At 44.8% G+C, this 70,754-nt stretch overlaps 2 protein-coding genes, 1 long non-coding RNA gene and 1 other non-coding gene across 6 annotated transcripts; 2 read left to right on the plus strand and 2 right to left on the minus strand.

Annotated features, from left to right (window-relative positions):
- Positions 1–2,044: 2,044 nt before the first annotated feature.
- Positions 2,045–11,187, minus strand: Gm40240. 2 transcript variants are annotated; one of them, XR_868100.2, is made up of 3 exons: positions 10,886–11,187; positions 8,545–8,566; positions 2,045–8,056 (listed from the first exon to the last, which is right to left on the minus strand). It is a non-coding gene; the product is annotated as a predicted gene, 40240 (long non-coding RNA). The 2 variants fall into 2 exon arrangements; XR_868099.2 differs by having other exon boundaries at positions 2,045–8,566.
- Positions 11,188–12,046: 859 nt separating this feature from the next.
- D130007C19Rik lies at positions 12,047–27,422 on the minus strand. 2 transcript variants are annotated; one of them, XR_376626.3, is made up of 3 exons: positions 27,085–27,245; positions 14,761–15,534; positions 12,047–13,969 (listed from the first exon to the last, which is right to left on the minus strand). It is a non-coding gene; the product is annotated as an RIKEN cDNA D130007C19 gene (transcript). The 2 variants fall into 2 exon arrangements; XR_003955103.1 differs by having other exon boundaries at positions 12,058–15,534; positions 27,085–27,422.
- On the plus strand, positions 14,986–22,223 carry Mycbp (MYC binding protein). Its single transcript, NM_019660.3, has 5 exons — positions 14,986–15,060; positions 15,207–15,279; positions 19,607–19,655; positions 19,810–19,939; positions 21,066–22,223. Exons 1-5 carry the CDS (start codon positions 15,046–15,048, stop codon positions 21,108–21,110), a joined length of 312 nt encoding a protein of 103 aa, NP_062634.2. The 5' UTR covers positions 14,986–15,045; the 3' UTR covers positions 21,111–22,223.
- On the plus strand, positions 27,406–46,970 carry Rragc (Ras-related GTP binding C). Its single transcript, NM_017475.2, has 7 exons — positions 27,406–27,740; positions 29,822–30,025; positions 30,924–31,123; positions 33,933–34,047; positions 34,720–34,862; positions 39,805–39,953; positions 45,511–46,970. The coding sequence occupies exons 1-7, from the start codon at positions 27,507–27,509 to the stop codon at positions 45,660–45,662; spliced, it is 1,197 nt and encodes a 398-aa protein (NP_059503.2). The 5' UTR covers positions 27,406–27,506; the 3' UTR covers positions 45,663–46,970.
- Positions 46,971–70,754: the final 23,784 nt, after the last annotated feature.

The raw sequence follows: 70,754 nt of genomic DNA on the forward strand, positions 1-70,754 counted from the left end.
CCTTTGCCTCTTTCTCTGATAACTCAAAATGTCTAATATTTGGTACTACGCCCACTTGATCTCTTCTTTGTATAGCAGCCCAAATCCTAAGCATGTCTGCTGCCTCTGGCATTCTTATTCGCCCTGTTGGGCACCTCCCCGTCCTCACACAGAATCCCTCCAGCTCTCCATCACTTCCCCTGACTCCGAGATTAGTATTCCCCCCTCCTTCTGGCAGATGTCAAGACATCCAGCAGCTTGCCTGCTATGTCATTTTTCTCTCAAACTATAACAAAATGGTCCTTAATTTCTTCTGAGTCCATTTTATAATTCTTTAACAACCCAGAAACATCCTTTTTTTTTTTTTTTTTTTTTTTTTTTGAGACAAAGTTTCTCTGTGTAGTCCTGGCTATCCTAGAACTCGATCTATAGACCAGCTGGCCTCAAACTCATAGAAGTCTGCCTGCCTCTGCCTCTCTGCCTCTCTGCCTGCCTCTGCCTCTCTGCCTTTCTCTGCTTCTCTGCCTCCTGAGTGCTGGGATTAAAGGCAAATGCTACACTACCACTGGCTAGTTATCCAAATATCTTATAGTTAATACAAATGACATTATTAGTAATTATCTGAATCAGAAAATTACTCCATTTCAACACTGACAAAATGTATGTATATTTCATGTGGCCCAGAGCTTGGAAACCATGCAAAGGTACCCCTACATATAGGCCCACCTACAACTCAATTTTGAAACTTTTAATTTTTCCTAGCTTAAGTTTAGGAATTTTTTTTTAAGCGTTTCTGAGTATTTGCTAAGATATCTTTAACAGTTTAAGTACTTTTATATTTTAGGTGACCCTGTAAATCCCACAGGGTGTGTTTTCTTGGCCTTTATTTTCTAGGATTAACACTTGACAGCACCAGAGCCAGCCCGTTTCACAAGGGGACTGCTCAAATCCAATACTTCGGTTAGTTAACATTTTAGATAGGCATGCTTTAAGTAAAGTCCTATAAAACTGGTTTTTATTTTAGTTGCAAAGTCAAACACCCTAAATTCACTCAGCTTGTGGAGCAGTGGGCTGTGCACAGCCAGCCTGGTATTCAATTACGCATAGGTCATGAACTCCGGGGGACCCAATGGGTGATGATTTCCACCTACATAGGACAGAAGGTATTCGATCATGGCTCCTGGACCCCTGGCTCCTGTCGAAGTTACCGCTCCGAGAGGTTGCCCCCCCCCCCCCCCCCTAGAGTTGTGTGACTATCAGTCATGCAGACAATGTCCCAAGCTCCTGGCATTCTGGCTAGACTCCACCCCCACAGTTACCCGACTATAACCAGGTATGCTCCTCCCCACAGTTACCTGATAGCCCAGCCCACTATAAAAGGGGCTGCTTGGCCCCTCCTCTTTTTTTTTTTAAAGCTTTCACCTTTCTTACTCTTATCTCTAGCCCTCCTCCTCTCTCTCTCTCTCTCTCCCTTCCCCATTCTCTCCACGTGGCCATGGCTGACCTCTCTCCCTCTTTCTACCTTCTCTTTTTCTCCCTGCCTTTCTACAATAAAGCTCTAAAACCATAGATTGTCTCTGCTCATCAAGGCCCACCATGCTTGAATGATGGGGTAGGCTTTCCCCTAACAGCTGTGTTTTAACTTCCCGCCAGAAGACATTACTGCGCTCTAGTCACGAACAGAACCAAGGACTCTTGCCCGTGTGAGAACCATCGAGACCCCTCCCCTCCCTGCCCTCTCCTCCCTTTGGCCCCTGGGCTGACTGAGCCGCCCCCAGGGCCCCCATTCTGTTCTCAGCTCTTCTGCGGTGTCCAGCGGTGTCTGGGATGCCTGAGGCTGAGAACCTGGTGCCTAGGACTGCCCCTTGTCCACCACCCGCCGAGCTGGGGCCAGTGGCTTCACACAGCCAGACACCCACCCGGGTCCGCGTGGAAAGCGTGTGGCAGTCCTTCCGCGTCCGCCCTCCCAGAGTACCTCGGGGTTTCCCCCACTCCCTTCATTCCCTCGGCGCCCACTGACCCGCATTAGCTTACTACTTATTCAAAGAAAAAACAGAACAGCAGCTCCAGCTTATTAACAGTTCAACAATGTCTCTTAAAGAGCTACACTGATACATACACATGATAATACACAGACAAGCCACCAAGAATGGGAATTCTGGTACAGAGACAAAGAAAAATTATTGAAAATCAAAAATCAAGTGGCCTGGGTTTAGTGGTTATGTGTAGGAACTTTAGGGAAAATTGTTTCTGTCTCCTGCTGCTTTAGAAAGGCTCATGAGTTTGCCAAAGGCTGGTCAGCTAGAATTCTCCCTAGGGGGGCACCAAGAGAATACTCTTAATATTTTTCATGTTTACATAACTGAACAGAAATGTCCTTGTAACTCTTGTGTATCTATTTCAAATGAGTTGAGGAGGTGCAGTGTGTTGCTTTGGGAAAGGGGTGGCCACAAACTTACCCTTCAGGAATGAGCTTTATCGGGAGAAAGGGTCTCCACCACAAAGAGGCAGTATAATATATCAGATGGGCCTTAAAGGGAAGGAGAAGCTGCCCTTGAAAACTTGAGAGGAACACCATTAAAAGACAGCTACAAATAAGAGCGTTATCATGGACAGGGTGATGATGGGCTGCAGAGCCCAAGGCTGTGAGAAATATCCCCCCAAAAAAGAAAATGGGTGCTGGCAAGTTTCACCCGTGTGATTTAGTCTGAGTTAGCCTACATGACTAGTTAGTCTGGGATAGCTTCTTTTAGTATGGAAGAGCCAAGTACCTGGGGTAGGACCATGCATTAGGGGCTGTAAAAAAAAAAAAAAAAAAATCTCAGCCCAGCATGGCTTCTTAATGCTCAGCCCAGAGAGAGCTGAAGGGAATGTGGTCTGAGACTTTTAGTCTGTGAGATTGGGCCAGCTTTGAGTGACTGGTGGCTTGCCCATGATCCAACATGAAGATTTGGAGAACCACAATACTCTGAGCCGAGCCCCCCACCCCAAAGCCTTCTTTGTCCCACACCAGACACCTAAATGGTTTAAGGCCCAGAACACAAATGGCAAATGGGCCCAAACATAGCTCTGTAAAACAGAAACAGCTCGGGCGAACCAGGAAAGACAAAGCCAGTCACCAAAAATGGCTTAAAAAGAACCTGAACTACTCAAGAGCTCCAACCTAAAGGAAGGCCAAACCTGACTGGGAGCACTCTGGGGAAGACATGGTAAGTAAGGGTCAAGCTTTCTAAAAAATCCAAAGTGAAGCCCTTTGTGGCATCACCTACTAGAACAGAAGATACTGGCTAAAAAGCAGGAGGTTGGGAAAACAAACAAACAAAAAACCTTCCCTGGAATAAAGCAAATTCTAGAAGCTGTTTGGGGCAGTTCAACCATTTGTTCTCCAGGCAGAGTCAGCTTGCAGCCAATGGCTGCCACTCAAAATGCGTATTTTCTCCAGGCAGTTTGACAGCTATCACTGGAGTTATTAAAGCTGCCTGGGTCCTGATAGCTGAACTTAGGCTTGGCCACCCATCCTCCGGCTCCCTGGAGGACTCTGTCTCTTGTCTCCAGCCTCTTACTTGCCACGGCTTCCTCTCATCTACCTGTGCCTTCCCACATGCAGCTGTTGTTCATAGATGCTTCCATGCTTAGAGGCATGGTCCAGAGGCACGGGTACCAAAGACTCAGTTATGGGCCTAAAACCCACAGCCCTCTTCCCTGTCTCTGCCCACTGCATTATAGACAGGCAGGGTGGCTAGAGCTGGGGCCCTGCAGGAGTTCATCAGGTCCCAGACCAGGGCAAGGGTGCAGTGTGGGTGCCAGAGGCTGGGGAACTCTGATAATGAGAGTGGGGTGATGGGAGCATAACACTGTGTGGGTGGGGAGTGGGGAGAACTGCCAAGCTCCTGAGAACTTGGAGAGCACTGGAGAGGCTTTGAGAGGGGAAAGGCCTGGTCCTCAGGAGAGCAGGAGGAGTTTCCAAGAGTTCTCAAGCACTGGGCTCCCACACCCTCAGCACAGGAGATAGGTGTGGGGTGGGCAAGCCGCTGGGATAGCCACTACAGGTCCATTTGCTTCCCAAGGGTCAAACCGCTTGTGCTGCGCCAGCCAACCGCAGGTGTCTGGGCGATCTACAGATTAGCAAGGCACTTTCTCATCTTTATTAGTGGAAATGGGTCAAAGCAGGACATACTCCATAGTTGCAGACTCTGCTAGTGAGTGTGGGTCTATGCCTTTGGCAGCCTGCCCTCATTTGTCACCACAGAGGTTCTACAGACTGATTCCTCAAAGTCCGCCACGCCACCTCTGCTACCCAAGGAAAGACTGAGATAGTGACAATAACAACTAAAACTACCTTCAATTTAAGGGCATGACCTTACTTAGCAAAGCAAACAAGAATAATAGAGGACCACTCAAATCCACAAAATACCACATAAATACAGGAACAAAAGGTACTTGCAGAAGGCCCGGACCGCACCCTGGTTAGAAAACCCAGTCAAAAATAAAACAAATGTGACTAATAGCCAGGAGGTGGTGTGGAAGGACCTCTCAGGGGACGTAGTGACAAAGTACAACATAGAGGGCCACGAGTAATGTTTAGATACACCAAATTGTGGTGACCATATAAGAAACACTGCAGAGCTGGCAATAGGAAGTATTACAGCCATCATAGACAAGGTAGAAGTTAACCTACTAGCCCAGGAGGGGAGGCACAGCCCCAGTGGTTGCAGGAAAAGGTCAGGGAGCTTGGCCCAAGGCCATGGGACAGAATAAACCAAGTCTGCTGAGGAGAAGTCCCGGGTCTCAGAGCTATTGGCCAAACAGCACCACGAAGAGCTATTTATTAGCTCGTGGCTCCCACAAGGAGAGAGTTACAAGAAACCTGCTAGTAAAGGAGAAGGCAGTGTGGATGGGATCCCAGTTTGGTACAGGCCCATAATGCTGACAGAGTGGAAGGGGAGGGTACTGCTGGTCAGCTGGGCTTGAACGAACAGGGTGCCCCACAGATGCCAAGTGAGTGACCCCAACAAGACAATGAAATGAGAATTGGCACAAACTTCCTAAGCTCCGTGTATGTGGTGAGACTGGCTTGGGACCAGAGAGCTGAGAATATGCCGAGTTCATGGACGAGATGGTGAAGGTCGCACCAGCTTCTGAGGAAGAGGTAGACTTACCCGGTAAGGCAAGGAATCATGAAACGTGTTCCCAGGTAGCTCTGAGCTGATGCTGCACCTCTCCCACCCCCCAATTCCCAACCCCTAGAGACCAAGTATCAGGTGGCCAAGGACGGACAGACATCTTTGCTTTAAAGGTACCCCTTTCTTTGAAAGCTGGTGCTATTTGAAAGGCTATTCAGTTTTAAGCAAATAATGGTGTGGATCTCCTGGTGAAATTCGTGTTTGACAATGTTGAGAACCCATTCGGCAAATGTTCTAATGTCAAAGTACTAAAACAGTGGGTGTGGGAGAAGCAGTGTCCATCTGTCCTGTCCCGAGCACAAGGAGAGCCACACCATCTAGAGTCAGGGCTGTGAGAGTGCCTGATAGATCACGACTGAAGCCACCTGCCTGTGCCATCCACACCCTTTTGGGAGTCACTGTCCTTCCTTCTCCTGAAAAGAAAACAACATGCTTGTTTTCTATTAAAACTGGATCCTCTCCTAACCATTTCCACTGCGTGTTGGAAGCCTTCTTGCTCCACAGTTTGATGGGACCCTTGGAGTGCAAGACTTTTCCAAGTCCCATGTTGCAGGCTTCACCGCAGCGCTAGACTCCACTTTCTCCTTAGAGTTATTGTATGTCGGCTCCTTCAGCACTCAAGCTTCTGACTGGTCAGTCTCAGTGTCGCTGGACATCATTAAAGAGGGTTTTGCCAGGTCTTCTAACAGTGGCTCCCATGCTTTGGCCATTGAACATCCCATTCCACAGGTCCTTTCAAAAGGCTGGTCTTTTTGACTGCTGTATCCTGTAGCTGCAGAGCCTGCCCCTGCTCCTAATTGTTGGTTCCAGCACCAAAGATCCTTTGGATGGAAAGGATATTCTTTTCAAACCTGCATCTCAAATTTCTTGTGGGTGTCCTAGGAGATCCTTTTCAGGGGAGGAATGGCCCATTCAGAACCTGCCTCTGCAGCCATTGGGGTCAGCACTGGGACCCTCAGATGTTCATCTGTGTTTGTCCTTTCGAAGAGACCACTGTGAATGTTGCAGCCTCAAGTCCCTGGAGGATGAACTTGTAGGACCCCAGAGGTCCTACTGAGAGGGAACTCCCCCCACCCTACAAGTTTCGTTTGAGTCACTGGTGGCCATCTTAGGAGCCGTTTCCTAGGAAAGAAAGAATGCCCGATAGGGATTTCCTTAACTCTCTCAACTAAGGCCCCTTCTGTACCCTCAGATCAATCATTTTGATTTATTCTAAAGAATTTGGCTACAGTTAGTCCTCAGACACAAGGTTATTGATATGTTGTTGCCTTTTCTTTGGTTCACAATTTGATCAGGTCTAGTTTTTCTTGCTCCTTTCGGTCAGTCCGGTCAGTCCCGGGCCCATATCTTCCGTCCAGAAACTGAGAGGGCCCCCCAGTAACCGCTGCTGTACCCGTGAAGGAGCTTAAGTGAGCGCCAACGGTGAAACGCTAGCTCGTGGGATGGGGGTGGGGCGTAGGAAGGATGGGGACAGGTAGGGCACGCAGGATTGGGCGGAGCAGATGGAGAATTCCCAGTTGTGTAAATTAGCATCTGAAGTCTAAAGGTGCAGGCTAGTGAGTCTGGGCTGAGCAGCTACTTTGAAGCCTTTAGGGCTCAGACTTGAGCGCTCTGGCAGTTGAAGCTTGGTGATTACTATCTGTGGAGGAGGCCAACACCAGCCACGCCGGGTCGCTGCAGCAGGCAGCCAAGCCGGGGCGCTGCAGCAGGCAGTGTCCAGCGTTGTCCTAAGTGGAAGATGCTCCCTGTCTGCTCGGGAATTGGTAGAGTACTTTGCAAACTCCTCTGGTACAAATCCCGAGATTATCGCCCACAAGCACTTGGATAGGAATGGGTGGCACTGTCACAGGCAGCTCCATCCTCCTACAGTGTGAGAGAGCAGCTGCTCACAGGTCATGGCCAAGAGGGTGGATTGTACCGGAAAGGACAATTAAAAATGCCAGGTAGCCATTGGGAGAGTTTTGCTTTAAAGTTTCTTCATTCTATCTTTATGTGAATGGTGCTTTGCTTACATGTATGTTAATGTACCAAATGCTTGCAGTGTCTGTGGGAACCAGTTACAGATGGTTGTGAGTCACCACATGGGCTACAGGAATCAAACCTGTGTCCTCTAAAAGAGCAGCCAGGGTTCTTCATCACTGAGCCATCTCGCCAGCCCTCATCTGTTTATTCTTGATGTATACCTTATTTTTGGAGCTATCAGGATAGTGCTTGGGCCCTAGTGGCCCAACAAACCAAGCTTAGTAACACATCTCTGAAGCAAATTAAAGACAGACTTGAGAGTGAAAACTAGAAAAAGGTTACTCAATATGGCTGTGCTGGGAAGTAGGACAAAGAGACGCAGTGACCTTCCAGGTCCTGACCTGAGATTTAGGTGTAAGTAAGGAGCCAGAATCATGCATATCTGAGCAGTTCCGGGAAAGCTACGGACCGATTCATCACTGTCTTGGCCACAGTCTCTTGGAAGATAGTCAGACAAGAGGTGAGAAATCCCTTTGCCCAAGACAAGTTTCTCTTCTTGTTGGATCCAGGCTTCAAACCTCTCTGAGGAAATTTCTGGGGAAAGTCCAATTCCTTGTAATAGTTTGATGGTTAAAAGGAGAGCAACAAGTGTTTCTTTAGAGGCTACACTGAGAAATGTGCCCTGGGCAGATGGCTCAGTGGGCAAAGAGTGCTTGCTATCAAGGCATGAAGTCCTGAGTTTATTATACATGAGAGCTTAAGAGACAGGAAACAGCAGGGCATGGTGGTTGACACCTTTAACCCTGGCACTAGGCAGGCAGAGGCAGGTGCATCTCGAGTTCAAGGCTAGGTTGGTCTCTACAGCAAGTTCCAGGGCAGCCAGGGCTACACATAGACCACTCCTCAGGAAAACCAGTATGCCTAAAGATGAGCTGAGGAGATGGGAGGAACAATTGTTAATAAATTATTAAATATAATTAGTCCTGTAATGAGATATACTCAGTCAGTCCAAGTGCCCCCTTACTAAGCTCTTCTAATAATGTGCTCAATTTTACCTTTACGAAACGTTTGAAGCAGTGGATATGGCTGCTTACAAAATTTCTGTGTATTCATCTATTTGCACCAAGAAGTTTGTTCATCTTGACATAGTTGATCACCGTTTTTGTTTGTTTGTTTGTTTGTTTGTTTTTGAGACAGGGTCACACTCTCTGGAGCTATGTAGGCCAGGCTGGCCTCTCACTCACAGAGATCTGTCTGCCCCTGCCTTCTAATGTGGGGATTAAATGTGTATGACACCAAGACCACCACCACCACCACCTCCTCCTCCTCCTCCTCCTCCTCCTCCTCTTCTCCTCCTCTTCCTCTTCCTCCTCCTCCTCTTCCTCCTCCTCTTCCTCTTCCTCTTCTTCTTCAAATTTACCTCAACATTGTGCTATGTAGTTCTAAAAGAAATAAGAAATAGTGGAGGAAATAAAGTTTGTGTTTAATTGTTTATTCATTCATACAAACTGCTTACATTTTTTTACGACCTAGGTTTTATCTTTTATTTGCTTTATTTGTAGTGACTTGTTACAAATAATGGTTGTATTTTACCTTTAACACTAATTGCATGTTTTTTTAAATTTTTTGAGATTATAATTATCATTTTTCCTTCCATTAAATGCATTTTATATTTTCAGAGCAGGTTTAAAAACTCCCCTCCCACTGCATCCCTACCCTAACCTACGAAGCGCCATCTGCTGGCGAAATGGCATTATAGCTTTAAGATGGTTCAAAGCACCTTTCGTAGGACAACTGTTCTGGATTTGGCAATTTTGTCATTGAAAATGCAAATTTGGAAGTAACATACATATGTAAACGAAATGAGCTCCACAGAGATGTAGCTAATAGTCCTCATCTTCTTCCTGCAGGAAGAGTGCACATATAAGCTGCTATGCCTGGCTTGGAAAGAGGCTCGGGTTGCTCTCCTAAGCAATGAACTTACTATGTACATTTTAGATGTAAGTTATCAATCAAAATACCTGTGTGTTCTGCTTGGCTAGCATATTTGTACCTGTTGATGCAGGAGAATCCAAGGCTTTGTTTATTAAAAGAAACTAACAGGAGAAAATCGCCTCCTGCATAGACACACTGTATAGTACTAATGGGTACTGTGCTGTGATTGAGGAGAGCGTCCCAGTCGGCCGTGCTGCTGGTGAGGTTTAGGTGGACTAGCCTTGCTGGTAGAAGTGTACCACTGGAGGTATCGCATGCTTCCGGCTCACTCTCTTGACTCACGCTTGTAGCTGAGGGTGTGAAATCGTAGCTTCTCGCTGCTGCTTGGTACCATGCTTCTCCACCAGGATGGATTTTTATCCCTATGGAACTGTAAGCCCAAATACCTCCTCCCACAAATAAGATGACCTGGTCATGGTATTTTATCACGGCAACAGAATAGTAACTGTGTTACTATTTCAAAAAGTCCAGTTCCAAAAAAAAAAAAAAAACCCTAAAAAAAAATGTATGCTCTTTAAAATGTTAGGAAGTCTTACCACTGCATAGGTGGACCTTACTTCTAGCTTTCTGGTCATTTTTTTATGGACATGAACTAGGACACCTCTTGGCCTTTGTCTGCAAAATGAGCTGTAGGGTTGGGTGCCAGGAGCCACCTAGGATAGGCTAAGGTTGCCTTCCTGGAGGTGACCTGCTGCTTCTGCACATCTGCGGTGGGTGAGCTCTGTGAGGTACGGGTCCCAAAGGGATTTCACCAGAGGATTGCTTCCTGCAACTGATATGCCTTTCCTGTCATTATTAATATAATAGTTCCTGGGCATTAGCCCACCCTATTGACCAGATTTTCTGCAGATCAACACAAAGATGAACTTTCATGAATTAATGCTGTTTAGATGAATGAATGATTTTATAGAATTCTTGATTTGATTAATTCTAGAAAGAAAGTTTTTAGAAATGGACTTAGTTGCTTTGCTAGAAAGATGTAATAAAGTTAGAATCAAGAATAGAATGTGCCAATTCCTCATAATAGCAAGTAAAGTCTACATAATAAGAAATAGTGAGCTTTCATAATTACACTAAAAAGAGGAATAGTCTTGGGACAAATTTATGTTCAAGGAAAAATATTTAGGTCCATGGATAAAGCTACAGGTGTGCACTATGATAAGGCAAGGCCATGTGAAACTGTTGCTTTAAATGTATAATGAGCATATAGAATGCAACACTGCTTTGAACTTAATATCAACATCCTTCTGTAACTCCCATTTTATGTAACATTTCTTTCTGAGGTAATTTTCTAGGAACTTTTGTCTAAGAAGGTATAAAAAGGCCAAAGAAGCCGGGCAGTGGCAGTGCAAGCCTTTAATCCCAGCACTTGGGAGGCAGAGGCAGGTGGATCTCTGGGAGTTTGAGGCCAGTTCTAGGGCTATAGACCTGGGCTATCTCAACCTCCCCTTCCACTCAAAAAAAAAAAAAAATCCAGAACTGATAATACATTATCTTGTGCTACTATTACTTAAATAATGTCAATGTCTTCGTTTCAAATACCACTTTTTGGGTTTTCATCATGATACTCTGTGCAAAAGTCAGTAAGTATAATAAAAGGCTGATATAACTGGATGGGGGTCTTGAGTTGTCCTTCATGTGACATCCAGATTGTATCCCAAAGAATTGAGCAAGACATATTACTAGTTATCAGGGTTCCCTTTTGCAGGTTCTTAGTCTTGCTGATAAAAGAATTTACGATTTATAATGTGTCGGGGACAACATACCATAACAGGGACTGCCCACAGCAGGCCGGGATGGAAACATCTTAGAAGCTTGCAGCAGCGATACACTCCTTCCAGGGGACCCACCATCTAAAATAAGTGAATGCCTGCAGTAGGCCAGAATGGAGATATCTCAGTAGCCTTCAGCAGCTCTTTGTTAAAAAAAAACCAAAAACCAAAAACCAAACAAACAGTTCACATTTCTCCTAACCTTTGCCCTGTACAACAACTGTATAGATTTCATTTGTGCTTGACTGCTTTTCAGTTGACCCTGGTGTGCATAATTATTTTATTATATCTGACTTTACTATTTCTTTTTCCTTCTGTTCTGGTGAATTCTGTGAAACTAGATGTTCCTTGATATAGTGATTTTTTTTTTTAGTCTTTTAAAAAAATTATGTATATGAATACACTGTAGCTATCTTCAGACACACCAGAAGAGGGCATCAGATCCTGTTACAGATGGTTGTGAGCCACCATGTGGTTGCTGGGAATTGAACTCAGGTCCTCTGGAAGAGCAGTGCTCTTACCCTCTGAGCCATCTCTCCAGCCCTATGTAATGGTTCTTAAACAATTAAAAATTGAGGCCTAATGGCCCAAGTGCATGCTGTGTGCCCTCATCTTGGAAACAATGCAATAACTACACAATGGCAGTTTCAGGTTAATGTTTGACTTGCAAAGAAAGTTTGAAGAAATTATTAGAAAATGAAATAAAGCCAACACTGGGACCCTGAGAAAGGAAAAAGCAATTAAAGCTATGAAGTAAGTTTTGCACAACACTTGAGAGTGGTTCCTGGATAAACAAGTATAGAATACATAAAATTATATATTAGTAAAACTTAAGTCGGAACCCTGGGACTCTCAGGAGAGTCGTTGTGTGCAATGTGCAGAAGCAGAAAGCTAGCGGACCTGCTGAATGGCTAGCTTGATTATTTCTGGCCCTGTCTGGCAGCTTTGCCTGTGTCATTTATCATTAGAACTTCACAGGAAAACGTAAGTAGCTGACCTCGGATCTCTGAACTATAATAAGTCAAAAGTTAAAGTTTAAATAATGATAAGTTTGCAATTGTTATTTTGGCCACAAGCCGGGGGGATAGGGAGAGCTTGAAGCTTTGGGGAACAATTGTAATTCCTGGTTCTCTGTGGGATGTGGCTATTCTTCTGAATTTGATTTGGCAATGATTATACAGTGTTTTTTTTTTTTTTTCTACTTGTTTTTGGAATATCGATAGACTGGGGCAAGAAAAAGGCGAGAGAGCAAGTAAGAAAGAGTTAGGTGTATGTGACGAGTGTGTGTGAGTGTAAGGAGAGTGCACGTTGTGTGTGTGAGTGAAAAAGGAACACATAGAAGTGTGTAGGAGGGGCTGGTGAGATGGCCCAGCAGGGAAGAGCACCCGACTGTTCTTCCGAAGGTCCTGAGTTCAAATCCCAGCAACCACATGGTGGCTCACAACCATCCCTAACAAGATCTGACTCCCTCTTCTGGTGTGTCTGAAGACAGCTACAGTGTACTTACATATAATAAATAAAAACAAAACAAAACACCATGACCAAGGCAATGTATAGGAGGAAGATTAAAAAAAAAAAAAAAGAAGTGTGTAGGAGTGTGGGAGTTCAAGAAAAGGAAAGTGCACAGGAAAAAAGCAGAGTACAAAAGAGAATGCAGTGTGTGTGCAGCCTCAAGCTGTGAATGAGTGAGAGAGAGACAGAGAGAGGAGAGAGTAAGCCTTGAAAAATTGCCTGTCAGTTTGTACCTGAAAAGTAGTCTGTGTCTGTTTATTATGTGCCTTCCAGATATCCCTGCTTCCAGTTGAGAACTCTGACCCCGCTGGACCCTGACAATGACGAAGCTTGACCATTTTAATAGACTTTGAAAGAAAAACCACAGGGCAGGCAAGCTATAATCTGTCAGTAAATGGGGGACAGGAAAAAAGGGAATGCAAAGGAGACTCATCTCATATGGGCTCAACTCAGGAACCTGCCAGAGGCTCCCAGTCCCAGAAAGCATCCACTGACTCAGTGGCTCTGAGTCCTTGTCTGCAGACTTGGCGTTCATGGTTGGTAAAGGGTGATGGGCTTGTTCTACTTGAGACAGAATCTCAGCATGTGACTCTGGCTGGCCTTGAGTTTAGAGATTTGCCTGCTCTGGCTCACGAATGCTAGGATTAAAGGCGCATGTCATTACTCTCAGTAGTGAAGGTTTTCTAATCATTTTATTTAAAAATACTTTGTTTGTTGTGTGCATGTGTGTGCCTGCAGCACATGTAGAGGCCGGAGGCACTTTGCAGGTCCTGGCTCTCCTCTATAGGACAGCTCCAGGGATCCAACAAACATCAGGCTTTATCCACCGAGCCAGCTCATTGGTCTACCCAAAGATGAGGTTTTTTTTTTTTTTTTTTTTTTTTTAAAGAGCTTGGGACAGGAGCTAGAGCTCCAGAGAGGGCCCAAGAGAGGGCTATGGAAAGGTTAGATTGGCTCCAATATAGGAGGAAGTCCCAAGAAAGAAGAAGAAAAAAATCCAGGTTCCTGGGGTGGAGTTGGGAGTTCACACATGGTGAGACCCTGCCTCAAAACAATAACACAACGCCTCCCCATCCCCACTCCATGTAAAATTCCCAAAAAGCTCAACTAAAAAAACTGGATGAGTCTCGAATGCCTTAGAGCAGAGATGGGAGGGAGGAAGGGCATTGCCAACAGGAACAAAGGGAGGCAAGGCAAGCACCACCCACCAGGGGACTCTGCTTTGCACTTTTTCATTCAGTTTGTGGTTGAAGCTGGGTTCATAAGTTCTTTCAACATGAGTTTAAGTTCTGTGGCTTCTCATAACCAAATATGTTTTTTTCTCAAGACCAACAGAAAAGACAGTATTTTCATTATTTGTGCAACATAGAGCCATCGTTTTGCTTTTCTTAGATAGTCTAGAAACTTTGCAGCTAGGGAGCAGTAAGATGACTTGGTGGTAAAGGCACTCGTTGTCAAGCCTGACAACCTTAATGCAATTACTGAGACTAACGGTGGAAGGAGAGCAAGTCCTATGAGTCTTCCGATCTCCAACTGCACCACGGCATGAATACTCTTCCCCAACTCCTGGAAAAAAAAAAATCCACTGGATTTCAAAAAGATAAGGTGGGGGTAGGGCCTTACATTAAAACAAGACTACAATGAATTCTTTGTTTTGGAGACAGGGTTTCTGTGTAGCCCTGACCATCTTGGACCAGAATGGCTTCGAACTCAGGATGGTCTCCACTTTTCTTGCACTGAGATTAAATTCGTGTGCCACCAGCGCCTAGTGAATAGAATGACTTCTATATAGAGAGATCAAAACAAAATCTAGCCAAGTAGCAGGCACAACTACAAATTCATTAAAGGGCCCTCTTCTGCACTTAGAAATCTCCTTAGAGAGACATACACACTTAGTACTACCTATAATTATTTTCAACATAAAAACACGCATAATATATATGGAAAAGAACTTAATGTTAACCACTAAGGGGGTATAAAAAAAAAAAAAAGGAAACTAATGACAAAGGCAGAGAAAAGAACCACTTCAGAGGTCATTGCCCTAATCCAACATTGCTGTAGAGATAAGTTTTCTACCAGCCAGCAGTTATCTGCAAATATCACGGGGCTTAATGATTACAAGCAAGCCCTGAACAAGCCCAAAAGAGATTCTTTATTTAGCTGAGGGTGACCTTGAACTTTTTCCTGGTGCTGGGTATTTTTCTGAGCCAAGAAACACGGCATTGGTCTGTTCCTCACCAAAGACCCAAATGACAAGGAGTGCGCGCCCACTAACACGTGGGGAGATACTACATCAGGAGCCTCTAACTCCTGGCCACACCCATCCAGGGCCCCACAGGTCGTTCGCCTGGCTTTACCTAAACCTCGCCTCTTGCTAGGCAACCGAATCGCCGCGGCAACCGGAACAGGAAGACGCGAGACTGCCCGGAACCGCGGAGGGCGGGCTCACGCAGCCTCTCTAGGCTCCGAGGAGACAGGGATACACAGCGTCCCGGTCGCCATGAAAACAGGCCACACCCCGGTGGCCCCGGCCCGTGCCTGCCCAGTGCGCAGACGCGCGCGCCGTTCCGCGCATGAGCAGTGAGGCTTGGAGCCCGCCTGCCCGTGTCTCCGGCGCCAGCTACGCCGCTGTGGCTGTCACTATGGCCCATTACAAAGTGAGGGGGGCGCGGCGTGGCTCGGGGCGTGCGGGCGGCGCCGGGTGGGAGTTGGGGCGTGTGCAGGGCTTGGGGCCGGCGGCGGGGCGCGCCGTCTTCCTGCTCCGGCCCCGGGCTCCGGTCCCTGACCCGCCGTGTCTCCTCAGGCCGCCGACTCGAAGCGCGAGCAGTTCCGGAGGTACTTGGAGAAGTCGGGGGTGCTGGACACGCTGACGAAAGGTGAGCCGAGGCGGGCGGCTGCAGCCCACGTCCGCGCGCTCTTGGCCAGGTGGGGCCCGCCCCGGGAGCAGCGAGGCCTTGGGGTCCCGTGGGTCGGGCGCACGCCGGCCGCGGGACTTCGCCTCGCCCCGGTGGTCGCTCTCTGCCCCGGACTGAAACTCTTGCAGCTGTTGCAAAGTCTCTCCAACTTCCGTTGCTTTCCCGCGAGCAGCCGCAGTGGACACGTTAGCAAGACCTTGAGATCCCAGTTGCTCCCTGCCGTATAGTGTGCGGGATTTTACAAATTTTTCTTTTGGACAAAGGCAACTAAGAAAATGACTGGATTTGAAAGTGGGTTATTAAATGGCTCTAGTCCCCGAAGCTGGAGATTCATAGACAGTTTGGGCTGTGGCTTTTCAACTCTTTTAGCCTATAGTAATTCCTACTTTGTGTAGATATCATAATTAAAGTGGAATTACAATTTGAAAAGTGCTTCAGAGCACATAAAAACAGCTATATTCTTTACTTTAAAACAATGGAAGCGTAAAGTGTATCCCTTCCTTTCTGGGTGTAAGGCTAGAGAGTATGGTGGTTGGAATCATAGAATAAAGCTAACTGGCCTTAACAGTATATTGAATGCCTTCTACATGGTAAGAACTCAACATTGCTTGGTGTTTTCAAGGGAATAGAATGGAATGGCTGGCAGGGATTGAAAACTTGGTCCTTTTGAGAATAGGAAGTGTCTGGGAAATAATTTGTATCTGCTTTTTAGGGAACAAAAGCTAGGGGAAAATTTGGGAGAACTTAGAAGAAAGCAGGGCTTTTAATTCTCTTACATGGATGAACTGACAAGTTAGAATTACTACTCATTTCCTTATGTCATCGGAAGTCAATGTGAGCAAAAGTATAAGGAACTACTCTGTGAGACCACTGTAGTTTGTGGCATCAGAAGTGTCACAGATGGCTTGGAATTCTGTTAAAAAAAACCCCTCATGTTTCTTTCATGTAATGATTTTACTCCAGCCGTGTGTTCTGGGCACCAAGGGGATACAGCCATGGAAATGTTCTTGCTTTTGGGAGCTTGTAGCTTAGATAGGGACACACACACACTAAAACTAGTGCCAGCTAGTGGTAAATGTCTAACTTAAACCATAGCAAGGATAAAGATGGGACATTTTACATGGAGTGGCAGAGGGAAGACCTTGAACAGTACGGATAAGTATCCTTAATCTGAAATTTTGAAATCTAAATTGCTCTCAGATTTGTAACTTACTGAGTATTGATGTGGAAAGTTCCATACTTGACTGCATAAATTATGTCAGTCAAAATTCAGGAGCCTAGGAATATGTACTTGTTCAAGATCATGTTTATATTATGTGAATAAGGTCTATATGGAATGTAAATTAATTTCATGTTTAGGCTTGGATCTCATCTCCAAAACACTCATTATGTATGAGTAGATAGTTCAACCTCTGGAGATAAACACTGATACACTTTTGGTCCCAAATAATCTGTGTGGTAGGGTCGTGGAATGAAATGGATGCAGGAGGTTGACAGGCAAGAACACTGAAAGGCAGATGGAGTACAATTGTAGATAACTGAATGCAGAGCCAATGTGCAGCCTTCAGGCTGTGTAAGAGAATGGGAACCAAATTTTACAGGATCAAACAGAGATGTTTCATACAAGTTTACATTTTTCTTTCAGCAACATTTCAGAGAGGATTTAAAGTTGTTTCTAACATGAAAACATTGTAAGAAGCCAGGCATGGTGACATGTTTTTAGTGCTCTGGTGAGGGAAAACAGATCTGCATTCACTGCTTGCCTGGAGCATGTATCAAGATCTGTTCCAAAAAAAGTAAACTATAGCTAGGCTAGAGAGATGGCTTAGAGGTAAGATTACTTGATACACAACTATAGGGCTAGAGTTCAGGTACCAGCACTCATAATAAGCCAGACAGGGTCTTGGTGTGTATAATTCTGCTAGCCTAGGTAAAAGGATGGAAGCTGGAGGCTGAGGGAGACCTTGCCTCAAAGGTTTGAGGCATATGCAGAAGACCTAGACATCTTGTTTCATTTCTAATTGCACTTGACAAGCTGAAGTAGGAGGACTGATTGAATCTGAGACCAGCCTTGGCTAAAGAGTAAAACTACATCTTTAAAAAAAAAAAAAAAAAAAAACCAAACCAAACTTAACCAACCAATCATCAACAACAGAACAATAACAACCTTCAAGACAAAAACATCCATGAAGAAGGTGAATGCATAAAATAGCATTTTAGTTATTTTGAGCAGGGTAGCAAACTTTAAAATACCTGGCTTTAAATACCTAGTTGCTAAGAGCCAGCAAGAAGGCTCAGCAGGTGAAGGTGCTTGCTGCCAAGCCAAATGGACCTGAGTTTGTTTGTTTTTTGTTTTTTTGTTTTTTGAGACAGGGTTTCTCTGGATAGCCCTGGCTGTCCTGGAACTCACTTTGTAGACCAGGCTGGCCTCGAACTCAGAAATCCGCCTGCCTCTGCCTCCACGCCTGGCTGGACCTGAGTTTGATTCCCAAAACTCACATGGTAGGAGGGTATAGGTTCCTGAAACGTGTCCTCTGATTTCCACCGCCCCGCCCCCTGCCCCTCTATGTAACTAGTCACAGTAAATTTAGCTTCTAAAGCAAAAGGGAATGAATATGATTTGGTTGCATTCTCTTCAGATAAAAAGCACAATCATCCCATAGCAAAGAACAAAAAACTTAACACTTGGAAGCAGAAGGGAATGGGGATGCAATGATGGACGGAAAAGGCAAGAGCACTAACAGTCACACCCTATGGAAGTTTCCATCCTAGCCGGCCTGGTGGGGCCTGTGTTTAATCCCAGCACTTGGGAGGCAGCATTCTCAGAGGCAGGCAATTTCTGTGAGTTCATGGCCACCCTAGTTCACTTAGTTTCTGGACAGCTAGGGCTGCACAGAGAGATGCTATCTTTAAAAGTAAGTAAAGACTAAGACTCAGTTCAGGTCAGTGGAAGTAAATGGAAGAAACACTTTTAAATGTACAATTTTTTTGTTTAAGCAAAAAGTAGTAAGTGGGGATTTGAGAGAATGTAACATACTAAGAGATGATGGTCAGATAGTTGATATAAATGTACAGATTTCTCAAAAAATTGTGTATTTTTGTGTAAAAGTACCTGTTCACTTGATGTTTTTCATATTGTCTGTACTTTAAATTATTAAAACTCAAAAACTCAAGACATGTAAATTGGTTTACAACAGGATTTCCTAATTTGGACTCTCAAGTTAATGCATATTTAAGTTACAAATTTTACTTTTATCAGATTTTTATAACACCTGTATGGGAGGGACTGAGACAGAAGGATTGCCATGAGTTTGAGGCCAGCCCAGAGTACAATAGTGAATTCTAGGTTAGCTTGGGTTACCTGTCTCAACCACACAGTGGCTCAGGAGATTTTTCAGAGTCCTTAGCACTAGTGCGGAGAGCTTGCCACCTGCACACTGAATCCTAGGAGGATGTGTTTAGTAGACGAGTGAGAGTGTTGACGGGAAGCTAGCGCAGCTTTAAATGTCAGTCTGAGCATGCTGACTGGGAATGCTTTCTGGTTGGTGCCTAGCCTGTCATGCATGAAACTTAATTCTTGAATGTTCCAAATGGAATGCTGTTAATTACTTAAAGTTTCTTAAATTTCTTTAATTAGATTACATTAGACTTTGTTTTTGAGACAGAGCTCCTTGTAGTCCAGGTCTCTAGCTAATTGCTTTTCCAGGATGATCTTGCACTCCTATTCCTCACCTCCTCGGTACTGAGATAACAGGTGTGGCACACCGCAGCCAGCTCTCCTATGCTTCCATGTCCCACTTAAGTCAGTATTGTACACAGCATTCAGGACGGGTCCTGCCACCTCCTTGATTTCAAACTGTTAAAATATGTTTGTAGTCCTTAGCATCAATATTCAAGTAAGTTTTTCTCAGTCTGGCCCTTAGACTACCTTTCCATTCACTATCCACGACATACTTGACACCTTAGTTCCCTTGTGCTTTGAACTTTCCCATTTTTATCTGAAACACAGCTAGGTCTCAGGGCTGCCTCTGATGCTAAGTATTCCTCCAGTCTCATTCTGAAACTTACTAACCACTAGTGTAGTTCAGTATTCTTGTAGTACCTTATCTTTTATAATGGATTGTAAGTTTGTTGCTAGCAAGGACACTGTCTGACTTGTTTACCACTGTATGGACAGTCTTAGCAAGCTGCTCACCATACAATAGGCAGGCAGTATTTACTGAATTTCAGAATATTTCAGCCATCTACGCTGGAGACTTCATTGCTTCTCTTTCTCTTTGGTTTGCAGTGTTGGTAGCCTTATATGAAGAACCAGAGAAGCCCACCAGTGCTCTGGAGTATCCTTTTCATCTCTGAAGTAAAAAAGCCATATTTTTGACATTTTTATTTATTCACATATATAATAAGCTGGATAACTACTGGTGGTGTGTGGTGGGTGACTGTTCCCCTGGCCTTATTTTGTTCTGAGTACATTCTTAACACTGATGTTAGTTTTTTAAAGCATCACTTAGGAGCTGCTACCCCGGAAAACCCAGAAATAGAGCTGCTTCGCCTAGAATTGGCAGAAATGAAAGAGAAATATGAAGCTACTGTAGAAGAAAATAAAAAACTGAAAGCAAAGGTAAATTTAAAAAAGAAATTGAAATTAAAAAATAATCTTGTCTCTAATGATTATCTGACCAAATCCTTACTGCAGGCCAGGGATGTGTGTAGCTCAGTTGTAGAGCATCTGTCTGGCATGTGCAAAGGCCCTGGGTCCCATCTGCAGCATGATAAAACCAGGGTAAACAATTAAACCCAGAACTTGACTAATGGGCAGCAAGGAGGGACAATATCGGTTTCAGTCAAGTCCACGGCAAGCTTAAGCCTCATTTAGAAAAGTCCCAAGACCAACAAAAAATAGGATAGGCAAAGTATAATCACGAAACGGGAGTTGAGTTGAGAACCTGCATCAATAAAAAGGTGGGGTACTGGTTAATATTGCTTAAAGTAAATGGATAATTTTAGAGTTCTTAAGCAGTTTCGGTCAGTGTAGGCCACTGCTTTGTTAAGACACAGTCTGCACTGCTAGTTCCAGGTCCTCAAAAGGACAGAAGTAAGCTGCACTCGATTTTATCTAGAGCTAAAATTTGCCTTTGTTCAAATTCCCATAAACTTGAGCATCAACTCAAAGTCTTTGAGGTTTATCACATTCTGAACTACACGACACATTTCCAAGTCTGAAACTAAAAAAAGAAGTCAAATCTTCTGAGGTCTAGTGTTCTTGTAAGGAACCACAAATTTCTATAAAAGAAAATCAATCTCTTAAATTACGAAAGATGCTGAGATACATACTTGGTAGCTGCTATGTAGACCAGGATAGCTTCAAACTCAGAGACCAGCCTTGCCTCTGCCTCCCTGGTGCTGATTTAAAGGCTTCTGGTACTTTTAAAGTCAGCCATTCTTTACTTTTCATTGGCTGACCATACTAATAGAATCATGTAGTAATAGAACAGTTCAGTCATGAATTGAGGCTAAATTTAGTTCCCCAGTATTTGCTAAAGATTTATACAAAAAAAAAAAAAAAAAGGTTTTTGTTAGGCTTAATTGTACTCACTCAATCTTAAGTAAGTAAATGGTTTGAGAAGGATAAGTTCAGAAATTGATTACAGACTCAAGTTGAATATATTATCTAATTTCATTGTGTTACTAAGTTTTTTACCCAACTTAAATAAAATTCATCTAAATCCTCTGTCTTTGCCCCATAGCTTGTTCAGTATGAACCACCTCAGGAGGAGAAGCGTGCTGAATAGGATTCTTCTCAGTTGAAAAGACACTGAAAACTGGTTTTGTATCACTTGAATAGCTTGTATAGTATATGATCTTTCCTGAAAAGATGCTATAAACTTTTAATATGTTAAATCCACTCATCACACTTTAATGTTATAAACACATATACATAGAATCACCAATAAAAACTCAATATAACTTTCTTTGGGTCTTAAAGCAGGAGAATCCAAAGTAGATCTTGAAGAAAAGCTAAAGAGCCACATAACTTTTTACCTTAAAAGACATTTTATTTATTATCCAGTTAGGAATGATGGTACTGGTTGTATTTTAGCTAGGAGATCTAGCATGGAGCTGTTCCTTGGTCCAGGGCTTGAGCATAGTAGGCACACTCATTCTTGACAGCATCTATGTCCTGTGGACAGCTGGACATATCTGTGATGTACAATGCCTTTGCATGGGTTCCCGTGCATCTTCTGCTCTTTTATAGAAATCTAGTACAAATTACTCTTCTTTGCCACCACTTTGCCTTAGATCACTGTGTGTGCCAGTATGGACTCTGACACCACGTTTTCTTTCTATGCAATCCTGCCCATCTGATAATGCTGCCTTGCTGTGTGTGCTTTAGTGCGTTCTGGTTGCACATTAGTCTGTGTCGTTTTCAGTTTGTGTAATGCTGCAGCTACCTTGATTGTAATTTACATAGCCTCCAAAAGAACTACACTCTTACCCTGCCTGCCTTCCTTCCTTCTTTAGTTGAGCACAGAAGAGAGATAAAATTCTGAGTTCATACACAAACTGGGATGGGAAAGGAGATGAACCATTATGTCACAGATCATTATAGTATGTAATTATACAGTGATTTCTTTCCCCTCAAACATATTTTTTTGAGCCTTGAATTCATTTTATCTTTATTATCCCTGTGAAGTAGGTAGGGTAGTGAAGGGAAGGTTGGGTGTTGAGTTTTTAGGCCAAAGACTGACATACAGATTTGTTGCTAACTGTAGAAACCTGGGCAGGTCAGTTAATGGTTTGGAGATTCACTATCCTCATCTGTACCATGAAAACATTTGCTGCCTACCTCACAGGGTTGTTGTGAGGTCAAATGAGAGAATGTATATGAAAGATTTGTAAATGGTAAAGTACTTGTTTTGTTAATCCTTTTCTTTCTTTTTGGTAGGGGACAGTCTCATGTACCAAGGGCTGGCCTTTAATTCCTGCCTTCAACTCCCAAAGCCTGGGATATAGATAGGCCTTCCCCACTACATCCAGCCCTTCCCTTTTTTCTGGGAAGAATCAGTCAGATATGTTGTTGATAACTTGCTTTCTTCACTGACAGGCACATAAGCCCTAATATATCACACCTTCTATCCTTGTTGTTGGACAGCTTGTCTTTAAATTTTGATCACAGCACACATCAAAGCTGGTTTAACCAGTCGAGGTTCTGGCACCTGCTGGAAACGCTGACCAAGCCATTTACAAGGGTATTGTAATCAGTCATGTTGGCAGGATTGTGGCAATGGTCTGTATTTCTTCTAGTCACAAGTTTGTTTCTGGAGGGTGGCCAGTTACTACTGAAAGAACATTCCACTGGGCAGATTCTTGGGTGCCTTCTGGATGGATATCACTGGGCTAAGTGCTGGTGTGGTAAAGACCAATTCATTATGAGACACCTATGCAAACAACTACAAGATGGGTTAGGATGGACTAAGAATTATAGGAATAATGAAATAGGGCTCCATGAGAATTTGATAGAGAGGGACTTAGCTTCTTCAGGTAGTTTGTATGGCCATCAATTTGTTGATACTGCCAGCTACATTGTGTTTTTTGGCTACTAGTGTTTTTTCCCCTCCACTCTCTATTATTCATTCATCTCACTCACTATAGATATGTAGCTGTGATTGGCCTGGAACTATGCAGTTGATGATAGCCTCAAACGCATTCCTGTGCTTCCCAGGTGCTGGGATTAAAGGTGTGTACTACCATGCTTGGTTTAATGTTATATTTATGGCAGTCGGTCTATGACTGTCTCTTGCACATAATGTGTCTGTTGCACATTAGCTGCAGCATGTGGGCCAGACTACCACTTGCAGGTGGAACTGACTTTGACCAGCCATTGATATTGAAGAATTCAAGGTCTGGGACTGGAAAGATCATTCAGTGGTTAAGTGCACGTGGCTGCTCTTCCAGAGGTCCTGAGTTCAATTCCCAGCATCCACACATGGTGGCTCACAACTGCCTATATTGGTTGTGCCCTCTTTTGACACGCAGATGTACACAAAGATAGAGCACTCACACATTAAAAAAAAAAATCAATAATAAAAAACTATCTTAGAAAAAAGATTTTTGAGGTCACTGGGCGTGGTTAGCCACCAAATTCAGGTCCTCTGTAGGATCAGTGCATGCACCATTGAACCCCTTCCAGCATTTCTTTCTGTCAAGGACTTGAGTGAAGACAAGATGCTGCTGAATGGAGTAGGAAACGTATCTGTGCAGTTCGGCTACACGTCAGGGGCTTCATCATAAAGTAAAAGTTAGGGGCTGTAGACATGGCTCATGGGCAGATGTGCGTGGGTGCAGGCCTGAAGAACTCAGTTCAGTGCCTGAATCCCACAAGGTGGCAGGAGAATCATCTCCTGAGAGTTGTCTTCTGAGTGTGCATACCTGCATACTCATAAGAAATATAAAACTAAAAGTTCTGACCAGGCATGAGAGTATAAGCCTATAGTCCTAGCACTTGAAGGCAAGAGGGTCAGGAATTTTCGAGTCATCTCTGACTACACAGTAAGTTAGAGGCCAGCCTTGGCTATGTAAGACTGTCTCTAACCACCCTACTAGAGTATGTGTGGATTTGTGTATGTATGTGTCCTCACATCTTGCTTACCTTACAAAGTTCATGTTAGGATCAGATTAAATACATTGGATATAAAAATGCCTTGCAAACTATAAAGGATTACTTGCAGATCAGTCTGTCAGATCTGCCTTGCAAATCAGTACTGGCACATCTGTAAGTATCATAGAATTGGAAAGGTTGGTTGTAGCCTACTTTGGATCAGGTTTGAACATGAAAATCTACAGTACCTATACTGCTGGCCACAAACACATATAAAGTCCTATAGTGGTTAAAGTATATAGTTATACAAAGTGAGTAGGGTTTCTTTCTTTCTTTCTTTCTTTCTTTCTTTCTTTCTTTCTTTCTTTCTTTCTTTCTTTTTTTTTAAGATTTATTTATTTATTATATGTAAGTACACTGTAGCTGTCTTCAGACACTCCAGAAGAGGGAGTCAGATCTCGTTAGGGATGGTTGTGAGCCACCATGTGGTTGCTGGGATTTGAACTCTGGACCTTCGGAAGAGCAGTCGGGTGCTCTTACCCACTGAGCCATCTCACCAGCCCGTGAGTAGGGTTTCTGATAAAATACTAGTTCTGGTGATCTCTAATGTGAGCCATTTATACTCCAAGGAAGCTTAAAAATCCATTTTGGAAAACAAATATTGTCCAGGTGCTAACTAAAAAAAAACTTTCTAAAAGTCCTATTGTTACTCTGTAGGTACCAGGCATCTGAGGGATGCTGAAAAGCATGAATGCATTTTAAGGAAGAATGACCAATAGGGAGACGGGATGTGAAAGCATGGGCGAGTTGTTCAGTGTGGTTGTCACTAGCTACAAAATTCAGTTCCTCAATCACACCACCAGCACCTCCAGCATTTGGTGCACATTTGGCCAGCAGGAACTCTCCTGAGCAGTATAAACACAAGACCTCAAGGTCTTAGATAGAACAGCACTGTAGAAGCAATGATTGAAGCAACAGGAATTGAGAAGACTTTTTGGGGCCTGGAACTCATGGTTCTATCAGGTTGAGAAGACTTTGTGTAATAAAGACTGCATTTGAATAGTAGAAGGACTGTTGCAAAGAAGTGACTACTGTTTTGTTCTACTTGAGGCTTTGAGGAATTTGATTGTTGGCCTGAAGCTTTATTTTGAAACAAACTTTGATATTATAGCAGGGAATAACCTTGACCTTCTGGTCTTGCTTTCGCTTCCTTGGCGCTTTGATAACAGGCAAGTGCTACCAGGCCTGAGTTAGGTAGCGCTGCAGATGGAGCCTAGGGTTTCATGAAAACTAGGCAAGCATTCTACCAACTGAGCTGTATCCACAACCCCTTGAATAAGAAACTTTATAAAAATTATTTATTTTTATTTTATGTGTATGAGTGTTTTGCCTGCATGTATTTATGAGTTCCACCTGTGTGCCTGGCATCCTTAGAGGGCACTGCATCCCCTGACACTTGACAGTTGTGAGCCATCATATGGGTGCTGGGACTGGATGTGGATCATCTGCAAGAGCACCAAGTGCTTTTAACCACTGAGCAGGAATAAAAATTTAAAAAGAACAGAGCTTTTGAAGATGGCTCAGTGGGGAAGCACTTTTTAAATAAATGTGAGGTCTTGAGTTTGAATCCCCCAAACTCACATAAAGTTGAGCATATTTATGTCAGTAATCTCAGTGCTCCCATTGTGAGATAGATAAAGAAGAAACTGTTCCCAAAAAATCAGGGTGAAAGTTTTTAGATATCTGTGGTTGTCCTATGATCTCTACTCATATATTCCACCCAAAAACTGTTAAACCTTTTATCAAAGCTACCGTTAAATTTGATTTCCCCTGGCACAGCAGTTGGTTCTCTGAATCCATAGATTAGGCCAACTGGATTGGAAATATTTTGGGGGAATTGTACTGAACATATGTAGACTTTATTTTTACACTTATGCAATATAGTGCAACAACTATTTATACACACATCCCATTCTTTAAAAAAGGGGTTTCTAGCTAAGGCTGTCAAGGATGTGTAGAGTGGGCTGACTTAGAACTTTTTGGGGGGAATTCTACACCTGCCTCAGATGTACTGAGATTTACGGATGTGGGCCATCATATCATGCCTGGCAAAGACACAATTTCATTTTTCATTGTACTGGTTATTATAATTAATGCAGAGATAATATAAAGTACATGGAGTGTGCATAGGTTCACATGTAAATAGCCTATACTAGGAATCTGACCGTCTTCCAGTCGGTTAATCGGATTAAGGGTGTCCTGAAAGCATTCTCCCATTGATACTGAGAGACACACGCATATTTAAGTGCATTCTGCCTGTCTATTAGGTACTGTGGAGTTGATATTTTTTAGGTGAGGTTGTGACGGCCTACTAGAGCTTACTTTTCTCTCTACAGTCAGATCAGTCTGTCTGAGTAGGAGATGAGACTATGTGGTAGAATTTTCCCTAGCATGCGCAAAAGACCCCGAATTTCATCCTTAGCCCTGCAAACAACAGTCACTTTGTAAAACCAGAAGCCCTATCCCTACCCCAACTCCTTTTGAGTGTACACGGCTGTATTTTAAGGGTTGTCAAATTTCCACTTCTGGGAGTCCGAGACATTTACAACTTTCTGAAACATACTTTGGCAGTAATCATTTGCCTTCATTAGCCCTAATTCCTCTAGTCTCTAATCACAAAGAAGTCAAGTACTCAGTTGCTGGATGGGTTACTGGAGGGGCACTAGGTGGGCGTGAAGATGGAGTCGGTAGAATATAAGGGCAGCAGTATCCTATCAGCGATCTGCTTACGGAATTAGAAGATGTTTTAGCATGCTCGTATCTGTTTTCCTTATCGGGTTCCAGGTACCAGCATAGGCAAGTTATCACTGAGATTCCTAATTGCCTTTCGCACGTGCCGAATCTATAGGTCTGGACTGGCTCACACACGACCTCCGGTGGACTCACCCAATTCCAGAGCAATTCATCTATCCTCATGGCCTTTTCCCATAAAATCTGTACTGAGTCAACTTACACAGAAGTCCAATCTCTGTTCAGCTTCAAGCAACTTGAGGGCATGGAGGGGCAATTCAGTTTCCAGTGCCTTCCTGGTACCCAGGACCTGACAAGCATCACTAAATACTGGCAGGGCAGCTGCAACAAGGGAGGGGGGCACAAAGAATTCTTACCCAGACGCCTAGAAGCTTCCCTGCGTTGCTCTCGGAGCCCGGAAGAAGGCGGGGAGCGGGGAGCAGCCCAGCGCGCGCATGGAAGGCCGAGGTGCGTTGCGGGCTGTGCCCCCAGGGCGAAGGCCCGGAGGCCGACGAGAGGCGCGGCCAGGCCGAACTCCTCGTGACGCCTCCCCCCCTTCTGCCGCTGCTAGTCAGGTGATTCCGGGCACGTGATAGTACCACTTACCCTGTTGTCCCAGAGTGGCAGCCCGCCCAGCCAATAATAAACCGAAGCTTGGCGGCGGCCCAATCGGAGCTGGGCTTATGGGCGGGCCCTGCGGCGGCTACTGCCGGGGGCGGCGGCAACAGCGGCGGCCTGGGGAGGCGGCGGCCTAACCTGGCCTGGCCTGTCAGGGCGCGGGCGGTGGTGGTCCAGCACCATGTCCCTGCAGTACGGGGCGGAGGAGACGCCCCTGGCCGGCAGTTACGGCGCAGCCGACTCGTTCCCCAAGGACTTCGGCTACGGCGTGGAGGAGGAGGAAGAGGAGGCAGCGGCGGGTGGCGGCGGAGGCGCGGGGGCCGGCGGCGGCTGCGGCCCGGGCGGCGCTGACAGCTCCAAGCCGAGGATCCTGCTTATGGGGCTCCGGCGCAGCGGCAAATCCTCCATCCAGAAGGTGAGCGCCCCGCAGCCGCCGCCTGCCCTTGGTTTTGCCCGGCCCACGGCGCTCAGGTGGCGGGTGCCCAGGAGGCCTGAGAGGGTGGAGGCCTGGCGCTGCGTCCCCGGGCACTGTCCACACCTGCGAGCGCAGAGCCTGGGCGCGGTTCGCCCAGGGTCCCCGACCTGGGCCTCCGAGGGTCGAGGGGGGCCAGGAGGCGACGCTGGCTGGAGGGAGGAGGCAGGTGCCGGTCACCGCCCTAGAACTCCTCCCTTCTGGTCGCTGCCCTTGTGGCGTTGACGAAACCGACCCGTCGTCCCCGGTTCTCACGCGGAGAACTTGGTGAGCGTGCTGTCCCGCCGCATCTCACTTAGGTGACAGGAGTTTTCAGGGATCTCCTCCCAGCCTCTGGACCGTAGCGGCGCCTGAAAGTGTTGTGGCGAAGACACTGGGCATCTCAGTGTTTGTTGTCAGTCTGTTGGAGACTTCTGTAAAAACATTTTTTGGGGGGGGGGGCGGGGGGGGGGACTCTATCGCTACACCTACTTTATTTAGAACTTGTAGCCCTGTGGTTGCAGTTACAGGTGACAGTCCCCAGTAGCTGGTCACAGCGATCTTTGGAGACGGTTTTGCAGGCGGACAGACATCAGTGCATTTGTTTTCACTTGGGTCCGTCGTGAACGAATAGAATGAATGCCTAAGGCTTTGTATTTTTAGGGAAATAGAGGCAGGGTTGATTTCTTTCAATCAGCCATTCCCATTACAAACAGAGCGAACTTCTGGTAAAACTACGGTCACAGACAACCATGCTTTCCCCATTTCCACTCTGACACAAAGGTCTGTCCAAACAGAAATCTCTGGTATTTTGTAGGGGTGGTGTTTTTAAAAAGCAACATCGCTGCCTACCCCCACATCTTCCGCCCCTGCACTTGCTGGACAACTGTTTTATTTTCTCACGTCTGTGTCAAAGTTAGACCTTTGGGGGGAGTGCTTATGCTAAGTAACTACCACTTGAAACCTATGAGAACTTTTTCTCTCTTCCAAGTTAACACTGAGAGACAAATTTGCTGTATGTTAGGGTTGTATCAGGCAAGCCTTAAAGCTACATCTCCAGCCCTGCTGTGGTTTTTTTGTTTTCTTCCTGTATAGCAGGCTGGCCAAGAACTGACTATGTAGCCAAGGGTGACTTTAAGCTCATCCTGAGCTTTCAGGTACGAGCTATCAGGTTGGCTTGGCTTGGTGCAGGTGCTGGAAGCCAGGGTATTATGCATGATAGGCAGGCTCTGGGACCACACTGAGCTACACCTTTGGCTCCCTGCTGTGATGATTGGCAGCTTATTGTTTTTACCATTTCCTGCCTTATGGAGCTGCCTCTTCCCTCCTCCCCCAGGTCTCCCTACTTCTCACTCTGGACAGTTTTACCTACTCAGGATCCCCTCCATTGTCTTTATTGTTCCTAAGAGCCTGAGGTAGGCGTGTGTGTTATTTTTGAATGAACACAAAGTCTCAAACATTACCTAGAATAGTTCATGATCTTAAAGCGGGTCTTGACAAGTTTAAATCTCTGATCACAGTTGTAATATTGGTACCACAGGATTTCTATGTAACTTTGGCAGTTAAATAGTCACAACGTTGTCTCTGTTTCTCTTAATAAAACCCAATAGGACCTGGCAAGGTGGTACTGTAATTTCAGTACTGGAGGAGGCAGAGGCAAGAGAATTGGATTTTGAGGTTAATCTGGGCTATATAGCTGAGGCTCTTTCTCAAAACAGCCCTCCTCTGCTCCCCTCCAAAAAGTTACAAACCCTGAGAATAGAAAAAGCAAATACACGGAAACCGTATGGGTCAGAGATGGTGGCACGAGAACACAGTTAAAGTAGTAAGAGAAAAACTCATCTTCAAAGTGGACTGAGTGGAAATTAACTTGGTGCCTTTTGTCAGAAATAGAAGAATAAATAGCACCAGTGATTGACTGTCCTATTATTACCTTATTTATTTATTTTGCATCAAGGTCACAGTTGTAAGGTTGGTGCCATGGGATTTCTAATATGACTTGTATAGTTAAATAGTTACAAAGTTGTCTCTGTTTCTCCTCACAGGTGGTGTTTCATAAGATGTCACCCAATGAGACTCTCTTTTTGGAAAGTACCAACAAGATTTATAAAGATGACATTTCCAACAGCTCCTTTGTGAACTTCCAGATTTGGGATTTTCCTGGGCAGATGGACTTCTTTGATCCAACCTTTGACTACGAAATGATCTTCAGGGGCACAGGAGCATTGATATATGTCATTGATGCACAGGTAGTTAGGCATGATGGTGTGTGCACCTCTCTGGTGGCAAAAAGGCAGAGAAAAGGAGGAAAGCTGTTTGTCTCCTTTGTCATGTGCTTGAAGCTACTCTCTTTCCAGTAGATCCCCTTATACTGCCTGCACCTGACTCCAGACTCTCAGGTGTTTAGGAGCTGCCATTTACATAATGAACCGTTACCATTGGCTTTCTACTTTTATTGGTTAATAGTAGATACTGCTGTACTTCATTAACTATTACAGTGGTCACCTCACCCACTGAAGTATCCATCGATGGCCACACCGTCAGGGAGAACATGAGAAATGAGTCCATTATAATGGACTTTCCTGACCTGTTAAAGTGGAATTTCTTCTGGGAAGATACACTGAGGTCCCTCTGTGTGGTAGGTAGTTAGCTGGATGGGCTCTGTCCCTACCCTTTAGCTACCTTTGTAAGCTGAAGCACAAGGAAAGCTTCTGAATGGTGGCAGCTTGGTAGTGTGTGCTTTCTTTTACACGATTTGATTTACTCTCTCTCCAGAGTATTGTGTGGGTAGTTATTGCCATTTACAGATATTTGACTCAAGATTAGGCTTTAAGCAACTTGCTTAGAGCCATTCACCTGATAAATGGCAGAGCTGGGATTACTTTGACAGTTCTATTAGGAAGGAATGTGCATTTTGTCTTTCTTTTCTTAAGAGTAACATTTAAAATTCAGGCATTGGTATTTGATTTTCTATGTTAAGAAACTGGAGAGCTATTTACTAGTTATATGTCAGTATATCTGAATATTTATGAGTAATTAAAATAACTATTTTCTCTGGTTGGGGAAAGAGATGATTTGAGGCTTTCTTGACTTGTTACTTGTGTTTTATAAGACTTCTTGTTAAAAACATCTTGTTCTGACTTCCAGGACGACTACATGGAGGCTTTAACCCGACTTCACATCACTGTTTCTAAGGCCTACAAAGTTAACCCAGACATGAATTTTGAGGTTTTTATTCACAAAGTTGATGGACTGTCTGATGATCACAAAATAGAAACACAGAGGGACATTCATCAAAGGGCCAATGATGACCTTGCAGATGCTGGGCTAGAAAAGCTCCATCTTAGGTAACAGTATGAGTGTTTGATATGAGAGCCCTAAATGTATTGCATCTGTCCTCACACCCAGATCCCTGGTGCGTCCCCGGTTCTCTAATAGCTTGGAGCTCTTCTCTGTTGCCTTCTAGGCTGTTTTGTAAGCCTGGTGCTACTGAGAAGTTGCTTTTCCCCTTTCTCCTTTTCCTGATGGTTGGAGTCATGTGAAGTGTTTCCATTGGCGTTCTTGCACACTCCTCTCAAGGGACTGTTTCCTCATGGCATGAGTCTGCTTTCGGACTTCTCCTCTCTGGGTTTCTTCACTTTTTAATTCCCATTGGCTTTGTGTAAGAAATCTGCCTTTTTTTTTTTTTTTTTTTTTTTTTTGTGAAAGTTGAGTTTGGGTCTTAAAAGTGTATACTTTCAAGTCTGGACTAACTCTAATCTATCTTAACTTTTAAAAGCAGTTTATACTTCTTAGAAACTCTGAAGTTAGCATATTTGCTTTCTGCATTTACATAGTATTGCTGTTGAGTTTGAAGGACTGCTGGTTTACAGTTAAATATTAACTTACCTTAAAGAACACATACTAATTTGGATTCATAGTTACGTATTTTGTGTATTTGTATTCTAAAAGTGTATGAGGAATGTTATTGTATATCTTGTGATAATAGGAAGAAATGAATATAAGTACTAAGAGGATGTCACTTGATCATAAAAACAGCTCAAAGGGGAAGCAGAGAAGAGACGTGCATGTAATTTCCTTGCTTTTGGTCTGTTTCAAAAACTTCCTTCTATACTTAAGTCAGTTGTCCTGTCCCTAAGGTTTCCTGGGCCATACACTGTAAAATCTTTCAGGTAATTTTTAGAAAATATTGTATGGGAAATTTCATTGACCCTCTTGGATTAAATTTTTAAAACACGAAAAATTCATGTTTTTAAAAAAATTGAGGAAGTTGAGTCTTTGTAAGAGTTGTACATGGTGTTGTACTTTAATAATCCTAGCACTCAGAAGGCAGAGTCAGGAGGATAGTTAGAAATTTGAAGTCAGCTAACCAAGGCTACTTAGTAAGATCCTGTCTTGAATAACAAAAGTAAATAAATGTTTATAAGAGAAAGAAAAAGTACCATCCCGTAAAATCCCTCAATCTTAAGAATCTGTTCTTTTTTATTTTGCTGCAATTTTTAAACATGCTTCCTTGTGCTAGGGAGGAATCATTATGATTTTCTATATTCCCTGTTTGTTGAGCACTTCAGGACATTTCATGGTTTTCCTGTAACAGAAAGGCCCCAAACTAAGCCTGTTACCCTCAGTAGAGTTTTACTATGTGCACTGGGGATTGAACCCAGGACCTTTTATATTCTCTGCAAGCATTCTGCCCTTGCGCTACGCCCAGCACATCCCAAACCTCTCTTTAGTACCAGCATGATGGGGTGCAGTTTGCTTTTGCACTTCTAGGAGCTCAGCTTAGGAAGATGCTCTGTGCCTTGGGGGTTCTGTCTGTCCCCACCCAACTCCAGTCCTGAGGACCCTAACCTTGCTGAAGTTTTTGCCTAGAGGAAACACTGAAATGTCCCTCCCTTGCTGGTGTCAGGAACCTGACACCCTCACCTCTGGAGCAGAGCTCCTCCGTGATTAGGTTCTTAACTCACTTCCTTGGAGTTTTCTTTAAATCACCTGTAAAGTATAAACAAGCTTCTCATTTCTGATAATTTGTACATAAAGTATATCATGGATACAGCTAAATGATGAAACAAAGTCCTCAATGCAAAAAGCAGGTAGAATTGTCCACAGTACTTAAGGGGCCCTTCTCTAAAATTTGTGTTTGGTTAACTCTGCATTTGATTTCACTGTAATCCATTTAGGTCTTCATCCTCAGGCTGATTGCCTAATTCTAAGCACCTGCATAGTCATTTACTCAGAGGAGGTCAGGTGTTTAGGTGTTGTGGCTGTGACTATATTTTTCACTCAGTAAACTCTGATGAACACAGTTGAGGGCAGTGGGCTTGCAGCTGTGAGGGAGCTGACAAAGCTGCTTTCCTCCTGGGGCTTACGATTGAGAAGGACACAGCTCATAAGAAATGCTTGGTGGATTTTAAGTCCTTACCAAATGCTGTGAAGAACAAAATGGCAAAAGGGTAGCAAGTAAATGTATACTGCTTACATAAGCTGGTCAGGAAAGAACAGGGTCTCACGATATAGCCCTGGAGCTCTGCTCTGTAGACCAGGCTGGCCTCAAACTCACAGAATTCACCTGCCTCTTCCCAGGTGCCGGAATTACATGTTTACACCACTGTGGCTGGCAGGAAAGGACTTTTTGAGGTGACATTTTAGTAGAAATGTGAATAATATTTAATAAATAGCACGTTACTCTGCTGAGTGTGGTGACAAAATCCTGTAATCGTAGCTTCCCTCAGGGAAGTGGAAACTTGGGGATTAGGAATTCAGGGTCATTCTCCACTACATAGTGAGTTTGAGGCCAGGCTGGGCTCCATACCATTAAAACAAAACAAAAACCCCACAAATGACCATGTCTCTACTTTGAATTTTGATCTTGGCTTTTTTCCCTCAGTTTTGTGGGCTTGGGAAGTAAGCTTTAAAGGGTAGTTTGCTTATGTTACCCTTTGCATTTCTCTCTTGAAGAGCATTCCTGGGCGCTGCCTCAGTTACCCTCTGTGTAATACAGCAAACGCACACCCGGACTGGGAAATGGTTTTCCAGTCAGAAATGATGTAGGGAGTGGACAGGGTACATTTGAATGTTAAGAACCTTGAGATGTAAGAGATGATGACAGTAGTTACTGGACTTTTACGAATAACCATCCTGTGTTGTATTTTTCAGCTTTTATTTGACTAGCATCTATGACCATTCAATATTTGAAGCCTTCAGTAAGGTGGTACAGAAACTCATTCCACAACTGCCCACTTTGGAAAACCTATTAAATATCTTTATATCAGTAAGTAAATTATTTACTTTGATTTAATTTCCAATTCTGCTGTTGTTAAATGTGTTTGTATTTAATTCTCCAAAAAAGAAGACTTGAACTAAAGATCAGTGATTCAACATGAAAGATAAATAGCATAGAGTATAGCTTGAGTGGTTATATTCTGATTGTGCGTGTATGTGTGTGTTAGGTAAAGTTTCCCATACTTCCTTAATTAAAGCATCTTCATGAAGGTTGGATGGAAGTACTGCTTAGCATATGAAAGGCCTTAGGAACAGTTTTTAGCACAATACACACAAGTAAATAATAATCTTGCTGGGTTTTGTGGAGCACACATTTAAGCCCATCACTTAAGAAGAAGAGGCAGAAGAATCGTGAGTTTTACAGCATCCTCCTCCTAAGACTACCTAGTAAGACCCCATCTAAAGTCTCCCAACCAAGCAGTTTTTATTTGGGGGGTCTAATTGCATGCTTAAACATGATATGAAGAGTTGGGGGTTCAGTTCAGTGGTAGAAGAATTATTGAACCCTACATTCAGTATCCCAGAACCATAAAAAATTAAAAACAAACCATGAGAAAATTACTTTTAAAATTAAGATTGTTTTTTAGTAATTTAAGGTCTTTGAAAAGTTGTAAATTGTGATTCTTAAAAGAAACACTTACCCAATTTTGTTTTTCCCAAGAATTCAGGTATTGAAAAAGCTTTTCTCTTTGATGTTGTCAGCAAAATCTACATTGCAACAGACAGCTCCCCTGTGGATATGCAGTCTTATGAACTTTGCTGTGACATGATTGATGTTGTAATTGATGTGTCTTGTATATATGGGTAAGTGCTTACACATTTCTGCAAGATTCCAGGCAGGTGGAAAACTTACCTAATTCTTACCTCTGGCTTATACTGAATGAAATAAGGAACTTTTCTTAGTTTTGAAATTACATTTATGTACTTGCTGTGTATATGAGTACAGTGTGTGGGTGTGCGTGCCATGTCACCTGTGTGGTCAGAGGACAGCTTTTGGGAGTCAATTCTTTCACTGTGTGGGTCTGGGCCATTACTCAGGTCAGGCTTGGTGTTAAGTGCCCTTACCTACTGAGCCATGTTACTAGCCTGAAGTGGGACTGTTTAGAGCATGTGTGTCACCTTAGAACGAGGTCTCTGAGCTGGACCTTCAGACAGGATAGCAGAGAACACTTGGAAAGTCTCTCTTTTTGTACTTGAGTTTGTATTATCTTCTGTCTCATGGGATTTGGCAAGGTTCAAACAACCTAACTCTATTAATTTGTTTAAAATTGATCTGGGGACCAGGTGTGGAGGCAAAGACAGATAGATTTCTGAGTTTGAGGCCAGCCTAGTCTACATAGTTCCAGGCTATCCAGGCTACAAAATGAGACCATGTCTCAAACCGTCTCCAAAATGGTCTGAACAGCCAGGTGAGGTTGCTCATCTATAGAATTTCAGCACATAGTAAGAGGGTCAGAAGTCGTGCCCTGTCTAACCAAACAACAATAAGTAAAACACTAAAAATGTCCGAGTAAATGCTACTGCCTAAAACTCAGGTTTCATGGAATGAGGGAATTTCTTGGGGTGGAGGTGGGGGTTATTATGTAGCCTTGGCCGGCTCTCTATGAAGACCAGGCTGGCCTTGACTAATAGAGCTCCTCCTACCTCCGCCTTCTGAGTGCTGGGACTAAAGGTGTGGGCCCCATACCTGGTAGAAAGAGGGGTTCTTGTTGTTGTTGTTGTTGTTGCTTTTTCAAAAAAAAATTGTAGTGACTTATTTTTATTTTATGTTCTTTGGTATTTTCTCTGCATGAATGTCTGTGTGAGGGCGTTATAACCCTTGACCAGGCAAGTATGAGCTGCCATGTGGGTCCTAGGAATCGAACCCACCTTCTCTGTGCTCTTAACCATTGAGCCATCTCATCAGTCCGAACGAGGGATTCTTAATCAGTGTATTTAAAAAATAAACAATCAGTATTTTTAATTGGGATATGAAGGATAATCCTAGCCTTTGGGAGATAGAAGTAGTCAGAGTTCCAGGACAGTCAGGTTTACATCATAAATGAGACCCTGTCTCAAACAATCAGAATTTTAGTTATTAGAAAGATTACAGGACATCTTAGTGAGGCTGCAGTGGTCCACACTACTCTCTGAGCTTTGCCGTGCTGCTCAAGGACAACAAGAAGATGCCAGAAAGTCGGCTAAAAAAGTCAGACCCAATAAATACATCTGGTGGCAAGGCCAAAAAGAAGTGGTCCAAAGGCAAAGTTTGGGACAAGCTGAACAATCTCATCCTGTTTGACAAAGCTACATATGACAAGCTCTGTAAGGAAGTTTCCAACTACAAGCTTATTACTCTAGCCGTGGTCTCTGCGAGACTGAAGATTCGAGGTTCTTGCCCATGGCAGCCCTTTGAGAGCTCCTTAGTAAAAGACTGTTCAAGCTGGTTTCAAAGCACAGAGCCACTCACACCAGAAACACAAAGGGTGGAGATGCCCAGCTGCTGGTGAAGATGTGTGAACAGGTTCAATCAGCTGTGCATTTGGGCAAATAAAACTTTATTGAATTAAAAAAATAAAAGATTACACATAAAATATTTGACGAATACATCTGAGTTTCCGCAATAAGTCTCTCAAATATAGATTTACTACATGAACATTCCTTAAACTATGTAGAAATTTATAAAATACCAAAACCCAAAAGATTTTGTAGCCTAGACCAGAGGAAGAATGAAAACATTCTAGCAAATAGCCTCTTGCCTAGCCCTCAGCCTTCCGTGTGTCAAGACCAGAATACCCAGGGTGCTGTTAGCCTGTATTCTTTCTAATGCACCTCCCCTTCTCTGTCTGTCTGTCTGTCTGTGTGCCTGCTTTGTCAGTGCCCTCCTTCTGCTCCCTGTGAGTAGAGTACCTTACCTTGTCTTGTCTGTTTCTGTTTACTCTCGCTGATTACCCGCTGTCCTTTGTTGTACTACCTTCTGTAAGGAAAATAAGATGGCCTGTTGTTCCTCAGGAAACGTTTGTATTTTCTATTCTTAAAAGTTGACCAGTAGAACACATTCTTTTAAAAAAAGGAAAAGCTAATCAAAAGTTTTTAAGCTAGTTTCACATTTTTAAACGCTTATTTTGTCTATCCCCCATGGTGCTCATGTGAAGATCAGACAGTGTTCAGGAGTATGTTCTCGCCTTCTGCCTTGTTGAGACAGTCTCACTTGTTTCTTGTGTTCTCTGGACTCCAGGCTCACTGGCCCAGTTATGCTGAGCCCCTTTAGGGCGTGTTGCTTCCTGCTTTTGCTTGGATGTATTTTGACTAAAACTCAGATAAACATACTTGCTTTGGAAGTTTTTTTCAGTTTTTTGGTTTTTTTTTTGTTTTTGAGAGAGGTTTTCAAGTAGCACAGGCTAGCCTCAAAGTTGATATATGTAGTAGAGGATAACCTTGAATTTCTGATCCTCCTAAGCACTAGGATTACTGGTATCTGTTACCACAGTGGTTTTATATGGTCCTGGGGATGGAAGCCAGCTACATCCCCAATTCAGCACCTTAAAATCTTGCATAGAGAGTTTTGACCCAAAACAAAACAAAAAACCTAAGTCTACTTTTTAAAGTCATTAGTATATTTTCTTTCTTTATTAACCATTAAATCTGTCTTATTGCCATGCATGAATAGCTAACTAGATGTCTCTTGTTCTTTCTGTCCCTTGCAGTCTTGCATTTGCTAAAAGCAAGTGTTTACATAGCCGTGTCCCCAACCAAGAATGTGCTTTAACATTTTTTAAATTGAAAATATGTGTGTGTGTGTGTGTGTGTGTGTGTGTGTGTGTGTGTGTGCGCGCGCACGCGTGCGTGCAGGGGCTGTGCATACCATGGTATACATACGGAGGCCAAAGCACAAGTTCTTTTCACTTCTTGCTTTCACTTTTATGCAGGTTCTGGGGATTGAACTCAGGTCATCAAGCTTGCATGATGTAATGTTCTCATGTTAGTGTATGACTTGAGATCCTGTAGCTCAACACTAGAAACTGCAGCTGTTTACAGCTGCTGGCTGTGGGTCCAGCCATAGAGGTTCATGTTGCTGTGTTGCTTGTCAGCTGGTGCCTTCTCTCACTTCCTGTGTGGTACAGAATAGGATCTCCTTGACCTCTGGCTATCAGCTGACAGACAGCACAGAGCACTTGCATTTCCTCTTCTTCCATCAGGAGGAAGCTGCTTTCTTTATACTCTTAAAGCACATGGTTCACTCTTCCCAACTGCTGTGATATTGGAAACTGCTTGGAACTGAATTAAAACCCTAAGTTTGAGTCCATATCTTGCCAGGTATCCTTTTACTTTTTATAACCTGGAGTCTTAGGACTTTAACGTTGGTGTAATTCTCTTATTTGTATTTAGATTACTCTGTTCTGCTCCCTTGCCTTCACTCTTAACTCCCAAAGTTAAGTGCTTAAACAGGTTAATAGTAACGATTCTGGGTTGTTGTGGGATCAAATTAATATATGAAAAGGTAACCTGTAAAATTTAGAGCAATTTAAACAATAATCTGTCTGTCATGAAAATAATGCAGGAGGTAGTAAAGACAGGACAGGAGGAAACATTGTTTCCCACCAGATACCTGTTGTAGCCTTTCCTTTTCAGTATGGTTGCCTTTACTTTTTAAACAGTTTTTTTGAAATACTTTTTTCTCTATCTATGAAAGGCCAGGCTGTCCATTCTCATCCCTCAAACTCTTGAGTGCCTGTGTCTTTCACCCTCATTTGAAAGGCAGATACTTCTTGAAGATTTATTTTGTGTATTATGAGTATGTGTCTGTGTCTGCATGAGTTTTTATGTTCGTTGTGGTATGTAAGCCCTCGGAGGCCAGAGAGCATAGCAGATTGCTGAAACTGGGGTTACAGGGCTCTGAGCTGCCTTGATGTGTGTGTGTGCTGGGAACCAAGCGTGAGTCCTCTAGAGGAGCAGTAAGTGCTTGTTAGCCAGTGGGCCATCTTCTCAGCCCCCGAACACCTCTACTAAAGAGGCAGTTTTGGCAACTCTTAATGCCTAGCAGGTGCAGGCATATACATGCTATGGTACCACATGCGGAAGTTAGAGAACAGCTTATTAGGAGTCATTTCTGTTTCCACTTGTGGATCAATCAAACTCTAGTTGTTAGACTTGGCAGCAAACTCCTTGACCTTGTCATCACTCAAACTCTTTAAAAAGTTGTTGATTTTTAACATAATTCCTCCCTCTCTCTGGCTGGGGTTGATCTTTGATAGACTTATGTATTTTCTTGATTCCATTTCTTTGTTTGTTTGTTTAATTTGTAAGGAAACAACAAAAGGTGTCTGAGAAAATGCGTAATTGGTTTGGCATGTAGAATATACCCTGTAGTAGCTGGCTGAGGCTGTGGCAGGTCCTCGGGGGTCATGTACCTGGAGGGAAGTGGGGAGAGTAGGCCCTCAGAGCACAGTCTGGGCAGGTGAGTGGCCTGGCCAGCAGGGCATTCATTGCAGTGTCAGTGGTTCAGAGCTACAGTTAGAGACTGTTAGCTATGTCTCTAAGTGGTGGATTTCAGTAGTGATGAGAGACATGCAGTGCCTTGCTGTTAACAAAAGCTCCTAGATTGTGTTCTTTGTGACTCTTACCCTAAATGATGACTGTCCCAATATATTTCAGGCAGTACTATTCCCTCTCAAAAGAGGTTTGGGGACCAGGGTGGAAAGATTTGCTCCTGTACAAAATGCCTATTTGGGAAACTTGTAATAAATGGTGCTTTCTTTTAAAATAGATTAAAGGAAGATGGAAGTGGAAGTGCTTATGACAAAGAATCGATGGCCATTATCAAGCTGAATAATACAACTGTCCTTTATTTAAAGGAAGTCACTAAATTTTTGGCACTGGTTTGCATTCTTAGGGAAGAGAGCTTTGAACGAAAAGGTAATGAAGTGGGTTTTTTTTTGTTTGTTTTTTGTTTTTTTTAAAGCTGCTTGTATTTATAATTAATTGTTTCGATTTTATTCCTCTTTTGTGTGTGCATGCGTTCAGGTATGTATGCACATGTGCGACTGAGTCTATGTCTATGTACCACATGAATGCAGTGCCAGTGGAGGCCAGCAGAAGGCACTGGGTCTCCTGGAACTGGAGTTACAGGGCATTGTGAGTCATCATTAAAAAGAAAAAAAAAATAAAAAAGCTAGGCAGTGGTGGCTCGTGCTTTTAATTCCAGCAGGTAGGAGGCAGAGGCAGGTGGATCTCTAAGTTCAAGGCCAGCCTGGTTGTAGAGAACAGCCAGGGCTACAAAGAGAAATGCTGATTGGAAAACAAAAACAACAAAAAAGGACTTATTTATTTTATATGTATGTACGTGAGTGTATTTACACCACATGGGTGCAGGAGCCTGAGATGGTCAGAAGAAGAGGGTGTTGGATCCCTGGAACACGAGAACTACAGGTGCTCGTGAGCTACCCACCACTGGGTGCTGGGAACCAAACCTGGGTCTTCTGCAAGAAGAGCAAACACCCTTAATTGTTGAACCGTTTCTCTAGCCTTCAAAGAGATAGTTTTCTCTCTCTCTCCCTCTTTCTCTCTCTCCTCCTCCTCCCCCTCCTCCTCCTTCTCCCCCCCCTCTCTAATTTTTATTATTTTATGTGTATGAGTTTGTTTGCTTGCATGTATGTCCGTGTACTATTTATATGTAGGTCCCATAGAGACCAGAAGAAGGTGTGAGATGCCCTGGATCTGGAGTTGTAGACTGTTGTGAGCCACCATGTGTGGGCTAGGAATCAAATCATGGTCTTCTGGAAGAGAAGCCAGAGCTCTTAGCCACCGAGCCATCTCTCTAGCCTAAAGAGCTGTTCTTTTGTTGTTGTGGTGGCTTAGGTTATTGAGACAGGGTCTCTATTATGTAGCTCTGGCTGTTCTGGTACTTGTTATATAGATCAGACCAGCCTTGAACTCACAGAGACCCATCTGCCTCTTTAATGGTGGGGTTAAGGCTGTGGATCACCACACCTAGCTAAATGCTCTTACGTTACATTTTTTTTGTTATGATTTTGCAGATTCTTGAAAACTCTACTAATGGCTATCTTAGAAGTGAACGTAAATACATCTGTGCCTCCTGTCTTTGTAAATTAGACATTTTATTGTTTGTTTGTGTTTTGGGTTTTTTTGTTTTTTTTGTTTGTTTGTTTGTTTTATTTTTGGAAGCAGGGTTTCTCTGTATAGCCCTTGTTGTCCTGGAACTCACTCTGTAGACCAAGCTGGTCTCGAACTCAGAAATCCGCCTGCCTCTGCCTCCCGAGTGCTGGGATTAAAGGCATGCGCCACCACGCCCGGCTTTTTATCTTTCCTTTTAATCTCATACTTTAATTCACTTTTTTTTTAATCCTACCCCTCTTCCTCCATATACTTTTGTTGGCTCTTCTTTCATAGAGTTTGTTTTCTATTTGAACCAGTCTGCAGCTCTCTCTCTCCTTGGGCGTGTCCAGTGGTCTTTAGTTTTCTGGAGCCCGTGACTGTCAGTCCTACCTTGATCACAGCTTTCTTCTTTGGGTCACCTTGAATATTTTTCTGTCTCCTATCTCCTTCTGGCTAGTTTTCTTTTTCCGAATCCCATGTTCTTTAGAGTCAAAACTTTCTGCTTGCTTCTTGCTTGTAGTGTCAGCTCCCCCAGTTCATGGCTTGGAAGGTTCTCTTCTGCTGTGGGTTCCGGGAATTGACCTGAGGTTGTTCGGCTTACATGGCAAGTGCTTTTGCTCATTAAGCTGGCTCTCTCTAGTCCTTGTTCATGGCTTGGGTTAATCAGTTTGTGACTGAAAGTTTACACCTACAACTCTTTTTAGAGCTCATGTTCTAGTACCATATTTGGAGCTCTTAGTGAGACATCCTCATTTCAGTATTTGCTGGTGTTCTGGCCATTGTGGGCAAGTATTACCCCACCCCCCAGCTAAGTAAAAATCTTTTCCACTCAGACTCTTGCCTACCCTGCTTCTGTTACAAGTTATGCTGTTTTTTTCATGTTTAAACCTTGATGTCTTATGGTAATTGATTTTTTTTAAAGATATCTTTGTGTATTGGTTCATAGATGGGATTTCATTTTCTCCCCTTTTCATTCTTCTGTGTTGCTCACATTGAATTTTTATCAACTCTTATTATTTGCTCCCTGAAACTATTCCTTGTGGCTCCTTTCCATTTCTGCCTTTAATGACTCCCCTAAGTCCATATTCCTGCAGACCTGCAGTACTACAATAGCCTGCAGCAGAATACTAGGACTGATGCATAGATCTCTACTGTGTGCCATGCTTTGGCATACACAGCAGTCAACAAGAGGCCCTGTCTCAAGGTAGCAGTTGAGGCAGGAGAGAACACACACTCCAAGCTGTCCTTGGTCACACAGATGATGTGGTGAGTATATACCTGCACTCAGCGAGCACATTCACATACTCACGTGCACACAGACTAAAAAAATCCCATTTTTCTGCCTGCGCTTCAAAAGAATTACTTCACTTACACATAATTTCTCATACAAAACAAAATATGTATATTTATTTTTGACCTTAAGAACCAGTGTGGAGTCTGGAGAGGTAGATCAGTGGTTAAGATCACTTCCTGTTCTTCCTGAGGACTGTGGCAGTCATGTGGGGTGGCTCACAACCCCCTGTAACTTTAGCTCCAGCATCTGATACCCCCTGTCCTCTATAGGCACTACACTCAGGTGTACAAACCCACATACACAAGTGCATGCAGTTAACAAAAGAGCTGGTATGACATACAACTGCAGACTTGTGTGCAGTTCCAGGGCAGGATCCTGGAAGCAGGAGCCAATGCAGAGGCCATAGAGAGGTGCTGTTTACATGCTTGTCCTCCATGGCTTGTTCACCTGCTTTCTCTTGGTTTACATCCCTTTTTTGGTTTTGTGTATTTTATTTTTTCCTGTGCATTTTATTTTTACCCTTTTGCTTCATACCTACCCATAAATAACGTTGTACAAATGATACTGAATTGAAGTTAGTTTTTGTGACATGTGTTTTTCTTCTTGTTCAGGGTTATTTTTGAGATTTTTCCCACTGCTGTGTATGGGTTATATATTGAACTTTGTTTTTGTTGCTGGACATTCAGATATTTTTAAAGGTATAATTTTGTGACAAATACCCATGAATAAGCTGTGTATAAAGGCTCATATCTTTAGTGTCAGTACTTGAAAGGCAGAGGCAGGGTTGTTGTACGTACATTTGAGGCCATCTAGATGTTTTAGTGTCTCTGTTACTGTGACCAAACACCATTGATCATGAGCAACTTTGGGAGGAAATAGTTTCAGCTTACAGTGCCAGTTATAGCCCATCACTGAGGGACATAAGGAGAGGGACTCAAACAGGGCAGGATCCTGGAAGCAGGAGCCAATGCAGAGGCCATAGAGAGGTGCTGTTTACATGCTTGTCCTCCATGGCTTGTTCACCTGCTTTCTTACACCACCTACTTGCTCAGGGTTGGCACCACCCACAGAGGCTGGGCCCTCCCTATATCAATCATCAATGAAGAAAACTCTATACATGTGCCTACTGGCCAATCCTATGGTGGCATTTTCTTGATTCCTTCTTTCTAGATAACCTACTTTGTGTCAGGTTGACATGAAACTAGCCAGCACACTAGGACTGTAAAGCAAGATGCCATTTCAAAACAAGACAAAATGGGCTGGAGCTGTGGGTCCATTATTGGACTGCCTGTGTAGCATGCAGGAGGCTCTGGGTTCACAGTCCCCAGCATCATGTAAACTGGGTATGGTGGTGCACACCTATAACCCCAGCACTTGGGAGGTGGAGGCAGGATCAGGAGTTTAAGGTCATCCTTGACTACCTAATGAGTTTGAGACCAGCCTGGGATGCAGGAGAGACTGCCTCAAAAATAAACAAACAACAGTAACGTCAGCAATTCCCAAATCAAAGCCATTGCCTGTAAATGTCTCCTCTGTCTCTAGGGTGAGTATGTGAGAATGGGATGTACATGCATTAACACAGGACTCTTCCAGGTGGCTCTACAGACTTCACCTCATAGCACTGTGAGAGTGTTCTCATCATGTCTCCTTGAGAATGCTTGATACTGTTGGACTCTCATATTCTCAGTCTGTTGCTGTGTAATGGTATCTCATTTTTACATATTTAATTGCTAATTAGGACAGATATTTTTATAGCAGAGCACTTATTCATTGACTTCAGGTTTCTTTGGTAACTTGTTTTTGTTTTTATAATTTCAGTACATTTACTTTGTGTGTATGTGTGCACATGTACAAAGTGCAAGGATTTATTGAAGTCTAGCCGGTGTACCTAAAGTTCAGCCTCATCTATGAAGTTTCCATTGCCAGCTTTGCCCTGCCTACATTTAGCTCTCCCTTCTGTGGACTTCTTTCGCATTTGTACTTAGTTGGCAGGTTATTTTGATTTGTTGTGTTTTGGCTTTCTGCCCCAGCTAGCATATGCTTGAAAATGTGGACCTGATGCTGCTGCTTTTGACACATTGTATCCGTGCTCATGCTGTTAATAAGTGTTCAATGACTTATCTAGTCTGCTGTAAGTTACTGAAAGGTCACATGATGATTAGGTAGGCCATACAGTGCTTTTGGTGTTTGATGTGGACGAGTGCAGGTGGGGTGGTCTTGCTTTGCCAGTGGGTATATATATAGGTGACGGCTCTTCTGATGGAAGAGCTTACTATCCAGTTTGGGGCATTTCAAATTAAGCCAAGTGCCTGTATCTGGCCCAGGGGAGGCTAGGAAATGGAATTTTTTTCCATTTTTTATTAGGTATTTAGCTCATTTACATTTCCAATGCTATACCAGAAGTCCCCCGTACCCACCCACCCCCACTCCCCTACCCACCCACTCCCCCTTTTTGGCCCTGGCGTTCCCCTGTACTGGGGCATATAAAGTTTGCAAGTCCAATGGGCCTCTCTTTGCAGTGATGGCCTACTAGGCCATCTTTTGATACATATGCAGCTAGAGACAAGGAAATGGAATTTTTAAAGCTCAGTCTCAGTTGCTTGTTCAGAATTGGGGTTCCACATATAAAGGTGAAGGGGGAAAATGGCAACCCACTCTTTCTGTCATAAGAGAAACCTTTGATCACCCAAAGTCTCAAGTGGATGTTCAGTCCCTAAAACAGATAGAGAGTAACTCTCCTCTCTCAAAGTTGGGTGGAGGATGCTGGAGCCCTGCTGAGCTTATATACCAATGCTGCCTGCCTGCTTCCTGCATACTTCATTAGCTGCTCTACAGGGCCATTGGTGGAAAGAATGCTACCCTGACTTGAGGATTTAACACATTCATCTTCCCACTTGATTTGTTAGATTACCAGTTCTCACTGTTCACGTCTGTCCTAGAGGTAACAGTGTTAGCTGCTGGATTCTTGGCTTTACAGTGATTGATTGCAGTGTGAAGAGTTTCGGAGAGAGGGGAGCTTCACAGTTGGCATTTAAATAGACAGGCTCTTTCTCTCTCTTGTAGGGTTGATAGACTACAACTTCCACTGTTTCCGAAAAGCTATCCATGAGGTGTTTGAGGTGGGTGTGACTTCTCACAGAAGCTGCAGTCATCAGACCAGTGCTCCAAGTCTGAAAGCCTTGGCACATAACGGCACGCCTCGGAATGCCATCTAGTCTGAGTCTCAGCAGCGGAGGCTCAGTGCTGGCTTAGTCCTCCCTCCAGGGTCAGATGCCATGCACTGCAGGACATGAGCGCTGCTGCCTATGGAGTCTGGAGACGATGACGACGGTGGAGTTTCTCTGCTGACGAGAGCCCCTCAGCCGGCTGTGTGCAACTGAAGCTACTCTCTAAGTACATCGCAAAAGAATTGCAGAGACCTCAGAACTCAGTGTGTCTTTTCTTCTCTCTTGAGCCCTACTTTAAATAGCTGGGATATTTTGGACCTGGAGATGATAACCAGTTAGCCATCTTTACCAGTGAATGTTGCTGTCAGTCCCAGCCTAAAACAGTAGGAAACTGAGTTTTATATGCTTCCCTAGGCCTTCACTTGAGTAGTGTCGAAAGACTTGCTTTGCTTACGTTCTAACACTGCCTTTCAGAGTTCAGATCTCACTGTACCTCTAAGACCTTGGAAGTGCATTACCTTGCTGATTCAGAAGACCAAGCGAAGGATGTTTCTGAAGAGAAGAGGAAGTTTTTGTGCGGCATCGGGGAGAGCCAGGCTCAGCAAGGGCAGCATCAGATCTCTGGATGTGTTGGAAAAACTTTGAAACAGAAGTGATTTTCCACAGCTGTGGTTCAGGTAGCAGAGGGCCGTGCTCTCCTCGCCTGATCATGACCATGCACAATGCAACAAAGGGAATTTAAGACAGAAAGACTTCCCCACAGTCCCCCCAGTGAAGGGACAAACTCATTATGTCACTGAAGTACTTAGCTCACTTTTCTTTAATCTCGATGCCATGGCTTTTATTCTATGCTATGTAGGCTCTTTACGAATTGTTTTTGACCACAGATGACCCTAAGGGCTCCTGCGAACCGTCCTCTGGGGATTGGCGGAAGCATGCGGTGGTGCAGCTGCAGCGTGTGCAACTTCACACACTCTGCGGTCGGTTGTCTGACACCAAGTGTCAGCTGTGCTACTTTGCTTTGCCTGAGATATGAATTCATAATTGTTCCCTGTTGTTCATGGCTGATACCCTTCCCACTGATTTAGGCTTTCACATTTTCTTTACTACACATGCCCAGTAGTCACATTCCAAAGCCACTGGGCCCCTTGAGTGCGTCAGTGCAGCTGGTGAGTGAAATGTACTCAGGTCTGTAACCTAGCAGTGAGACTTGGAGCACTTCCTGCAGATGACTGACTGTTGCGAATTTACATGGACCACGGTGATATCCAAAGGAAAAATGCTTTTATATTTATAGATTATTTCATTGAACTATATGTAAAATGGGTATCAATAAATGTATTTACTCCAAAGTCAGTGTTTGTTGTGTGATGTGTAAGAGTGCTTCTTTTCTCACCATTCCTCTGTCCTTTGCTGCTGTGTGCAGTCACCATTCCTTCTGTTCAGCACATCTGCTTTTGTCTTGAGATCATTTTCATGGCCCATTTCTGCTGTGGAGTAGGTGTGGGCTCAGGTGAGAACATGTTTGGATTTGTGGTTTTATGTTAACAGACCTCTCTGGTACTGGGGAGCATCCAGAGCCTGGCATGACTTGTACATTGCATCCAGGCAGAACAGTAAGGAGGCTGAGGTGAAACAGGAGTAGAAAGAGCATGGTGGGCTGGCTCAGCTGGTGAAAGTGCTTGTCACTGAGCCTGGTGACCTGAGTTTAATCCCTGGGATCCACATGGCAGCAAGCAAGAGCAGAGTCCTGCAAATTGTCTTCTGACCTCCACAGATACACTGTAGCTGATGGCTGCCCCTACCCACTAACCATGCAAAAGAGCCCCTAAAATCATGGTACCAAGTTTCCTAGGTACTCATTACTAACCTTTGGATTCAGTGTTTACATTAGGTTGAGTCTAAACTGACTGAAGAACTAGTCATTAACTAGAGGAGGTATTGTTTGAAGGATGTTTCATTTCACAATTGGACTACTTTAGAAGTGAAACTCTGAAATAGAAATGACAAGCTGTTTGAAAAGATCTATTAATTGTATCTAACAGTTCCCTGTAAGTTTTCACACGATGGAACCAGGTCAGGATGGGTAAAGAGCCTTGCTGAGAGCTGCAGATAGGATGGTGTGTACCTTAAACTCCAAGCCAAGGGAGTTCTCGGGCTGAAGAAATAGCTGTAAAGCTGTGCTGTGGGTAAACTGAGGTGTCCAGATGTGTCATAGATGTGATTGATAGCCCAGGAGGGCGTGTAAAGCTGTGCTGTGGGTAAACTGAGGTGTCCAGATGTGTCATAGATGTGATTGATAGCCCAGGAGGGCGTGTAGTCCAGGCTAACACCTGTATTCCTCATTTGCCTCCTGCCTCAGACTCAGGCTTGGTGATGCTGTTTTCATAGCATCATAGATTTGCGTAGCACAGCTGCATACACATGTGGCCTTAGCTACTTGGGGCCAGTGCAGAAGGGCCACTTAAGCCACTTAACCCCCAAGCTGTGAGATAACTTTTTTTTAAAAGGAAAAAAAAAAAAAAAAACCAACCAAATGACAAAAACCTAAGTATAGTGTTAAGCCCCAGAGACAGGAGAATCAGCGGCTTTGAAGCATGGTACTTAAAGCTGGTACACAGTTCTAGGCCAGCCTGAGTGAGAGAGTGGAGACCTTGTCCTAAAACAAAAATACAAAACAAAACAACAACAAAAAAACATATTTCAGAGGAGCTTGATGTGACAAAATTATAACCTGACAAAATAAATGCAGGGATGATTAAGAAAGGCAAAAAGACAGGAGGTGGTGGCACACATCTTTAATCTCAGCAGTTGGGGAGACAGGCAGGTGGGTCTCTTTAGTTCGAGGTCGGCCTGGTCTATAGTGAGTTCCAGGATGGCCAGGGCTACACAGGGAAACCCCGTCTCAACAAAACAACAACAACAACAACAACAAAAAAAAAAAACACAAAAACAGACAAGTGGAAATAGTGAAAAAGAAATGGATGTGGAAAGGAAAGTATAAGTGTACCCCAGTGGGAGTTTATCCACAGTACCTCAGAGCTGGGAAGGTTTGCCAAACACCTCTGCAGTGAGGCTGTTAGTTGGTTCTCATCACTGCCTTTTCTATCTCCACATTCATAGGTGCATACAGATATAAATGCATGGTCATAGACTATAAACATGTTATAGATGTTTTTGCACATAGAGATGACCACAGATTATAAATTATAAATGTATATAAGATATACATGTGTTTTACACAACATGAGCATATATATCGAAATCATTTGCAACTTGATTTGACACTTGAGCTCTGTGCTTGTACAGAGAGAGATGATTTAAAAGATAGCATCATTCTCAAGCCTTATTGGGAAAAAAAAACCACTGTAATTCATAGACTCTGGTAAGGTTCTCTGTCTTTTCCTTGTTTTGCTTAGACCAGCTTGTCTTGAATGCACAGAGCTCTACTTGCCTATGCCTCCCAAATGCTGGTGTATTTCTCTTAACAAGGCAGCTTCTCTGAGCTGCCTCAACAGAATTGCAAGACACCCAAGGATATGAGGAACAAGTACTCTCAATTGTCTTACATGGTTTATATTGCAGTCTTCAGAATGTGATATAGCTATACCATTCCTGTTGTGCAGATGGGGAAACTGAGGCACAGAAAAAGAAAGTAAGTTGAAGTGGAGTTAGAATTGGAACTCAGTCTGTTTGGAGTCTCAATCCTTGCACTAACACTTGATCTTGCTGGCTTAGGAGGGGGGGGGGGTTGGTGAAGTGTGTAGGGCAGAAAATGATTCTACAATTAAATCTGGAAGCATGCACCCAGTCATCACTTGAACTTTTTACAGTCAGACACTGAAGATATGAGGAGACCCGCAATAAAGAAACCTGCTTATCTTGGCACATATTTCATATCCTTGTTTATTTGACCCTTTAGGAGGAGCTACCTATAAAGTGGGGTGTAAACAACACACAAGACCACACTGAAACATTTCAGTTGGATTGGAATTTGGTTTTTATTTTCAGTGTTGGGGTAAGGAGGGCAATGCTTGCTATCTAACTTTGACACACTCAGGAGGGCAAATGATTGCTCTCTAACTTTGTACTATATTCCTGATCTAGAACTGATCTTTTAATACTATTTTCTAAGTATTTTGACTGAGGCAAGCTGGTTTCTTGGTTGGGTAATTTTGTACCAATCCTTGTAGGTATGATGGAATAGTCTTATTTGGCTGGCTTTTTTTCAGCATGCCCACGTTGGAGAACAGTCTCTGCATGTGTGAACTGCCTCATACCCTGGCTTTGCTATTAAAGCGGGCCTGGTGCTGGTTTGCCAGTAATAATAATACCTCACCTAGTTTTGTTTTTCTAAGTCCAGTGCCTCAGAATTTGACCTCTAGGTGGCGCTGTTGCGCTATGGTAGTGCATAGTTTCTTGGCTTTGCATTTGCTTAGTTCTGAAAGTTTTTATTGTCTGTACCACTCAAGGGCTCATCTTAGAGAACCACAGGTTTTCTGAAGTTGTCCTTCTGGGAAGATATCCAGGAACTTTCTGAGAAATTTTATTGGAAGTGGAGCAGTTTGCAACTCTCTCTCTCTCTCTCTCTCTCTCTCACTCTCTCTCTCTCATTTTTCGAGACAGGGTTTCTCTGTGTAGCCCTGACTGTCCTGGAACTCACTCTATAGACCAGGCTGGCCTCAAACTCAGAAATCTGCCTGCCTCTGCATCCCAAGTGCTGGGATTAAAGGCGTGTGCCACCATTGCCTAGTGCAACCTTCTCTTTTTAACAAGGGCTAGCTAGGATGAAGATCACAACAGATTTCATGTTGACTTAGAAAGGGTCCTTAAGAAGATCGCCCTTTCTGAATTCCCATAGGGACCAGGACCTTCTGCTCCCTAAGCCATCTGTTGTAGATGTGTTCTGAGTGTCCTTAAAGACTCCCATGGGAAGAAATGCTACACATTTAAATTAAAATGCTGGCTCCCATTGCTTTTCTTTGCCTGAGATGAGCTTTATTGAAATTATTTCACACTTGAACCTGAGAGATAAGAATCTCGTAAAGGAAAAGCTGCACAAGATCCTTCAGTGCCATCACTGCTGTGGCAAAGACAGACAGTGTGGAAGGAAAGAGGTATGTCAGCGCACCTCCAGATCTGTTTAAAATGTAACTCATAATATTGCACATGCAATATTAAACACAACGGGACAGACAACAGACACGGACGAAAGTAGAAGGGGGCCTTGTTGGAAAAAGGAAGGGATTCAGAGGGGACATGAATAGAATTTTATATATATATGTGTGTGTGTGTGTGTGTGTGTGTGTGTGTGTGTGTGTGTGTGTGTATGAAATTGCCAAAAACAAATTACAGAGGACAGAATGAGGAACCAAATGATGGGAACCTCCACCCACCACCCACCCCCAACTTCAAAGCGTCTGCATCTACCAACCACAGCTCTCATAGTGTCACAACTTTCTCCGGAAGTTTCTTACACTTAAGAAAGCACCATCTGGGGGGCTGGAGAGATGGCTCAGTGGTTAAGAGAACCGACTGCTCTTCCAAAGGTCCTGAGTTCAAAGCCCAGCAACCACGTGGTGGCTCACAACCATCCGTAATGAGATCTGACGACCTCTTCTGGTGCGTCTGAAGACAGCTTCAGTGTACTTAGATATAATAATAAATCTTAAAAAAAAGAAGGAAGGAAGGAAGGAAGGAAGGAAGGAAGGAAGGAAGGAAGGAAGGAAGGAAGGAAGGACCATCTGAACTGCAATGACCAAATTTCAGGAAGGCTTTAGGAGATAATTGATTCAGTTTCTTATAACACCCTATATAATAGAAGTGTGACCTATAAAGACAGAATATTAGTATTCTGCAATGTTCTTTTTCTGTTCATTTATTTTACAGTTATCAATGTATTTTGTGTATGTATCTGAGTGTGTGCATGTATATCACATATGTTCATGAGTCTGAGGAGGTCAGGAGAGGTGTCGGAGCCCCCGGAACGAGTTAGATAGATGGCTGAGAGGTACCATTTGGGTGCTGGGAAACTAAACTTTGGTCCTCTGCAAGAGCAGTAAGTGCTCTTAACTGTTGAGCCATCTCTCCGTCTCTGTGCATTTCTTTCAAAACCAGGCTGGGGCACATGCGGTTCAGATAAGTTGCATTCGTCTCCTTCAGTGTCCTCTCCTGTCTCCATCCAAGTTGGCATGCACACTTTGCATTCCAGGTAATGGGTCACCTCAGAAGAGATGTTAATTTATCTGAGCAGATGAAACCTATATTATTCCAAAACTCAGTGCTGGGATGTTCTGTATAGAGACTTTTGTTCCCGAAAAGACCCTGTCCCGGCGCTTTGGGAGACAGAGAAACAGCCCAGAGCTCTACCAGCCCTTTGCCTAATACCTGTCTTGAGTTTGGAAATGGAGCTGTTTGTAATTTCCATGCACAGAAGCTGTTTTTGTGCTCCACTGTTGCCCTTTCTGGGTCAATGTTTAAGACCAATGAGCTCCTGGACTCTGTATCCCTACTATCTGCCCCCCTGGTAGCCTCTTGGGAGAAATGGGATAACTGAGAAAGGCTGTTTGGCAAAAAGGAAGTCAGGTGGGGCTTGGGCTAGAAATGTCCTCTGACAACCAGAGGGATGGGGAGGAGGCTAGAATCAAGGGTGGGCTGTTGGACTGAGCAAGAGGCAGGGCATGTGTAGGGTGGGCTTAGGGAGGACTGTGCTCAATTGGCTGAAGTATAGCTGATATGGTACTAGGATGCTCTCGGCAGATAGAGAGGGAAATCAGATGGCTGGGAAGGAATGTTTGCCAGCAAGGTTCAGGGTACCAACCTGGGTGGGGTGTGAGAACAAACACAGCCCTTAATTTGCCCCGGATACTAGAGACCTTAAAAGTCCTTCCAGCTGGAGACCTGGGCTGCTTGACACCTCGGGAGGTCTCTGACTCTTCTCTTCCAATACATCATTAGATCATGAGTTATTCTCCCCCCAGACTTCCACCCCCCCCCCGTCTGGCCCCTCCCCACATCTGGCCCCTCCCCACGTCTGGCCCCATCACTCCTTTCTTTATTAACAATTACAGAGTCGGGGAGGAGAAATAGCTGAATTGGTAGAGCGCTGGCCTAGTGTGTATGAGGCCCTGGATTCTGCTCTTAGCATCATATGAAACTGGACATGGTGGTGTACATCTGCAACCTCACCAGGAGGGAGGCAGAGACAGGTGGATCTCTGAGTTCAAGGCCAGCCTGGTCTACACAATGAATTCCGGGGCAGCTGGGGTTACATAGTAATATCTTGTTTCAAGGTGAGGGAAAAACCCACACTAGGTTCCAATGACAGCCACACTATTTTTATTATTATAAGAAATACTGTAGAGAGTTCAACTCACACCCCTTCTCTACTCCATCCAGTTGAAACTTGTTAAGGTCTAACTACAGATGAGAGGGCTAAGGCACCTAGAGAAGGGAATTTTTAAGAATATATTTCCGTGTGTGTGTGTCTGTATGTGTGTGTCTGTCTGTGTGTCTGTGTGTTTACACATGATCTCATGTATCCCCCTTAGTGCTGAGATAACTGGCAGGTGCCACCCCAACCAGCTTCATATTGCTAGCTGTTGCTTTTCTTTTTTCCATGTTGCTAATTGTATTGGTAGAGACAGGATGTGAAGTCTCATCTCTCTAATGCCAGAGCAAAGCTCTACCTTCTTGGTGGTAGAAGGGCTACGTGCGGACCCAGAACAGTGCATCTTAGAACTCTTTTTTTTTTTTTTTTTTTTTTTTTTTTGGGTTTTTTGGTTTTTCGAGACAGGGTTTCTCTGTATAGCCCTGGCTGTCCTGGAGCTCACTTTGTAGACCAGGCTGGCCTCGAACTCAGAAATCCGCCTGCCTCTGCCTCCCGAGTGCTGGGATTAAAGGCGTGCGCCACCACGCCCGGCTGCATCTTAGAACTCTTTGAGGGAGCTGCGTCACCCAGGGCCCAGTTCCTGGTCGACAGATGAGTTCTGTCTTCGTGGTCACCAAGGATGGTCTCAACCTCTCTTGTAATTGGGGGTTGATGTGCAACTTCTAGCCACCTAGCAGGGGTGAAGCAACGCAGCCGCAGAAGGCTTCAAGGCTCAGCCCTGAGTCCTCCCAGGGCCGATCCCTCTGCCTAGAGTATTACAGATGAGCACAAAATGCCTAAACTTCAGTCTCCACGTAGAAAGACCCTAGATATCTGGATCTCCTGTGGAAGGCTCATCCCAAACCCTTATCCTGAATGCTCAGGTATGCAGGGCCGATTTCTCTGGTGTGAGATTGAAGACTTTGTTACAGCAGCTGGTCTTTTCCTGACAGACACATCTGCACCCTGTCCCCTGTATGGGCCATGCTCCTGGGTTAGGAACTCAGGCAGGTAGTTAGAGGTAAAGGAAATTATCATGGCCGAGAACTCGGCAAAATTGTGCCTGCCTATAACACAGGTACTTAGGAGGGAGAGGTGGGGGTGGGGTATGAGTTCATGGACAACCTAGAGTATACAGACCTTGTTGCCTCAAGTTGTTGTTGTTATTATCATTATTTTGCAAGGACATAAACTGGAAAGATCTACTTTTTATGTCGTTAAAAAAAAAATTCCAACAACATAACTCCTAGTCTCGAACCAGTTTCTCAGATCATAGAATTTGAAGTCTGAAGTCAGGGAAATGTTTTTTAAGGTAGACTCCTAGTTCACGGGGTTCTCCACATGAGCATAGGAGTCAGGAGATGGGGCACAGGACTTCCGAAAGCCCCTCACCTTGAGCACACCATCCTCTGGACCAGCTAGACTGGGCCTACCTGTGCTCTCCTGTGGTCAGAAGCACGAAGAGCCAGCTCTAAGTGCAATCACAGGCCATTCAGGAAGCGTCTCTGGACTAGATCTGGGTGCACATTCAGAATTTTACTCCCCCCCCCCCCCCCCGCCCCTTGAGGTTTCCAAGTCTGCTCCCATCTATGTAAAATCTATAAACAGAGGGCTTCTCTGGAAACCGATACATTAGCACTTGGCACAAGTGACATCAAACAAGCACAATAGTCTGGGCTAAGGAAGTCGTGAATCTAAGACCAACTGTCCCGTGGTCGAGCGAGCAGAGCATTAAGTCTTAGGAACCAAAGCAAGGCCCTGCCGTTGGTTTCTACCTCTACGTGGCTGACAGCCTCTTCCTCTCTGGAGGTTTGGGGGCCTTTGTCTGTTTGCTCAGGTCCTAGTGAGCCTTTAAACTCTGCTTTTCCCTTCTTGATTTCTCTTCTCAGTAAGTCTCCTACCCCCTCCCTCAATGCCCCTCCCCCACTCTCCTACCCCATGTTTGTGCAGGGCACCCTTTACTCTCTTTCCCCTCACTGTTTGAGATGAACTCTCCCTGAGCCTGAAGCCCACTGAGTCAGCTAGACCAGTGCTTCTCAGCCTCCCTTCCTACGGATGCGACCCGACCCTTTAATGTACTTCCTCATGTTGTGGTGACACAGGGCCATAACATTATTCTCATTGCTGCTTCATAACTGTAATTTTGCTACTTTATGAGTGGTAATATAAATACTGTGTTTCCTGATGGTCTTGGGTGGCCCTTGTGAAAGGCTCTTTTGTCCTCCAAAAGGACACAACCCACAGGTTGAGAACAGCCGAGCTAAACTATCTGGATGGCACCATCGGCATCTGCCTGTCTCATTTTCCCTGGTGCTGACATTACAGGTGCGAGCTACCACATCTGGACTTTTACCACATCTGGACCTTTACATGAGCGCTGTGAACCCAAACTCAGATCCTCACGCTTGCAAAGCAAGCGCCTTACCCACTGGGTCATTTCCCTAGTTCCTATTAGGCAGCTCATGTTCACTTGGACCTGCAACTCTTCCTGCCTCAGCCCCCCAGATGCTAGGATTACAAGTGTGCACCATGCCTGGCTCGCCTCCTCTGTTGATAGTGTTGATGCCTTTTTGTTGTTGTTTGTTTTTTTAAAACAACCTAGTTACTTACAGGTAATAAGGGATTTCATTACAACATTTTCATACATATGTGTGATGTATTTTGATCATATTTCACCGTTTTCTCTCTTTCCATTCCCTACTGGTTCCCCTCCCCCTTCCCAACCAGACTCCTTTTTACTTTATGGTGTGTGTGTGTGTGTGTGTGTGTGTGTGTGTGTGTGTGTGTGCACCTTACCAGTGACTACATCACTGAAGAAAGTATCTTTCCCTCCTGTAGGAAGCTTATAACTGCTGATAAGTCCTCAGGGAGGGTGGACCTTCATGAGCTCACACCTCTCCACGACAGAGCATCACTGGAACTGTGTGCAGGTGTTAACAGCAGTGCAGAGTTATACCATGCTCAGATGTCTACAGTCTCCAACGTGCCTCTCCTTCCTCTGGCTCTTAGATTCTTTCTGTTTCCATATCCCCAGAGTTCTGAGAGCCTTGGAGGAGGTGATAGTGTCTCCTTCAACTGTCACGGCTTGTGCTCTGGTGCTGTGTGTTTAATGGCCTCCTAGAAGGCTTATCGCTAGGCAGAAGGCAGGACCTGACCACTGGCTCCCCTCTGTGCTGACCTCAGAGTCGGGTTCCCAGTCTGCTTTCAGTGTAGACTTCGCTCTCCTGAGCTTGGAAGCGATGACACCACTGTGAGCAATATCGCCAGAGGTGGCTCCTGATTGGTGGAAGACTGCTGGGGACCCATGATTTCTGGGCTCTGCTGTGGCCTGGGGTAAAGCCAGATACTTATTCACACCTCCATCACGTATTTATGGAGTGCCTACCGGTTGCAGGGCTCTGGAGATGTATCAGTGAGCAATATGTATATGCTACGGTGTTGATTGAATTTCATCGTGAGGAAAGTTAGGATGCAGTGGGGAAAGGCAGAGACTCTGGGGAAGTGACGTGACTTCCCCTGAATCACTCAGCTGGCGAGAGAGTGTGGATCTTCTGATGCTAAGTTGCACAGGCTTGCCAACCTACCAAGAGGGATAGGGGAGGCAAGCTGGGAGAGGCGATAGAAGAACTGTGTTGATTGTGTGTTTGTGTTTATGTAAGAATGAAAGCTTCTTTCTGTCAGGATATGCTATAAACAAAACAGGGGAAACTGGGGGGGAATGTTTGCTGTGCATAATAGACAAAGTTAATATTTTTATACACTTTCACAAATCAGTAAGAATTACACTCCAAAAATAAAACAGGGAAGGGTATTAGTATGTGATACGCATGGATAAAGTAGAAGAGGCCAAAAATACAAAGAACCGTAAACTCACTAGTGATGGAAGAAACGCTAATTAAAATAATGAGCTTTCCTGACCCTTTATCACATGGGCACATTTTCAAAGGACAAGACTCTGCTGAGGAGAACACAGAACAGGATCCTTCAGACAAGCTTCAGCAACCAATTTTAGGATGTTCTTAAATAGATCGATTCTTCTACTTTTTTTAAAAATAACATAGATCTGAAAAGCTTTATAACTTTTGGTTTTTTTTTTAAGGACCATATTAACAGCATCTTCCAGTTTTTCTAGAGTAAATGAATATGTATCCCTTTTATAATTAACAATATACATATATTCATTTTGTAAAAAGACTATAAAAATAGAAGAGAAAATGAAGAGATGTTTATTTCTTTTACACGCATCAGACTAAGGCCTTCAGCTCAGCAGGGGGCAGAGTTTATCATCTGTACTCTCTGAAGTGTCACACTGCCCTGCCTTTGTGTGCCCTTGCCTGTCCCTCTGTGACGGTCACCCTTTCGGTTCTGGCTTGGAGCCTGGTCATCAGTGCCTGGCGGCCTGTGCCTGGGCTGTGCTGAGCTCATTTGGTCGTTGTCCTAGTGATGTGACCCTACCTTAGACTTCCCCATCTCTTGAGGTGGCTAAGATATAGTGATACAAGACCCATCCTCCTCCAGATAAACAAAGCTGCTGCTGTGTGACTTGTCATTTAGCACTGAGGACTACTGACTTTGAAATCTGGTCATTTTTCTATGCCCAAACCTCAGTCATGGGACAGATTGTAGGCTTCTTGAAATAACTGGGTTTGGCCTCCTAGCGCTTCAAACACAAAGAATCCATCTCTCACTGTCTCTTCTCTTTTCCTCTTTCTCTTCCTCTCCCTCTTCCTCTGTCTCTCTGTCTCTCTGTCTCTCTCTGTCTCTGTCTCTCTGTCTCTCTGTCTCTCTGTCTCTCTCTCTCTCTCTCTCTCTCTCTCTCTCTCTCTCTCTGTTTTTGTGTGACCCCCAGAGTGGCAAGCAGATGCACATGACATGTCAGGTGTGTATCTGTTCAGCAGTACATTGTTCTGTTTTCTTCTAAGTTCCTGGGTTGTGACAGCCCAGAGTGCCAGATGTTAGCACAAGGGTTATTGTGAGAATTTCAAAGCAAAATGAATTTTGACTCAATTGAACAAAGAAATATGTTACATGGCACTATATTGACAGAAACAATGTTACCCTACAAGGGTGGTGGACTTCCCCATGGCTGGGCCCGTGTAGGTACCCAGTAAACACAGGATGGATGAACACACATGAGAATCCCAAAGCCAGCGTAAGCCAGCATCTCTCACTTTCTTCTTGCCCCACATTAGACTCTCCAGCCTCTCAGCTACTCCAGCTCGTCTTGATACCTTTCTGCTTCTACTTGGGACATAAGTTGAATGTCACTGTTTAGAGGGGATGCTGTACCCAAGCAACTGGCAAACACTAAATCATCTTGAAAGTGAACCAACTCTTGGGCTTGGACAATGTTCAAGGACATTCATGAAAGAACCTGGGTCCGTGTAGAAGGGCTGTCAGTGTCACAGTATCATCCTTCCCTGTATGTGTGTGTGTGTGTGTGTGTGTGTGTGTGTGTATGTCTGAGCATTTGTGTGTGTTGTTTGTTTGTGGGTTTTTTGGGTGCGGGGTCTTGTGTATTCTAAGCTGGCCTTAAACTCCGATGTAGCCACAGACGACCTTGACTTTTTAGTTCTTTTGCCTCTACATTCAAGTACTACATAGTGAAGACGTAGGGGTTATGGGCGTCCCACCCAGTTCATGCAATGCTGGTGACCCAGCATTCATGCGTTCCAGGCAAACACCCTAGCGATGGGAGCACAGTCCCAGGTTCTCCTAGCGGTTTGTAACTGTTTCTCGGTGCCACCTTTTCCTTCCACACACCACTCCCCCACTCTCCTTTCTTCTCTGACTGAGGACCCGGAGACACAGGTGGGAGCCTCCATAACTTTTCTGGTTGCATCTGCTCTGTAGGCCGGCATGGGAGTATGAAAGCAAATGTCACTGCTGCAGCCATAATTTAAGACGTCCTGTTTAAAAAAAAAATTCCAATTTCATCATTTCACAGAAGAATAGATCAATATTTCTACAGTTAAGAGTTTAGTTAAAAACCCCGCTGTGCAGTGAAATAATGCATCTGCTATTGGCGTAGAGCGACTGGGATGTTAATTCCTTGGTTTTGTGTCAGTTAAGGGCAAATTAGCCTTCCAGCGCCAGTCATGACTCATTATGTCATTATGTAGAAGGCACTTACTGTACCTCCACTACTATGCAATTTAGATCCAATAAAAATTGTGACAGCGTTTTTATCCACTTCATTAAGCTACTAATTTCTTGTAAAAAAATGTACATTAATCTTTTTATAGCTTCATGCAGAGTGGCATATTTTTAGACTCTAACATTGATTAGGTCCTGGTTAAGAATAATTTTCACAGTACTTTTAAGAAATGTAAATAAAGTTACAATAATTTAATTTTTCAACATAGTTATGACAGTATTGATCTTCAAATGAACATGTTGGCTGAATTAAATGTGTAGCCCAAATGAAATACAGACTGAATACTTTAAGCACGCAACAAATTACAAGGCAGGGCTGAACAATGCCCTGCAAACAGAACGAAAGGAGGGAGCGTGAACCTCCGCAGAAAATATTAATTGCTCATATTTTAAGAGATGTAAATGGGGGGCTTTCTTCTTTGACATCTGACTTTTCGTACCCAAATGTTTAAAAAATACAGTGAAGAAAGTCTTCCCCCTTTGATTTTTCATCCCTTGTGAAGTACCAGTGGAGCTCCCGTCTCCCTGCGTTACGGAGAGTATGCTGGGTTCAGAGGAGACAGTGTCCAGGGTGTCCAGAGCACACCGCAGGTGGGCAAGGGGCAAGGGGTCAAGAGCAGAGTTGGGGACACGCACAGTTGGTGTCCGAGCTGTTTCACTTTGCTCCAAGGACGCGCCCTCCCCAGTCTGTTTGCACAGTGCTGAGAAAGCCATGAGTCACTTCCTCAGTACCAGAAAGGTGAGCTCAGGTAGTGCTCACTGCCTCTGATGAACTCACTTCTCAGATCCCGGTCAGCCTCTATCCCTACAACCCCCGCTCTCTGTGTGAGCCCTCTGCCTTTCCAGGCCAGGGAAACCCAGCTCTGACTTGTTCTAGGCAGTGTAAGCCCACTGTGTGTGTGTGGGGGGGGGGGCGCTCCAAGGTCATGCTAGTTGGTTGCTTACAAGGGATGAAGGCTGGTTAGACTTTACAGTGGGTAACACTGTATGAATAGTATGGTATTGAATTCAAAGACTCCCTGAGGGTAGAGTATCCCCTTCCTCTGCCTGTTGCTGTCTTCTCTAGGAAGTCTTTGTGCTGGGCCATCAGTGAGGGTCACTAGAATCTGGTTCTAGGCTCAGAGACCTGCTGTCTTCCTGGAGGGATGCCTCTCTGGGAGTCTCTGCCTCCAACCCTGCAGAGCTCAGTCCTTTTAATCTTCGGAGCTCTGTGCGCTTCCAGAGAGGGTTTAAGGTGGGGGTAAGAGGCAGTTCCTGCCTCAGAGCATTTTGTTTCTGCGGATCCAGTGTTTAAGTCTCCACAGTTCTCAATGTGCCAGCCAGTAGCATCTCACTATGAAAGATGCTGCAAGAGCCGGCCACAGAATCTGTGTCGTCTGTATTCACGGTTCAGGTACCTGGTTCTAAAGCCGTGGGTTTATTTAGGGGCAGAGGCCTCTCCTCAGCCCAGAGCCCAAGCATTTCTTTGGCCTCTGAGTAGTTTCTTGAGAGTCTCTTGGACAATTGGTCTGGCAATGGATGCCCTGCTTTGGGTCTTGCACCAGAGCCTTTTTTACACAGTTTCTGTCCCTGGCATTATCTAAAGATGCCTCTCTTTGCCACCACCCCTCCTGTTCACAGCTATGCCACGGTCCTGTGTGTGAAGCCAGATACAACTGGTATTCTCATTTGTAAAGCTTGGCTTTTTAGAAGGCAGCCTCGTGTAGCCCAGCCTGGCCTCAGATTCTCTGTGTATCTGAGGATGACCCTGCAGCTCCTGGTTCTCCTGCCTTTATCTCAAGAGCTGGGGTCAGGCATGAGCTACTACCACACATGGTTTATGCAGTGTTTGGGACTGAACCCAGGTTTCTGTACCTGCTAGTTGAGCTTCCTACCAACTGAGTCCCAGCCCCAGCCCTCATCTGTACAGTCGGTACATGTTAGGAGGAACAGGCTTTCATCGAAGAAGAGCGTCCTCACTGCTGAGAGGCAGAGATGATCCAAGAGGCAAAGCGATTACAATTATGCAGGTGGTAGGAACACAGCAGAGCCAGAAGCCAGGCTCTTGGGCTCAGAACCTTAGTTTACAAAAATGCTGTTGAGTGGGACAGAGCATTGGCTCAGAGCTCAAACCTTGAGTTCAGTAGGTGAAGACTCAAACTTCACGCCTCCCCCTCCCATGTTACCTGATTCCTCACTCTTCTTCATCTTTTATAGAATGGGAATAACTACCTTTTAACCACTTTATGATTATAAGGACCAAAATGTGAACTGGTTTTGTGTGTAGAGAAAGGTAGTTGTAATTATTCTCACCACCACCACCACCACCACCATCACCACCACCATCATTTATTTTTCAGCATCTTCCTGTACCCCCATACTGCAGGTACCCATGTGATCCCTGATAATCACAAGAGCTAACATCCACAGGAGGCAAGATGAGGTTGAGCAATTCTTAGTGGGATCTTCTCCAAGCTTGCTCCCTAGTTGCTTTCCTGCCTGTGCCCAGCTGCATTTTGTCAAGGTTTCTCTCTGCAGGAGCTCAGGCTGAGTCTTATGGCCGGGTGGCTGATTTCCCATTCTCAAGGGTAACCTGATGTGGTTGGCTGAGAAAGGCAGATCCAGTCTAGAAAGAGGATCCTAGTACTGCCCCAGGCACCTAACCTCTCTCTCCAAGAAGAGCTGGTGTTCTGGGGTCACCAAAGTACTTCCCATAGGGACCTCTTTCTGCTTAAGTATAGGGCTTGGTAAGTGACTTGGGCTCCAAGGCAGCCAGGGGACTGGCAGGAGGGAAGTTCTGTTTCTCTGAAAAACAATGACTACTCTGAGGCTTCTACAAATACTCAGTCAGTTCCCTAGTATGACAACACGAAGGAGCAGTTCGTTGCATCTTCATAATTAAGAGTTGAGGAGAAGTCAATGGTGATGAAAAACGCAATTTGTCTGTGCTTTTCTCTTTCCTATGTCCCCTTTCCCTTGCATCTTGTGGTCCTCCCCCCCCCCCCGCCCCCCAGGGTGCAGATGCTAGCCTGGCTCCTTGTGCCCTGAGCATGTGGCTAGAGGAGGAAGCAGCGGGTTGCCCCTCCCCTCTAAGCTGGGAAGTCCCAGAGAAGGAGAGGTTTCGGTTTGTGGGCTCCTTTGCCAGATGGTATTTGATACGAATATTGATGTTAATGGCGTTTGGATAATGACAGTGTCTGTGGCAAGGGCTTTATTACCATTACGAGCAGCACAGACCTGGGGGGAGTCATTCCGTTTAGTTACCTGTGTGTGTGTGTGTGTGTGTGTGTGTGTGTGTGTGTTGCCAGTGTTTAGCAGACAATTACTGGGAGGTGGTATTCTAGGGAACTTGGGTGACTCCTGGTTTCTCAGGTCCTGAAGTCAGCCCCTACGGTGGAGCTGGGTGCCTTGGAGGGGCGTGATAGCAGAGGTTACCCACTTTCCTTTTGTGCACAGATGGATCACCCAAGCCTTTCCCAGCATTCCCGCTCTTGGAGGGTGAACTATTGCAACCTCTCTCCATAACCAGATACATCAAAACCCTACCTTTTACACTTCTGGGGGTGGGGGGTTTCAGATTCTTCCTATTAAAAATGAATAATAAAATCCTCCGCTTTCATCTTAATGGGGTTGGTAGGAGGTGCTTAGCTTTTTATAGCTACCTAGCTGATTGAAAAAGGCAGACGAAGCTATCACAAAATTAAGGAAGAGGTCATCGTTAGAAGACCAGAGACTGCAGTCTTCTAAAAGCATTTCTGGTCTTAATTCAAAGCTCCTCTCTGGAGTGCTTTGGGAAGCAGGCCCGTGGGTTTCCTTTGCTGAACCAAAGCTTTGGCAAGGTGGGCACCATGTGGCAGGCTCCTCTTGGAGTCCTGCGGAAGGATTGGTCCCTTCAGAGCAGAGATGACACTTTCAAGACAGATTGTCTGGCCGATGGTTAGGCTGGTTTTCCTACATCCTGCAAAAGTCTGGCCCTTGTGAGAAATGAATGGACGAATGAATGGGACCTCAGGTGGTTTTGGAGTCTTGTCAAATGGCTTCAGAGACAGAGCTGGTGGTTGCTATGAACCAAACACTCCTGGGATCTTAGCTATCCAGAGACATGGGCAATCAGGAGGCTGGGCAGAACTTCTGGAAATAGCTTTGAAATGGATTGTTGTGTGTGCTCCTGTTGCGGATGGCCTGGCCCTGAGTCAGAATACAAAACAGAGCGATGCTCTTTTACTCCTTTCAGACTAATGATTTTGTCCTTTCTCTCTCTCCTCCCCACTTTATTTCTTCATCTATAACATCTGCAAGAGGGCAGCCAGACTAATAAAACTGCACTAAGCTTGACTAATGCCAGCCATTGATCCGAGGGTGGGACCCGATTAATCAATGGGATTTTAGCAGTGTTTGCTTCTCCCAAGGGACACGAGGCCCAGAGACAGCTCTTGCCAGTGTGGAGGGAAGATCTGTGAGGAGTTCTGGGAGGAGGCAAGAGATGAGTGCCCGCCTCCCCAGGAGCAGTCTTTGTGACCTTTTCAGAAATGCTTCTGGGGTGTTGTTTGTTTGGGGGTACTCACTTGCTCTACCTATGGATGCCACTGAAGGATTTGCTGGGCTCTGGGCACAGGTGTTTAGAACAGAGAAAACCTCTCTAGAGACACAAGGCACTTTTCACATAGCTAAAGGCCTGGGAATATCATCTCCTCTACTTTCCCTTGCAGTAGTATACTAGGGGAAACTGAGGCTGACAGAGGGAAAGATCATGCAATGAGTTAGTAAGACTATCCAAAATCATCTTTCTACTTCCCCTGTATGTTTAAGGCTGAACTGAATCAGAAATTGCCACAGCCAACAAAAGTTCAACACAAGTGATTTAGAGAATTTAGCAGAGTGTGGATGCCCAGACTAAAGAGTTTGGTTTGAGAAAATTTAAATATATATATATTTAAAGAAAGACTGGGCATGGTGGCTTATACCCTTAATTTGAGCACTTGAGAGGCAGAGGCAAGTAGATCCCTGCTAATGAGCTACATTTCCCATCCTTTAGACCAGTGTTGGTACTCAGCATCCCATAAGCTAGGAGTGGCTCATGCCTGTAATCCTAGCACTCAGGAGGCACAGGAGTCTAGGGTAATCCTTGGCTGTACCTGGAATTTGAGGCCCACGAACATGCCACCTTGTCTCAAAACAAAACATGGGATACACACATGCATGTAGGCAAACATTCAAATACATACAAATGAATAAGTCTCTTTTTCTTAATTGAGCATTATTTGGAGCATGGTGGCACATGCCTTTACTCCCTGCACTTCAGAGGAAGGGGTGGCTTTCTGAGTTCAAGTCCAGCCTGGTCTACATACTGAGGTCTAGACAGCTACAGCTACATAGTGAGACCCTGTCTCAAACGAAAAACTTGAGCATTTCTGCCTTACAAAAGTCCTGCTGTGAGCTAAACCTTGATGTGACATTTTGCTGTTTGTTTTTTGTTTTGTATTGGTTTGGGGGACAGAATTCAGGGCTTTGCCAGTGCTAGGTGATGACCCTGAATGACCAGAGTCTCCAGCTCTGCTGATGGCCATTTCTTTACTTGTCTTCATAATTTTATACCTAAATAGCTTGCTTGCTGTGTTTAAACTTTATATAAATAGAACCACGCTGTTTATGTGTGCTTTTCTGTTTGTCTCTTTGACTCAGCAGTGCACAGATTATCCATGCTCTGGATAGCTGGACTTGATTCATTTTCTTTGCTATTATATTCTTCTTTTCCTTTGCATAGACTGTTTTGTGTGTGTGTGTGTGTGTTTAGTGCATCCGTGGCATAGCATATGTGGAAGTCAGAGTACACCCTTGGGTATTAGTCCTCACTGTCTACCTGGTCTGAGGTGGATCTTCTGTTATCTTGCTGTTTGAACCAGGGTAGCTGGTGCACACACCCCCCTAGGAGTCTTCTCTCTCCCTTTCCTATCTTTCAAGTGGAGCACTGGAGGTATAGGTCCTTGGCGATGCTTGCCTTTGTGGGGCTTCTGGGATAGCAACTGAGAGGCTCCCGCTTGGGAGACGAGTGCTTTACCTGCTGAGCCATGTCGCCAGCCCATACAAATTATTATTTGTTTTTAAAAAGAACTATTAGAATCCTGCCACAGGAGCTGAGGTATGATTCTTTTTTTTTTTTAATATTTTTTATTACGTATTTTCCTCAATTACATTTCCAATGCTATCCCAAAAGCCCCCCATACCCTTCCCCCCCAATTCCCTACCCACCCATTCCCATTTTTTTGGCCCTGGCGTCCCCCTGTACTGGGGCATATAAAGTTTGTGTGTCCAAAGGGCCTCTCTTTCCAGTGATGGCCGACTAGGCCATCTTTTGTTTCATATGCAGCTAGAGTCAAGAGCTCCGGGGTACTGGTTAATTTATAATGTTGTTCCACCTATAGGGTTGCAGATCCCTTTAGCTCCTTGGGTTCTTTCTCTAGTTCCTCCATTGGGGGCCCTGTGATCCATCCAATAGCTGACTGTGACTGAGGTATGATTCTTGAGACAGCACAACTTACAGGGTGAGTGTTGGATGTCTCAAAGAGTTGGGTTTTTTGTTTGTTTTGTTTTTTGTTTGTTTTTAAAAGAAACCCCTGTGGTCCTGACTTTTTGTTTTATTTTAAGCTTCAGAGACCTGATTCTTTCATGAAATCCCTCAAGACACCCACCTATTTGAGGAATACATGCCTGGGCTAGGATCCACATCTCCGTGACGGAGGACAGGAATGGGTTCGTAACAGGACTCTGTGATTTGCAAGGAGGCCTGGCCTAGGCTATGAGTCCCCTATGGACTGCAATTGTTTCATCTATCTGACGATATCCCCTGGGATCAGAATCTAGTCTGTATGTAGATCAATATGCTTTCCAACGAACGGAGGAGTAAAGCTCTCTGTATTGGCTTCTCTAGGACACACATTTCCTCAATAGTGTGATGTATGGATTTACTAGTGACCATGAACTGTTTCCTTGGTAATATGGAGGTTCACCACGTGTGACTCTCCAAACCACATGGAGGGCGCATGCTTATAATCATGGCACTTCAAGACTTAGGGGGATTGTGAGTGGATTCCGGGCCAGCCTGGACTGCATCTTCTATCAAGAAGATGTCTCCATCAGGAGACAGGGGTCTTGGCCATTTTGTCATTTGGATCTTACATTCAAAAGCACGTTAGAAGAAGGGTCTGTGTTAACCAGAGACTTGCCATTTTCCATGAAATCATGTCAAAGAAGTCTGGGGAAGAGAAGTTTGCTAACACAAGCAAAGTCATCCGTGTGCCTCTGTGGAGCGTGCCCTAGCCTTAGCACCCACGCCTCTGCAGATGGCTCCGAGCCTGGGGCTGCCTGCTCTGAGTACCTTGTGCTGAATGGGGAGGGGGAAATGAAGCCATCTTTGCTGTTCCTGTCAGCCGGGCTGGCTGGACTACAGTCTTCTGGCCTCTTTCTTTACCCCCTGGCCCTCAGCTTATCTAGCACACCCTGTCACCGGGCAGCCCAGTGGCAGCCGCAGATGCGAATTTGTGCTCCCCGAATGGCTTTCAAGCATTTATTCACTTATTTAAAGCTCACCATTTAAAGAAATGCCTTAGCACAGGTAGGGCAGCCAACACTTACAGAGAGGTCGGTGAAGGTTCCCAGAGTCCTCATGGAACCAAGCCAGAAGGAAAAGACCAAGTAGGGGAAGCCCTTGCTGAGCCTAAGGAGGCGCCGCGGGGAGGCCCGCCTTCCTGGAAAGCCAGGCTTGGAATTGTCTTCAAAAGCTGCAACGCAGCCCCCGGAGTTTGAGCAGGAATAAATCATTAGCATTTTATTTACAGTTCTGGGTTTACAATTCCTAGAAAATGATCCTGCTGTTCAGAGCGGATCTCTGCTTTCCGGGCTTCCACTGCATCTCCTTCCATCTTCCTTGTTTGGGGGACCAGATTGGCTCTTTGCTTGGATAAGAGTGTGGGACAATGGTCTGGAGAAGGAGGGGGCAACGACCGTGAGTCCCGCATTTTCCGACACTCGAATGAAGAGGTTCTATCCAGTTGGTTTACCAGGAAGTGAGGCTTAATCCAGAGAGGGTTGTTGGATGAGATCACACAGATCGAGCTGAATTTTGATCCCTGAGTCCTGCCTTCCAAATGAGCCAAGCGGGCGCAGACCCGGGAGCCTAGGGCTTTGGGCCGGACTCGAGTCCCCGACCCCACCCGCTGCGCCCGCTAGATGGCAGCCTCGGTCTCCGCCCGGGATTAGCCCGGGCGCGGTGACTGCACTAGCCAGTCTGGCTGGAGGCCCTGAGGATGGCTTCGTAGGAGGAGGCATTGGCACCCAAGACCTGGCTTGCAGGATGGCCAATAGAAGGGAGAGGCTGGCAGCTGTCTTGCAGCTAGGATAGATCATCGTCTTGGAGAGCTGTCCTAGGTGATCAGCTTGGGAAGTGACAGACGCAAGGACAGGGAGAGAGGGTGCCTTAGATCCAGGCTGACAGACAGGGGACTCTACTCCAGCAGGCTGACCCACTGCAGTTAGATTTAGTCCCTGTCTATGGTTGACACTTCCCAGTCATCTCAATTGCTTTTAGATTTGAGTGTTCGGTATTTCACATTATCCTGGCCTTCCTCTGAGCCAAAACGATGCCCCTCACAGGATCCACAATGCCCAATCCACAGCTACACCTTTGGATAGACAGAGATTGGAGCATCTCTGAGGCCACTGAGACTTGGGGTCCTGGGCCCAGCTACAACGGAAACAGACTGTGTATGCAGGGAACTCGGTGTTGTAGGAACCATGATCCTCCTAAGGAGGGAGAGAGTGGGACCCAGGGAGTTGGTTCTGTCCCTGGAGTGCATGACTTCATGAGTTCAATTTATTGATCTCGTTCTGTTAGGTTCAAAGTCTTACGGTCTCTGACTTCAAGGGCATTGCTGTTCCAGATCCACCTCCTGGTTGGATAAGATCCAAATAGTTCCCCTGGCTTCCTCTTCAGCCCAGTTCTCTGGCAGGAGGCAACTTTTCCCTTCTAAGAGAAGTAGGACTCAGCCTGGCCCTGGCTTCATCTACCTGCTGTCTTAGGTGGCAACAACAGAATTGTGATTCAGGTCCTGGACTTTGTCCTTGAACCCTGGAAGTGGGGATGTTCAGGTCTAGAGGGAAAAAAAGCTTGCTTTTGCTACAGTGGTTGGAATTTTCCAGAACTCTTGCTACTTCAGAACCTACTGGAAAGACTTTTCCACTTTATTATTTTTTAATTAAAAAATCTGCATTATTATTTATGTTGTGTACACAAGCTCTCGTGGACTCAGGTCGCCTCTCCCACTCACTGGTTTCCCTACTTTAAATCCCAAAGTCCTTCAAGAGTTTACTCACCTGAAGCTTTGATCCCAGGGTGTGTGGACCATTAGGCCTCAGGAGCAGAGTTGGGTGTCTGGGAACATGGGTGTCCTTGGGTAGGGGAGGGTCCCCAGGCCACATTTCCCCCTACAGGTCAAGCTAGAGGAGGCCAGCCGGGAAATGGAACTAGGAATGTCCCCTGATCTTCTCAGTCACCCTAAGGAAAACGGTCTGGCCTGCTGCTCAGCACAGGGAACTGTGGGAATTGCTATCCACCACATGGCCCTTGGTTAACATCACAATTTCCACGATAGAGCTGCTCTCTAATGGAGCCTGTCAACTCAGCTTAGGCCTCAGTGGCTCAGAGCACGCTGCCTGCAGCCCCAGGATGGGGGGTCCAAAGCATTAGCCCTGCCCAGTGCACTGCAGAATGTGAAGGGGATCCAGCACCTCTCAGGCCTGCCACCAGCTTATTTGGTAATGACTCCACACTGTCCCACAGTCGCCCAGCAGACAGGGTTGGGTGTTATAGAAGAGAGTCTTCCCAGGGGCCCCAGCACGGGTGCTGACCCTAGAGAGCTCTATCTTCTTCCTTGCTCACCAGGAGGCCCCTTTGACATCACTTAAGAATCTAAAGCAACTGTCCTTATTATCAACTTCAGGGGCTGTTAAGGAAATGGAGAAACTTGTGTCTGCAGTGTCAATCCTGAAAAGGGGGCGGGGTAGCTCCACTTCTGTTTCTCTGCACCACTGCCTAGGCTCTCCCCCAGCCTGCTGGGGCGAGATGCAGGAGGGGGATGACAGAGTTCCCATCCCTACCACTGCTGCCTCTCCAAGTGATGGATGGCTGTCTGCTCAGGCAGGGGAGTACCTGCCTACACAGCTCCCTCTATGGGTTCTCAGCCTCCCACACCCTGAGCTGGGGATTCTGCAAACAACGTTGGCCCTAAGTGCCAGGGAGTGTGTGGCTCAGGGCCATTTATGTCAGTTAGTCATCTGAGGTAGTGAGACCGTCCCTTTGGCTTTTATCCGATCCTGTGCTGGTCTTTACCCCTCTCTGTCTCTGGCTATGGGTTCTTCTTGAGTGTTTTTGTTTGACATAGTTTCACTGTCTAGGCTGACTTTGAACTTGGGTTAATTCTGCCTCAGTCTCTCAAGTGATGGGGTTACAGAGGTGCTCCAGCTCTTGAGTTCTTTACCACAAAGCCAAGGAGTCTTTTGTTCTCTACTCCTGGAGGCTCAGGAGACACCAGGACTCACTTGGGGTTTCTTAGGCTTCACTGGATAGAGAACAAACAGGCCACCCTGGGAGGAGACAGTGATGGAGGTTAGCACTGGACCAGCTTTTCCCTTAAGGGGAGCACACTGTAAAGTTCCATTAGTTCTAGTTTATTAGTTAATTGCAGGAATTGGATTCTATTTTGTCTTTCTTTTCTCCCTGAAATATTCTTAGTGAGTTAAAAAAAAAGATTTATTTATTTTATGCATATGAGTACACTGTCGCTGTCTTCAGACACACCAGAAGAGGGCATACGATCCCATTACAGATGGTTATGAGCCACCATGTGGTTGCTGATTTTTGAACTCAGGACCTCTGGAAGAGCAGTCAGTGCTCTTAACCACTGAGCCATCTTTCCAGGCCTTAGTGAATTTTTTTTATAGCTGGGAATTCTGAAATCAAAGCTTAGGGGCAGGGCCTGAGGACTATGGCGTGGAGTTGGGGCAGGAAGTGCCTCCTTTGGGAAAGGGATTTTGTTTTGCAGCGTGGCTCCGCGTTGTTCTAACAGAGGATCAGGGTTCAGTTCCCAGCACCCAGTCTTGTAGCTCACAATCATCCATAATCCTAGCTCCAGGGCACCCAACAGGCACATGTGGTACACATACATACATGCATACACATAAAGCGAAACAAATAAACAAATAATTAAAAGATAATAAAACATTCTACTTGCATTTCTTGGGCGCCTCACACATGCCAGAGACTGTGTTTTATGTCCCTTCATTTGTCTTCAGAGTGCCCCTATAGCACAGGTGTTGCTGATGTTCCCATTTCACAGAGGTGGAGACTGAGGGTCAGGTTGGCTCCTTAGCACTGTTAAGGTAATACAGCTGAAAAGGCACAGAGGCAGAAGTTAGCCCAAGTCCTCTGATTTCAAAGCTTTGGATATCAGCGCTTGGCTCTATGGCCACCAGAACCTGCTGTCATCCTGGGGCAAAAGCACGTGTCTGTGTTTGCAAGAGTTTCATAAATATTTGGTTTTGCTTCCTCCTTTCTCCCATCAAACAGAGAAAAATGGGAATGA

Source organism: Mus musculus, chromosome 4 (genome assembly GCF_000001635.26).
Source record: "Mus musculus strain C57BL/6J chromosome 4, GRCm38.p6 C57BL/6J".
NCBI lineage: Eukaryota > Metazoa > Chordata > Mammalia > Rodentia > Muridae > Mus > Mus musculus.

Coding starts and splice junctions, on each gene's coding strand:
- Mycbp (NM_019660.3), top strand. Junction 15,280..19,606: donor GCTGGACACGCTGACGAAAG/GTGAGCCGAGGC, acceptor TTTGGTTTGCAG/TGTTGGTAGCCTTATATGAA. Junction 19,656..19,809: donor AAGCCCACCAGTGCTCTGGA/GTATCCTTTTCA, acceptor CACTGATGTTAG/TTTTTTAAAGCATCACTTAG.
- Rragc (NM_017475.2), top strand. CDS start 27,507: ATGTCCCTGCAGTACGGGGCGGAGGAGACGCCCCTGGCCGGCAGTTAC. Junction 27,741..29,821: donor GCAAATCCTCCATCCAGAAG/GTGAGCGCCCCG, acceptor TTCTCCTCACAG/GTGGTGTTTCATAAGATGTC. Junction 30,026..30,923: donor TATATGTCATTGATGCACAG/GTAGTTAGGCAT, acceptor TCTGACTTCCAG/GACGACTACATGGAGGCTTT.